Source organism: Labeo rohita, chromosome 12 (genome assembly GCF_022985175.1).
Source record: "Labeo rohita strain BAU-BD-2019 chromosome 12, IGBB_LRoh.1.0, whole genome shotgun sequence".
NCBI classification, from domain to species: Eukaryota; Metazoa; Chordata; class Actinopteri; order Cypriniformes; family Cyprinidae; genus Labeo; species Labeo rohita.
In genome coordinates, this window is record NC_066880.1 from 4,730,887 (window position 1) to 4,802,975 (window position 72,089).

A 72,089-nucleotide genomic window follows, 5' to 3' on the forward strand; every position below is an offset into this window, starting at 1 on the left:
TAAAATGTGCCACTATCCTTGGTTTTTTGCCATTTGTCAGTAAGAATTTTTTACTCATGTAAAACACAAAATGTAATATGTTCCCTTATTCTTTTTTTTATATTTTAATGTGTACAAGTCAGAATAAGCATGTTATTTGAATTTTTACATGAATACACTTAAATTTAATGTGCTTTTTTTACAGACATAAAATCACTTTATGTATATACACATACACTGGTTTATTACTGTTTGCCAAATCATGATTGTCACCTGTTTGCTAAATATAGGTATGTATATATATATATATATATATATGTATGTATGTGCATGCGTATATATATACACACACGCATTTATTTGATTACAAATACCATTAAAAATAGTAATATTGTGAAAAATTAGAACCTAAAAATGCTTTGTTTATTTTTATTTTTAAATTTTATTCATGCAAAGCTGAATTTTCAACATAATTACTCCGGTTTTCAGTGGCACATGATCCTTCAGAAATCATGAAAATATGCTGATTCGCTGCTGAACTGTTATTGATAGTTTTTACTATAAGAGCTGGTCAATATTGAGACCAGCTCTTGCTGCTTAATATTTTTGTGGAAACAAAAGAACTCTAAAGAACTCTCTGATAGAACCATTTATTTGAAATAGAAATCTTGTGTAACAAATGTTTTTAACGTCACTTTTGTTCAATTAAATGCATCCTTGCTAAATAAAAGTATTAATTTCCACAAAATTCCCATAGATTCAGTCACTACTTCACACAATAACAAGACAACTCTTTAGTTCACATATAATAACCTGGGCTTTATTGTCTGATTCATGTTTGAATTGTCACATATCTTTTTTTTTTTTTTCAATTATTCAATAATATTTTTCTTTTTTATATTTCCCATATTTTTTTCTTTTTTTGCCTCCCTCCAGATCAGACTAAAAAAACCCCTGGAGGAGGATGATTCAGTTCAGCCAGTGGACTGGGCATCGGAAACCCGAGCTCCGGACAAGTGCGTACCGCAGGACCGCGGTCTTGAGCCGGAGCATCCTCTTCACGGAAGAGACTGAGCAGGACATTCCCAAAGGAAGGCACAACCTTTAACTTGTGGTATTATTATTATTTTTTCAGGCCTTGAAGTAGTCCAGAGTCTGCTGGATTAATGCGTTTAGAGAAGGCGGCCAAGGAGATGACGTTCATTTGGCATCCACCTGTTTTCTCCTTCTTGGTCTTGAATGATGTCATTAAACCGGAATGGGCGCTTGTCGGCCGTCGCGCGTGACGTTTAGCAACAAAGAATGAAGTCTTCCGTTAACGAAGCGCAAAAGACGCTTCACCACAAGAACACAAAAAAACCAAACGAACAGAACGATAGAAATGCAAAACAAGATACAAAAATAACTATAATATAAAAACTGGGACAGTTTCCATCATATGAAAAAGGAACTGAATTTATACAAAAAGCAGCAATAAAATCAACTTAAAAAAAACAAAAAAACAAAACAAAACGAAATAGTGCTTAGTTGAACCGGAAGCATTGGAAGCTCCCAAAGTGAAGACTTCATCCCTTGTTTGTCTTTTTGGGATGATAAAAATGGAAGATTCCTATAACCACCCCCTAAATTTGCCCTCCCATTAACCCCTGAATCTAAAGGGCGTCAAACCCCGACTTGTCCCAGAAGAGGAGGGGAAAATGCATTAAATAAATCAAAACTGGAGAGAAAAAAAAAATAATTGCATGATACCATTAACGCTCAATCCGATTCACAGCGTGAATCAGTTGAACTTGAAAACGGGGGAAATTTAGGAATCGGCAGCTACCTAAACACTTACAACACCACAGGAAACAACTGAGGGACACAGTGTACGAAATAAAAGAAAGTAACGAACATAAAAAAACAAATAATTGTAAACACAGCACAATAAATAGGTAGAACAGCAGGTTTCCTCACCATGCACATGACTATTCACACACTCACGTTTACCTCACGCATTCCCCCTCGCTCGCTTTTTACTCTTTTCGATTCCCCAAGTGCAAAACATCAACTCAACAGTTCTGTATTCAAGTAGCGTATATACAAGGGTGGTGGTGGGCTTTTACAAATATGTAGTTTCTGTACATCAAATATTAGCCACATTCATAATTTACACATCACTTTTCTTAACAGAAACAAAAAATTATGAAAAGGGGGCGAAAATAAAGAGAAACAAGAGATGAAATTTTCTGTCACGTTCAGACAGTCGCTGTGGAAACCCGCTGTCCTTTTGCTTCCCCGAACCCGATTGGTGCACAGCACCAGAAGACTGGACTGGGCGGAAAAAAAAGAAAAAAAAAAAAAAAAGAACGACGCCCAGGCAGCGGTCACTACGTCACCTCCATGGCCACTGTGTTCTCTGCTATACTGTTGAGGGACTGCTTTTCCTGCTCGTGATTCTCCCTGTGGACAAACAGGAAACTGATTAAAAATCTGATAAACAATCCAAATGAAAAGTGACTAATGTACTTGCGCAACTCATGCAATGTGTCCAACGTTGCACATTCATGTGCATGCAATCATGAGAAGCAGAAAAACAAATCACAGAAGTTCCGATTTGTGAACAAACTACTTTTTTCAATTAGATTTATCATTTAATGCATCATTTTTCATTCATAGTTATTTACTTTTAAAAACCTAAATGTGACACTGATGTAGGAAAAATGTAATTTTTCATGCTTTAGGTCCTAGACCTAGAGTGTTATTTTTGTAACAAATATTTGCTAAATATTTGCAAACAAAACAAAACCAAAATAAAAACAAACAACAAAAACACTATACTGCTACTATTTTTTAAATAGTACTAAAAAGCTTGTCACTGTTTGTTAAATAGTAAAACTAGCAAAAATGTTGGGTTGCTACTGCCATAATTATTTAGAAAAAAAAAAAAAAATAATTCCAACAAAATAAGCTTGATTGATACTTAAATATAGTAAAATATTTGCAAACAAAATATTTGCCAAATAAATACACGACTGAGTCTCATTGTTTGCTAAATAAATAAAAAATATTTGCAAACAAAATATTAAAAAAAATAAATAAATACTGCATTATTACTGTTTGCCAAATATAATAAAAATATTTCTCAACAAATATTTGCATTACCATTATAACAAGTATTTTTAAAAACAAAAAAGCTTGATTGCCACTTAAATATAATAAAATATTTGCAAATCAAATGCTGTATTGTTATAAATATTTGCTTTAAAAAGGCTGGACTGTTATTATAAAAAAAAATACTGGTTTATTACTGTTTGCCAAATATAATAAAAATATTTCCAAACGAATATTTGTGTTACCATTATAACAAATTGTTTTGCCAAAAAAAAAAAAAAAAAAAAAAAAAAAAAAAAAAAAAAAAAAAAATATGATTGATTGTCACAGTTTGCTAAACACAGGAAATATTTTTCTGCAAAATATCTGGGGGGAAAAAAAATACTGGATCATTACTGTTTGGCAAATGTAATTAACCAAAAAATAAAAAATAAAAATAAAAATAAAAAATAATAATAATAATAATAATAATAATAATAATAATAATAATAATAATAAATAAATAAATAAATAAATAAATAAATATATAAAAACAAAGATGCTTGATTCACTCTACTTACTAAATATAGTTTAAAAAAAAAAAAACAAGCTTGATTGCAACTTAAATTTAGTTAAATATTTGCAAACTAAATACTTGCCAAAAAAGACAACTGATTATCACTATTTGCTAAATATAGAAAATATTTCCAAACAAAATATTTGAAGAAAAAAACAAAAATACTAAATTATTGCTGTTATAATAGTTTTTTTTTTTTTAACATATAATAATATATGCTTAAAAAAAAAAAAAAAAACAACATTTTAACATTTTTAATAATATATGCATGAATGCATGTAATTCTTTACCCCGTGTTCACTTTGGGGAGCTGACAGTTGCTGGCGGCGGCGAGCTTCAAGGCAGCGGGTGGCACGTTGCTGAGACTTCTGGGAAGGTGACGGGCATTGAGACTGGCGATAGAGGGCGTGGTGACGCTGAGCCTTAGGTTGTTGCCGATCAGGACCTGAGAGGTGGAGTTGGCTGTGTTGTTACTATGGTTACCCATAGGGTTGTGGACAGTGTGGGCGGAGCTTGTGTTAGAGTTGCTAGTGGAGGACAGGAAGGTGGGCGGGACAGCGGTCGATATTGGTTGGCTAGTGAGGATCGATGCCGAGGATGTGGCAGATATACTCAATCCCTTGTAAACTCCTGTAAACAAACAATAGTTAGTTAAAAGCAATATTATTACAGAATAAGCAAATGCAAAAGATTTAACTTACCTGAAGCTTGGACGACCCCGTTGACTCCACCTCCTACGCCATCCTCTTTGACCTTTAAGGTCAAAAGCTGGTCAGAGGTCATGAGTGCAGAAGCAGCAAACTGGGCGCTGACTGAGTCCAACGTCTTGGAGACGAGAGACTGAAGGAGACAGCAGGAGAATGTTACACAAGCCATCACACTTCCAGAAACGAGTGACACTTGTGTCTCTCCGTTACACACCTGACTTGAGCCCGTGTCGTTGGCCTGCTGTTGTATTTGCTCCAGCTGCTGTTTCTGCATAAGGGCCAGCTGTTCTTGATGCTGCTGATACTGCTCAGCCGTGAACGCTGGAACAAAAAAAAAAAAAAAAAAAGAAATATTACCCATCTGACATACAGAATTACAATTTCACAGAGAAAAATTCAGCAAACGTTCCATTTTAAGCTTCTTTTCATTCAAACTAGCTAAGAAAATAACATAATACACCATTCATATCAATACATTCATTCAGTGTAATGCTGAACCATTTTATTTATTAAAATGACAGTATTACAGAGGTTTCTCATCAAAAAGAGGACAACAAGTGCGCTGCAACCGTGTAGATGATATTAAAATCACTGGAGCAATACACAAATATGAAACGAACAGATAGACTGCATAATTTGCAAACACCGTGTTCTTGTCATCATCTGAAAGAGTTTCATTTAATGCTGGACGCACTTAATGAGGTTTTATGAAAAGCTGCAGCTGTGCTTCTGATGAACATTTGCTTCTCTTGGTTTATTGCTTTCCTTTGACAACGACGAGCCAAGTGTCGCAATCAATTTGTCCTCATTTAAATATTTTGTAACATAAAATTAGTCACTGGTCAAGTGTTGGCAGACATTTAGATTCTTATGTGGAGTTGGGAACCGAGAATCGGTCACATTTAATTAAATACTGAAATCAAATGGATCTAATGTTTTGCAAGTAGCTCAGTAATATTTTTGGATCACAGCAAGCGAAAACTCCTAAAAGGTTGACACCTTCACCACTGATTGATAATAAAATTAATTATTTTATTATTATTTATTAATATTATTATTATTAATAAGGAAATGTACAGAAAATCTAAAATTAAACTAGATAAATTTTAAATAAAGTAAATATTAAAAAGTAAACGAGAAAAAAAACAAAATAAACTAGATCATTTGAAATTAAACTATATATAAAATAAATTTAAAATTAATGTATTAAAGAATATAAAATACAAAAAAATATATAATTTAAAAATATATTAAAATGTAAAAAAACAAAACAAATGTTTTTAAACTAGATAAAAATTTGTAATTAAACTATTAAAAAAAATAAAAAATTCAAGTATTATAAAACAATATAAAATGTCAATAAAAATGAAATAATGTAAAATACAATAAAGTAAAAAAAACAAAACTTAAACTAGATAATCTGAAATTAAACTATATAAAATTCAAAAACATTCAAGTAATAGAAAAAAAATTACATTTAAAAATACAATTAAAAAAAACTATACTATAAACTATACTACAAAAATGTAACTATACAAAAAATTCAAGTAATATTTATAAAGTAATATAATATACGACAAAAAAATTTAATATAATATAAAAATATTTTAATATTTATAATATAAAAATATAATAAAGATTTAATATAAATAATTTACAAATACAATAAACTGAAACAAAAAAATCAAATCAAATAAAAAAATAAATAAATAAAAATAAAACTGAAAATTATGAAAAAGCGTAGTGCCCAAAGGAAAAGCCATTATACCGTTCTCACTATACAAATCCAAACAGGCATTTTGTCCATTGTGCTTCATCTCAGTATTTCAATGTCATACACCATGATTTTTTTTTTTTTAAGGTTAAAACTTTTAAGGTGAACTCAAACATCTCAAAACCCTTACACTGTTACAATGTGTACAGCAGACAGAATCTTAAACCAGAGGAGTTCTACACGTCCTCCTTGAACACCTTCCCTAAATCATTTAAACAACCTACCGAGTAGTCAATTTTGAAAACATGCAGTTTGTGCATCCCTACAAAAAAGGGCACTGCCAGTAAAGGGTCCAAAATATAATTCCCCATCATTGCTGCAGCAAACACCGAGTGTTCTCAATTATAATAACCGTCAATCATTCCGTGTTTACTTCCAGACTTCACTGATGCCTCTGAATTAAACATGAGCTAACAAACAGTTCCAGCATTTCTCATGCTCACTAGCGTGCAAGATCACTCACCTACTGCGGGTGGTCCCATCCCTGCTGTTCTGCCCAGCGTACTGCCACCCGGCCCTGCGCCGCCCCTCACCAACCCCCTAAACGGTCTTCTTGACAGCGCATCCCCTGTGCCTGCTTGGCTGGTTAGTGTCCGTGGTTTAAAGTGCCTCCAGCGGCACGCTTTGATGTTTCGGAGGATCTGTCGTAGATCTGAATATGTGGTGTGTGAGGAAGAAGAGGATGAAGATTGCGATGTAGAGGATGAGGTAACTTTCTGGGAAGTGGTTTCCGGATGGAGAGGGGAAGCAGGGAAGGAAAAGTCCAGCTCTGAATCCGAATCCAAACTTTGGAATAATCCATTTAAATCCGAATAGGCCCGGTCCAGAAGAAATCTAAGGAATAGTTTAAATATGATTTAGAAAACAGCAAATATGATTCAAGTCATCAGAATGAGATCAAATATGGACTTTTGACTCACCTGCCGCCCCGTCCCACCCGTCGCCGTGCCAAACCGACACAGCGGCGGGGAATGGTGAGAGTAGTGAGGGAGTACCGAAACCGCGGGTCACACGACCTTCCATCTGTTTCTCCAGACCAGGGCCAGTCGCCGCTCTGATCTAAACGGGGCTGCAGAAGCAACACAAACCAAATGAGAAAACAGTAAATGAAGCAGTAAATGAAATGTGCAGAGAATAGGGTAAAAGCTTGGAAACAGAGCTGTAGTGTCTACGTGGCTACATATGGGGATACGCTGAGGTGTAGAACAATAGTGGAGAGGAAAGAGGAACGATGAAAGGATGTGGAAGAGAGGAAGCACAAGTTATGAGATATGAGGTCAGTGTTCGACACCTACAGCGTGATAAACACATCCTGCTTTCCGCCTGAAGGCAAACACTCCGTCGGGTTCGTTCTCTTCCTCGGCCTCTGATGACCCAGAATGTATCTGCACAACAAAAACAGGAAGTCTTTTATTCACTGATTGCATAAACAATGAAGTCTAAATTTCACAAACTATAAAACCTAATTAATTTAAACATGAGGTGTGGAATTTCTGTGCACCACCACAAAAATGGTTGTCAGATTTTTTTTTTTTAATAAATTAATTTTATTCAGTAAAGATGCATTATATCAAAACTGACCGTAAAGACATTTATAATGTTTTCAATTTTTAAATAAACGCTGATCTTTTGAATTTTACATCCATTGAAAAAACATGAAATATTTATTCACTTTTTAACACCATGCCAGCATCAAGGCTACTTTCACGGCGATCTCTGCATAAATTGCACAAGGTATACAATTAAAGATATAAAAGACATTTCAGATCTACAAAACCTGAAAAAATAAAATAAAATAAAATAAATTTTGTAAAAATACAAAACTTTTCTATGGAAGCCCATTTCCGCCAATAAATAAAAAATAAATAAATACATTTAAAAAAAAAAAAAAAAAAAAAAAAAAAAAGGTAATTGCAACTTTTAATCTTACAATTCAGACTTTTTCCTCAATTTTAAGATATAAACAATCGTGAGTTAAGTCAGAACTGTGCAAAATAAACTAAATTCTGAGAAATGAAGAATTGCAAGATAAGTCAATTAAGTCACAATTATGAGATATAAACTTGCATTTGTGTGAAAAGTCAATTGCGAGAAAAACGTCAGAATTACACAATATAAACTCGCTATTGCGAGAAAAGTCAGAACTGCAAGAAAAATAGAATTACAAGATATAAACTTGCAATTGCGAGAAAAAAAAAGTCAGAGTTGCAAGATATAAACTCGCATTTGCAAAACTCAGTATTGCGAGAAAAGTCAGAATTGTGAGAAAAATGGTCAGAATTGCAATATATAAACTCATAATTGCAAGAAAAAGTCAGAAATGCGAGATATAAACTAGTATTTATGAGGGAAAAAAGTCAGGATTGTGAGTCATCTCGCAATTCTGACTTCGTAACTCAATTTTATCTTTATAACTCAGTTTACATCATGCAATTCTGAGAACAGTAGCAATAACCTTTTTTGTTTTTTATTCAGTGGCGGAAATTTTCATTTCAGTTTTCAGCATTGATAATAATAAGAAATGTTTTTTGAAAACAACTTCAAATCTTTCCAGTCTCAAACTTTTGAATGATATTGTAGCCCCGCCCCCAAATTAAGCCACTGATGAAGAAAGAACAGATGCTACAGTAATTAAACACTTCACCTTTAAACAGTGATTATAACCAGTCAAGCAAATGTCACATATGTGTACCTGTGAAAAGGGCTCATCATCAGAGCTGGGGAAGTCGTATTGGTTGAGGTCTTTGGGGTTAAACAGGGATGGGCCAGTATGCAATGGGGCGGAGAGAGGCGGGATTTTGGGTTTCTTGTCGTACTTCCTCTTTGTTCTGACCACCTCTGTCTTTTCAGGCTGAAAGAGAGAGATACATGTACTTTTATCCACTGCACTTTCCGAAATATAAGTCCTGAAATGTATTGCGACTTATATTCCAAAAATAAATTATTAAATAAATCCATTTAGGCATGGTGTTTGAAGTAAATTGCATTTGATTTATTTTCCAGAAAATTTTACACACATTTTTCACAATAAGTTCAAGAACATACATTAATAGACTAAACTGTGATTTCATTATTATACAGTGTACCCACCTTGGTCTTATAGTCTTTGAAGTCTACATGGTCCTGGTGGCGGTATTGACTGCTGCTGGAGAAGGGGATTATGGGAATCTTGTAAACAGGTTTTGCCATAGCTAGTGCTTCTGCCATCACCTCTGAACCAAAATCTGGCATGGCGTTCCTGAAGTGAAAGAGTAGACAGTTTTAAGGAAGATGCAACAAACAAACAGTTTATTTTTTTGTTCAATATCATTGAGAGATATATTTATGCATACACAAACAAATCACCCAACAAATCTCAGTGATTAAAGATGACAAATGAATAATGGAGCTTGATCATGTGGCCTTCATGAACAAACAAGGTGAACCATAATTGCTCATTTAGCCATATAAAACAAGCCCCATAATTAGGGTATGCAATGATGCCTAAGCCAATTAAAAATACACGACCTGTTCACATTATGCACGAACGCGCACACAGTAAAACACAATTACAGAAGCAATTAAGAAAAATCTTGAGTCAAGCAGGTTAGGCATATTAAAATGCAAAGCAAAGTTAAGCTGGATCTTGTACATTCATATTAAATGCATGCAAATACACCTCTGAGATTGAGTCCACATACCTCTTCTCCACAATCTCCAGTGTGAGATGAAGCAGCTCTCGTTTGCTCTTTTCTCGTTTCTTGATCATCTCCAGGATAGTGACAGCCCGACTCAAGTCCCTTCTTAGTTTGAGCATCTTCTCATAGGACGCCTCGTCATTCTTACGGTTCTGGGGAATCATGAATGATACCATTACTGAACTTCATATTTACTTAACCAACATTTAGTGGTCAGGCAGCCTTCATGAACTTTTTTTAAAAAATGCATTCTAGACTCAAACCTACATCCCTTTGTAAACATCATGGGCCTTTGTTTTCATAATTATGCAAATGCATCTGACGCCCATTCTTTTTCTAAAAGCATAAACCGAACAACATTATTTGTAATTTAATGAAACTCCCTCCGCCTTTATCCTTCATGCTTGCTGAGCATTTTAAAATAAGCAGAGGAAAGATTCCTAATTATCTACCATAGCACTGTATTTAATAATCACCATTAGGCCCTGACGTAATGAACTATGAAAAATAATCTCTTTTTCAGTTCAGCGATGCTCAAAACTAAAAGTCATCCAATAATGCCACAGTTTGTTAGGCAGCAAAGACCACACAGGAAGATGATCATCAACTGAACAGCTGACTGTTTAAGGCAAACTCCTGCAAGTCATTATGAGACAAACTTCAAAACAAAGTTAAAGAGCCAAGCCTGGCAGAACTTCAGCTTGATAAAACAAGTGGGTTTGTCATTTAATTAGTTATTTCTAAGCTTGCAGTAACACAAAACATCAAAACAATATTAACAGGCTGCCTGGAATTGTTTGTTTGTACTATGAAAACACAATCAGGCATTTACAACCCAGTTTACCCCAAAGGGGTCAAAATACTGCTTATTAGCATGGTCTAGTTAGCAGATGCCATCACTACAAAATTGTGTGGACTTCGGGTGGGGAAAAAAAGGGTTCAAAAGTGTCAAATACAGAGGGTATTGAGGCTGTATTGAGCTGCTTAGAAGATCAGCATTAAAGGATTAGGAATACAACATCGATACGGTCATGGTCCCGACCAAAACTGCTTACCTTTCTCGTCTGCATCTTCTCGGTCCTGCGCCTGAAGGCCACATAGGGGTCATTGGTGCTGGAACCATCCCGCTTTTCCTGCTTGATGGTTGGGATGAGGGATCCGCTTTTGCACAGTTTCCTCTTCCTGCTCCAGTATTCAAACACTTCCCTGATCAGATCATCGTCCTCCTTCAGTAAAAGCTTTGCTTCCTGTAGGGTCGCCAGCTGTGGTACAGAAAGAAGTTGTAAACAAACAAATCAATTATAATCATTAGTAGTAATAATAATAATAGCAACAGTAATATATAGAAACAATGCAAAAAATAAAAATTAAATTAAAAGTAACAATAAATGGTAGACCAATTAATATAATGTTTGGGGTCAGTAAGACGTTGTTTTTTGAAAAATAACTTAATAAATTAACTTCTATTTAAATATACTGCAAAATGCATTATTTCAGTAAAGTTAAAGCTTAATTTTTTAAGCTTTGTTACTCCTCAGTATCACATGACCCTTCAGAAATATGCTGATTTGTAGAGCCACATGGCTTCTATAAAGCGAGACCAGTCATAAAATTAGAATTTACTGTATAACTACTATCATATCATAAAGGTACAAACAGCAACTTCAGGTCTTCACGGCAATCCGTCAAAATAAAGGTTTGGTTTAACTTGAAGAAATCGTGACAGAACTATATGATAGTACTACTACTAATACAATTATTACTAAAACTGTAAATAACATTTACTAGAAAATTTATTGACCAAAAAAAAAAAAAAAAATTTTACATCAAATAATTATTTATTTTTAATTTTATTATTTATTAATAATAATTAATTAATTATAGATGCTTTTGATTATAAAAATGTAATGAAATCATTAAAAAAAAAAAAAAAAAAAAAAAAAAAAGAATTTGAAAAAGTACAAATTAATTTGGGAAAGAAAAAAACAAAAAAACATTTCACAAGGCCTTAAAAATGAATTTTGTTAAACTTTTAATAAATTACTGTTAAACTGTGGGCGTTTCATGATTTCAATAAATTAGACATGCTTTTTGATTTATATTTTTTAATTTAACCATTAAAACAGAGTCCAACAAATCAAAACGGAAAAAAAACAAAAAACAAAAAAAAACACAGTAATACAAAATTTGTTAAGGCCTTAAATTGTATTTGTTAAACTTTAAATAAAATGCATTAAATACAAATGCTTTGATTTATATAAAGTCTAGAAAAATTATAACTAAAAGGTAAATTAATTAATTAATTAATTAATTAAAAAAAAAAAAAAAAAAAAAAAAAAAAAAAAAAAAAGCATTTTACAGGGCCCTACTTAATAAACATTTCTTAAGTTGAAAGAAACTGTGCTGCATTTTTGTGTGCAAACCGTGATGCATTTTTAGGATTATTTGAAGAAGAAAAAGCATGAAGAACAGCATTTATCTGAAATAGAAATCTTTCCCTTATCTTTACCGTAAAGTACTGATCCCTAACTTTTAAACGGTTCATCAGTATTGACTGACAGCTGTTCATCTTTCAACTGCTCTAGATATCTGCATCAGTCAGTCACCAATTTAACTTAACTCCTGGTTTATGGGATTTAAGGATTCCACACAGTGACTTTCTGAATTCAGACAGAAAGGTTTAGCAGAATCACTTCAGCTTTCAATTTAAAGTTTCCAGCGTCACTGACTGAAATCCCAGAGGTTTTTTATCCCACGGTTCACATTGTAAGCGGTGAATCTTTTTAATAACCTGCTGTCCGCTGCCTTTCTCCAATCTGTCAATCATTTCCTCGAACTGCAGGGCCTCCACCTCCAGCTTCTTTTTCAGCTTATTCACAAAAACCTCATCCTCCGAGTCCAGATCGTAGTCCGGCTGCTCCGTATCCAGACTGAAAGCTGTGGAAAGAGAAGCAGTGGAGGTTAAACACTCTCAAACAAAGCTTAAGGCTCCTTTCAGATAATAGTTTTTCATTTCAAGTTTGGAGCAAGTCTGAGGTCTAACAACATAGCCACTTTTCTTCATTCTTTCAAGGTTTCATTAAGGTGAAATTCTGTTTCAGCCTAAAATAACATACTTACAGAGCATCAGATACAGTCTGCACAGATAAATTGCAAGCACTAGCTAAAATTGCACATTTCAATCTGATTGGCTGGTTGCTATACGACTTCTGAGTCATGACGCATGTCAAATTCACAATATTCCCCACAATTTTTCTGCAATTAAAGCCATAAGTGCTGAGTGATGAGACAACAGCCAATGAGAACATATCGTATCTTAAATATCGAAAGGAGCAAAACTGAGACAATCCACTATCCACTCAGCAAAAACAAACATTTCAACACTAAGCCAGACTAAGAAGTTTCTAAGCACATGAAACATATCACTACATTTTAGGGCTGCACAATTATAACAAAAATCATAATTGTCGATTATTTCCTTGAAATTGTTATTGCGATTACTATGATTAGGGCTGCACAATTAATCAAATTTCTAATAGGGATTACAATAACAGATGCCACAATTATGTAATCGTTCAAAGCAATTACAGAAAAAAAAAAAAAAAAAAATCCCTACACTATTCTGCTTGCTAAAGGTGTGTGTGTGTGTGCGCGCGTGTTTCCTACAGGTTATCTTAAGGTTTGTTTTAAAGAATATATTTAAAGTATATTTAGTATATTTAAAGAAAAAACTATATATAAAAATGTGGCATACCGTTGCTTTAAACTATGAAAAAAAAATTAGCTTTGCTTCATATATACCTTTTTTAAATATATATATAAAAAAAATAATAAAAATGTAAAAATTAAAACAATGAAAAAAAAAAAAACCTTAAGATAACCTGCAGTAAAAAAAAAAAAAACACTCACACACATACACACCTTAAGCAAGCAGAATAACAGTTTTTTTTTTTTTTTTTGGTAATTGCGCCTTTAAATGATTAGATACATTTACTTGCAATACATTTAAAAAAAAAAAAAAAAAAAAAAAGTCTCTCAGCAAAAATCACTTATGTTTTCTAATAATTTCTAAATAATCTTCTGTACAACCTTTTATGGACTCCATTCAATTTTCTAAATGGGCTACCACTTTGTCACATTATAGTCTATTATTAGGGTAGCATCGATTTCAGATTTGCCGGCTTCTAAATGGTAAAAAATGTATAAAACGTATTTTCTGTCCAAAATAAACCCCATTTAAAAGGCCTTTCAGACACAGTCTGGAGCATACTGGAGCTTAAGAACAATAAATCAATGAAAACTCACTTGAGTGAGTGATGTAAAAACACACATCTTGTCCATCATGTGTATTTCAGAGATCCCAAGAGATGTCTCAAACACTTTCCCATTTGAACCGCGTTCCCACCACAGTTCCAAGCGCCTCATCCTCCTTTCCCCCCTCCCCCCATTTCGTCTGGTGTGTGTGGGAGCGTGTTCAGATGCTCTTTGACAGCAGGACACCTCCTGCTCCTATTACAGACACCCCAGGGGCTGCCAGACTTACTTAAACTCAACCAGTCACTCTCTGTAGCCCTACAACTCACACACTGTCAAGATCGAGGAAACTGCCAAGAAATTACATGTCACGGCAGTTAAATATTAACTACCCCATACAGCGAACCTTTACATTATACAACACTGAGCCAGACTAAGAGATTTCTAAGAACATGTTTAGCATATCAATAAAAAAAATTGTTAACATTTGCTAACACTTTATAATAGCTTTCCTTAGTTAATGCATTAACCAAGATTAACTAACAATGAGCAATACATTTGCTACAGTATTTATGATTCTTTGGCAATGTTAGTTAACAAATCACTGCCGTTTAAAAGTTTGGGTTCAGTTTGATTTTTAATCTTGTTTTAAGGAAGTCTCTTGTGCACATCAAGATTGCATTTATTTGATCAAAAATACAGAAAAAAAGTAATGTTGTGAAATATTATTATAATTTAAAATAACAGTGTTCTGCTTTAATATACTTTAAAACAATTTATTCCTGTGATCAAAGCTGAATTTTCAGCATCATTACTCCAGTCTTCAGTGTCACATAATCCTTCAGAAATCATTCTAATATGCTGATTCATTATCAATGTTGAAAACCGTTTTTGCTGCTTATTATATTGTTTGGAACCTGTAATACTTTGAATAAAAAGTTAAAAAGAACAGCACAAGTACTTTTGAGCAAATATGTGATATTAATATTTCACAACATTACTGTTTTTTTGTTTTTTTTTGCATTTTTGATCAAATAAATGCAGCCTTGATGAGCATAAGATACTTTTATATATATATATTAAAAATAATAATAATAAAACAAAACAAAAAAAAACAACAATAAAAATTTGAACAGTGTGCCTGTTCATTGTTAGTCCGCCCAGGTTCATTAAATAATATTAACAGGTAAAAGTTTTGATTTTAAAAATGTATTTGTACATGTTAAAATTAACATTAACTATGATTAATTAATACTTTAGAATAATTTTTCAAAGTGCACCAAATGTTTTATTATTATTTTTAAATATATTTTGATTTTTACGAACGAGTCTGTCAATAAAAAAAAAAAAAAAAAAAAAAATAATAATAATAATAATTAATTAATATATCTTAAAAGAATAAAAAAAAATAATGAAAATTGGATAAGAAAAATAAATTAAATATGATAAAACATGAAATAATATAAAATATAGGCTGGAATTTCACAATTTGTCTGGCAATAATCACAGAATGAAAAACACACATTTAACCTAAACATGCAGTCATATTCAAGTGAAACTCACAAATCACACTATAAAGCCAAATTAGAGTAAAAATCAATTAGCCAAAAAATTAAAACACTGAAAAAGACAAAAACAAACAAAAAACCCCCCCAAAAGAATTTAAATTAAATTGTAAGAATATTAACCTGAGCATCACTGATGAAATTAATGTGCATGATCTAAATCAACCACAATAAAAACAAAACTTGACATCACCATTGTAAATTCACCTAGAGTGACAAGTTGTTTTTTTCCAGCGTCCATATTCAATATCTTTTGCATGAAATCACAAAAGCAAAAATGAGCAATAAAGTCATGACAGATTTTGTTCATGTCTTAAACCCCAACCAAGAAATGGAGACTCATCAACATTTATTAATTCCATTTTTTAAATAAATGATGCAGAATAAAGTTAATAGTCAGCAAGAAATATTTACGGCTTGTAAATTCTCAAAGCACCTGCTGTTGGCAGATGATCCTCAAAAAGATGTACATAATGCTCCATGCAGTCAAATAAACACTACAAAACAACCTCTGAAGGAACGGGGCATTCTGAGGTCATCTTAACAACCCAATGAAGCGAAAGCACCCAAATGTATAGGCCATGGCAGATGGCACAGCCTGCAATCCACAAACACTCACGAAGAACAAAAAAAAACAACACAAAACACCTGCTGTTCAGGAATTGGCGGACAGATGTCAGTAACAAAGGCTTCAATTGTCTTTCATTCAAAAGCTCCAATACCTGTTCCCCCCTATAACAATCCTAAAACACAGCTTCATTAAATAAAAACTCCTTCATTAAGATTTGCATACTCACGCTGTATGTGAATGAGCTGCTTTGGCATCTTGAAGTCTCCAGGGTAGAGCGAGTCATAGTAGGTGATGTTGCTCTCGGCCTCTGGGACGGGAATCACCATGTTATCCCTCTTCTCTCCATACACCTGCTGGGCGGAAATCGCCCTCTGGAGATGGTGTTCCTACAGCAACAATAAAGAAAGAGACATATGCTTCAGTAAACATTTCCTTCAGTAAACTATGAATCATACTGACCCACAAAGTGAGACTTAAAGGGATGGTTCACTCAAGTTACTTCTCTTCGGTTGAACACAAAAGATATTTTGAAGAATGTTGGGAAACAAACAGTTAGGGCCCTATGATTTCCGTAATGTGATCCAGTTTGGATGAATGAATTAAAAGTAGGTCATTACACTTAAATCAAAACATGATATGGACTAGTATCTCGAACTATAAAGCAAAGACTATTAAATATGAATTGTTCATGTTTTGCGCGTCTCTGTGTGAGAATGGTGCAGATGCACAGTTTTTTTTTACTACACACAGACTGAAGTGCACGTGACGCTCGTCAAAACAAGTTCGGTTTAACTTGAAGACATATTGTTTAGTAAAAGGTACATAGTACTACTACTACTACTGCTACTATTATTACTAAAATTGTTGAAACTTTATTTATTAAGGAATAATCACAAATAAATATTTCTTTCATGTTTTCATTTTAATAGTAATTTGTTTGACAAAAAAAACATTTTATGCCTTAATTTGATAACCAGAAAAAGTTAAATATTGTAAATATTGTAAAAATAAACTAACAAATGAAGTTATGTTTAAGCATTCAAATAATTATACATGCTTAAACAATTAGGTAAAATTAAGAAGTTAAAATTTAATAAATTTATATTAAATTGTATAAGTTGCATAATTTTAATTAAACAGACTTGCTTTTTGATTCCTAAAATGTAATTTAACCATAAAAAAGAAAAAAGAAATTAAAACAAACAAAACACATTTTAAAATATTTTGTATTTGGAAAAAAACAAAACTGATTTCATAGGGCCCTAAATAGTTGTCATTTAGTAGCATGAAAAAAATACTATGCAAGTCAATGGCTACCAGCAACTATTTGGTTACTAGGTTTTGGGTGAACTATCCCTTTAAAATATATGTGCAAGTGACTTCTTTTGTTGCACTGTATATGCCAGCATTTAAAAATTTATTTCTCTAATCGATCCGGAATTTATAATACAACATCAGAAAAAAAGAAATTAAATGACAAACAACATTTAAATCAAATATTGCACACTGCATCCATGCATCCATATTCCAAACCACTTTATCCTCAACTGCACCCAATGAATCACAAAAGGATTCAAATTGCTTTCAAAGTGAACGTCATTAGTGTAAAAGAACTGCAGAACAGTACTGACTTTTAGGCCATTTGCTAAGATGTTTACAAGACACTTGACAAAGTGCACAAGAAGCTTGGGACAGATTTCAAAACGTCAATGTTTTGACTGTCGTCATAACCATAGCTTGATTGCAAACACTGGATAGCATCATTTTTTCCACAATGACAGTAAAAACATGCTGCAATGATCTGCCTTGGCTAATTTTCTCCCAGAAGCCCAATTTCTACAATAACCAGTGCTGAAGATGCAATGTGAGAATCCCTCAATAAAGCCAATTTAGTCTTCGAGCCATCTCATCTGATTACTACAACAAAAACTACACCGCGTTTACAATTACGCAACACTTTCATGCTATTCTTTACCTCCCCTGTGCATCTGTAATATAGATCAGACCACAAAACAGATGAGCTGCGGTTTCAGTGAAAAAACAAACTATTTTAATGCAATGACCTGAACTGTTCATCAAAAACCTCCTTGAATAAGTAAGCCAGGTAAAGAGACTGCATAAAACAAAATAAACCGACTCCAAAAGGCGAAAAAGAAAGTGCAGCCTACAAAAATACACCATGTTGGGAAATGAAAAGACTGGAATCAGCATAGAGCATAATTCAACTCAAAAAGCCCAAATCATTCGTCCAGTTCGGCTGAAAGTTCGTCAAGACAAACTTTAAGTTGAGAAAGCCGGAAGAAAGAAAGTTTTAAAAAGTTTAACTAAAATCTCTTGTAACCAAAAGTTTGAAAAGTTTGAAAAGTTAAGACGTTTCAAAAGTTTAAATACTTTAAGAAGTTTAAGAAGTTTTAAGTTTGGATGGTTTTCAGTCTGAAATATTTTTAAAGTTTGAATGTAGTCTGTCAGATAGATAGATAGATAGATAGATAGATAGTATTGGTCAGATTATCAATCGACAGATAGATAGATAGATAGATAGATAGATGATTCTAACATAATTACCAAGTTACTAGCATGTTGCTAGTCTGTTTCTAGCACGATTAGCAAGCTGATAGCATGTTTCTAGCATGATTAACATGTTGCTAGCACGTTTCTAACATGATTAGAAAGTTGCCAGCATGTTTCTAACATGATTAGCAAAGTTGCTAGCATGTTTTTAGCATGACTAGCATGTCGCTAGCATGTTTCTAGCATGTTTCTATCATGATTAGCATGATTAGCATGTCGCTAGCATGTTTCTAACATGATTAGCAAATGATTAGCAAAGTTGCTAGCATGTTTCTAACATGATTAGCATGTCGCTAGCATGTTTCTAACATGACTAGCATGTTGCGAGCATGTTTCTAGCATGATTAGCATGTCGCTAGCATGTTTCTTGCATGACTAACATGTTGTTAACATGTTTCTAGCATGATTAGCATGTCGATAGCATGTTTCTTGCATGACTAGCATGTCGCTAGCATGTTTCTAGCATGACTAGCATGTTTCTAGCATGATTAGCAAAGTTCACTAGCATGTTTCTAGCATGACTAGCATGTCACTAGCATGTTTCTAGCATGACTAGCATGTCACTAGCATGTTTCTAGCATGATTGTTTCTAGCATGATTAAATGTTTTTAGCATGATTTTAGCATGTTTCTAGCATGATTCTAGCATGATTAGCATGTCATGATGTTTCTAACATGACTAGCATGTCACTATCATGTTTCTAGCATGATTAGCATGTTGCTAGCATGTTTCTAGCATGTCACTATGTTTCTAGATTATGTCACTAGCATGTTTCTAGCATGATTAGCATGTCACAAAGCATGTTTCTAGCATGATTAGCATGATTTGCATGTCAGTTGTTTCATGTTTCTAGCATGACTAGCATGTCGCTAGCATGGTTCTAGCATGATTAGCAAAGTTGCTAGCATGTTTCTAACATAACTAGCATGTCGCTAGCATGTTTCTGGCATGACTAGCATGTCGCTAGAATGTTTCTAGCATGACTAGCGTGTCGCTAGCATGTTTCTAGCATGACCAGCATGTTTCTAGCATGACTAGCATGTTGTTAGCATGTTTCTAGATAGATAGATAGATAGATAGATAAGGTTAGATGATAGATAGATAGATAGATAGATAGATAGATAGATAGATAAGGGTTTGAAGATAGATAGATAGATAGATGAGTTTGAATGAGTTTAAATGGATTAGAAATACAGTACATAGAAGGGTTGAAGTTTGATTGAGGCTCAAAGGATTCTGGGAGTTTTGACAGTTGGAATTTGAAAAGTGTTGGCTCATTTGAACATTCCGTCAATGTAAGTCTATGGGATTTTTCCCAGTTTTAAACGTCATTTTTAGGAAAACCGTAAGTCCGATCAGTTAGAAAAGATATAGCAACTCGAGTCAGATCAGTTTGAAAATCTGGGCTGAGTTTGGAGTTTGAAGAGTTAAAGCTCTAGGAGGAGTAGCAGTCAGAAATTTTAGTCTCAGAAGAAGAATAATAAAACATGCCTTTATATTAACATTAAATGAAACCGCTTCTCATAACGAAACAAGAACATTGTCTTATTTTTAATCAAATGCCAATGGTTGTACAGACAAATTATGCATTCACTATAACAACTTGTTTACCACATTCTTCATTCTTTCAAGCAGACATATTTAGGCCTATTTATATAAATTCAGATAACTCTTTATTGGGGCTACTAACATGATTCAGTCAAGAGCAATGTGTGATTTTGTCTTTATTTCGTTGCTTGATTAACATCAAAGCCACAGACAATAGCAACTAAATTAGGCTGCCGTTGCTTTAAACCTGTATGCACGGATGCAATGTACTGATACGTCCAATATTCTCCCAGCTGTTTAGGTTTACCCAAGATGTAACGGAGTACGCTCACATGAATATCCATCAAAATGGACAATTCAAAATCATTTTGTGTGTATTTCTCTATTCATGAGATGCGAAAGAGTACTCGTGCACTGTGTAAGGCACTGCTTTTGTGCCTGCGCTCAGAAAACCGGACTCTTTTGGGTCGTCAAATTTATCCATGTCTGCTCTTCTCTTATTCCCAGATTAGGGCTGGGTATTGAGTTTGATACTTTTTAGGCACCGACCAAAATGCCTCGATGCCATTGAGTATCGAATAGCCTCTCGTCGTTCGTTAACCTAAGGGGTTAATCTTGTCAACGTCAGTGTGCCAATAAGCCTGTGGCACTAGGTGTGTTCGACTAGAAGCAGCGCCGCGCAGATCGGAGGCTTTCACATTGAACGTGAAATGCGCAGCCCTTCAGAGAGCAGCGGCAAAAGCTCAACTAATTTGAACTTTGAGCATGGCTTGCACGCAAGTGGTGCGCTCCGCTGCGCGTGCGCTTTAGTCGACGCAGCAACAAACCATCCTGCGAGAGCAATCCGAAATCATGCGAAGCAGTCTACTCTTTATAGCTCTCTTGATCCTGCGCAGAGCCATGACAAAGTTGAAAACACCTGTTAGTTTACACCGGTTAAACTCAGATGTGGCTCACACGTGAGGCTGTAGCGTGAAAGCTTATGTAAGGCTACGTTTACACTGGTGCATTTTTGTTTAAAAAATTAAAACAATCCATACTGGCATTTCAGAAAAGATGTCCATACTACGACCAAAAGTGAGGGTTACGTGATCATTCACGAACATTGTAGCATGATGCTACATAAGACAATAAATTAGATTTATATTCCGCTTTTACTCAAAACTCTTTTTAAACCACCAGTGAGTGCTTGTAATAACTTCCATTTGCCGTCGAATGTGTGTTTTGGCCATGTAATGTTGTTGAAATGTGTTATGTCCTCTGAGTCAGAACAGCGATCGCAGAAGAGAGAAGGCATACAACGTTATACATACCAGCAGATAGCACTGGAAGGTGCTAGTGCTTGTCAGTAAATTAGTGGAAAATTAATAGAAATTATGATTCTGTCTGAGGTATGCATTTTTAAAACGAACATGTGCGAATGTATCCTAACAGATGTGTAAACTGAAAACTTTTTGAGCTTTATTATAATTATTTTAACTGATTTATTGTGTTGGATATATTTTGTTCCTTTGCGCAGTGGCTCAGGAGTCTTTGAATCTGTATAAACGTCAATAAGCTGAAAAAAAATTATTGAGATAATGTAATCTTGTTAAAATTGATTTCATAAAATTGGTATCCAAAAAAAGTATAGTTAAGGAACCGTTATCCAAGTCAAGGTATCGGCATCGACATCGAAACTTTTCGAACAATACACAGCCCTATCCCAGATATTGACATTTTTTAATGTTTTATGGGACCTGCAGCAAATGTATGCCAGCTTATGTCCCACCGGATAGATAGGCTATGCTACAGGTCAAATGTATGCATGTAACCTCCTAACCACACAGCAGATGAATGAATGAATCTCTTCCGAAATCATGGCTCTCTAATATTTTCGTCTTGTTTTTATTAGTTGACGAAAATGTCAATAGATCTGTCATTCAAAATAAGTTTGTTTCGTTAGTCTTTTTTTCGTCAGTGGGGAAAAAAAAAAAAAAAAAAAAAAAAAATAACACTGTGGTATAGGCTGTAGAGCAGAATCTCTCTACTGACACAAACTGCTACCACTGCATGGTACACAACATCATATCGCTATGCTTTAACACCATTACTTCTATCAAAACACACTTCAGTCTAAAGCCCAAATCCACAAGCCCTGGATTATCAAATCATACATTAAGCCCCTGCTGGTCTGGTTGATCAAAGATCAGGTGAAGTATCTATTTACTAATGTGTAATTTAGCACATGTTTGTCCAAAGCAACGTATAGAACACTTATTGGGACGACCTCCCTAGAGCAACCTGAGTGTAAAGTCAACATGTTGCTGCATTCACAAGCCATTTTACTTCCATGATGTAATGGATTTCAGAGGGAAACAAGATATCCATAAGAAAAATAAATGTGCTGTTGAGCACGAGGTTGTGTGTTGTCTTTGGATGTACTCTAGCAAAGGAAAAAAAAAAAAAAAAAAAAAAAAAAAAACTTAATTTGCTCTAAATTAACCACATTCATATATAAATCAAGCACATAGAATGTAGTTAAAACACATTGCGACAAGCATGCCTTTTTTGGAAAAGATCAAAAATATACACAAACAGCCTTTATATTACATACCAGAATGGGACTTTTTAATGCCTCATGATACCTAGTGCAAAATGTCTGAAATAACGCAAAGACGTCATGCATAATACAATTTAAAAGAGGCATATATACTCTACTGTCCAAAATCTGGGGTCAGTAAGACAATTAGTTTAAATGATAATATTTTACAATATTTTTTGCTGTATATTTGATCAAATAAATGCATCTTTTGTAAACATAAGAGACTTTTCAAAAACAAACAAACAAAAAAATTGTTTCTGACCACAAACTTTTGAATGACAAATGTGCAAAATGCTTGTATTTTGCACAATGCTTAAATTAATAAAAACATTCACAACAGAAACTGATTATTACCAGTAAAGGTATGAAAACTTATGCTCAGCCAACCACATCTGATAATATCAAATCAGCCTGGCCATTACAACAGGTCTATTATCGTTACAGTCTAGGCGAGGAAAGAAACATTAAAAAGCTTTACTGATCTTCATTCCAAGATCCTTGACAAGGGTCAGAGTACCGAATTAAAATTAATGATCCAATCAAAAGAAATAATCAAAGTAATAGTCTGTTGTCCTTCAAGAAAGATCCCCTCAGGCCAGAGCTGAAAGCTTCATTTACACACAACATTGTGTATCATTTATCGCTCACATCAAACTGCATTAGAAACATTCTCTCTTTCCTTATCAGCAAATATTCCCACTGCCATTTGAAGCAATGCTGATCTGACAGAACATGCCGAGTCATTTACACCGTCCTGGCATTCTGTCCAGGAACTGGAGGGGGGAAAAAGCAGGTCAAACTTGTCTGGAATGCTGCCATGACCTCTAGCCTAGACTACACTCCAGAATGTCATTGGAATAAGAAAACTGTCTTGTCTGGGAAAAACGGCTTGTTGGATTGATGATTTTTGCCAAAGCTGACACATGGTTGATGCAAAGACCCAACGTAAGAGACAATCAGTCAACAATTACCATACATCTGAGAAAGGCTACATGTAAAACCATTAAAATAATAATAATAAACACTGCACACTTAAAGTGCAACATCTACACCAAACAACTGCATACATTCAGCGCAAACTCAACTGCAATTGCGTTTGGTGGTTTTAACACACAGAAATGATGTTTAATGCTACGATAATCATGTCATTAAATCATTCTGGTTATGACTGATACAATTTGTTGACAACATGATGGCACACTGACATGATTTAACATAACATGCTGGCACAATGATTTCCAAACAAGATCAACGTGCAGTTGCGACATCAGCAACATGCCCGGAAAATCCAGTTAAAACAAGCAACGACCGCGAACCACCACGTTTAAGGGTTTCACAAGTTCACATTAAGAAGAAAACCAGCTACGGCAGATGAATATCTAGTAATAGCAAGCAGAGAACGTTTAATTAACAAACGTTTGTTGACAAAGCGGGAGGAATTTGCGGCTTTCACTGAGGTTTCACGTTACAAGATAAAGCCTCTCTTCTCTCCTATAAAAGAGAAGATAAAATGCCAGCTACCTGCAAGAGATGATCTAAAAACAAACATGTTCCTTTAAGGAAATTAGAGATAAACACAAAAAAAATGACAATGTAAAACGAAATTGTGTGTTTTACTTGAACAAACATTGTTCGTCAACAGTATGACCATCAAGAGATTCCATCTGTAAACAATAGTGACATGTCTTAAAGTCTGTCTGAATAACAAACAGGCAAGATGAAGAACATCCAACAGTGTCAGGTGAGGCGTAGCATTTGATTGCCCATTAATGAACAAGACCAGGATGCTCCCTTATTATCCCAACTATCACTAAGTTCAACAGTCATGCACTTTTGAGTCCAACTTTCCACGTTTACATTAACAACATGATCTTAAGGTTAATGCTTTGGAGGTGTTTAGTTGCCAACAGCATCTCAGAGTGGATGAGAGATACAGTAAACACTTCTGCCAATCAGCATGTTTACATGCTTACCCGTCATTAAACCCTTTTATATAAACGGGGTCAGTTAAATAGCAACACGTTAAAGTTAAGAAAACACAAGGAAAAATCTTTTAGCAGGGATACATTGATAATACACAGATTAATATTTTCATGTTATGGCCACTATTAAAAATTCTAAAATATATGTGCACTATCACTTAAGATAATTTTTTCAGCGACGATAACAGTAAATGTTTCTTCAGTAGCAAATCAGCATAAACAAAAATGACTTCTGAAGTATCATTTGACATTTAGACTGGAGTAATGATCACCTTCACTGGAATAAGACTAACATTTGAGGGCAGTGGCACCAGCGCTACTAAAGTCTACAGATGGTGCCGCCAGGAGCAGGTTTAGTAGCGCTGGGGGGGGGTGGTGTGTGGGATTATTAAAAATATTGTTTAATCATAAAATTACTATTGTTTTGTTTTAATAAGTGCGGCTGCATTTAATTTCTCATATATTGTGTTTATACTGGATTTGACAGTGGTTGGGAAGCATACAAAATTTACTTAAAGGTAATGTGCAAAATTAAATTTTTATATAGAAAATTTATATATTCTACTCTTCTTAAATGTACCATTATTCATCTGCAAGATGTTTGTTAAAGATCACTTGATCTGGAAAGCATCTGCTGTGTACAAACATCTGACAGACATCCGTAAGATGTCAGTTTTACATACATTCTAAATCATCAACATCTTAAAGACATCTAATAGACGTCTATTTGACATCTGACAGGAAACGTCCTATAGACATATTGCAGATGAGCAAACACTCTAATAAATACGTCTTGCAGATGTAACAGACGTCTCCGAGATGTACGTGTGCTAGCAGTGATATGGAACTGACCAACAACTTCAGTGATTAAAAAGTTTGTTTTTCAAGGCACTCTGTGACTCCTTACTTCATACACAAAGTGCAAAACTGACAAAATCTGGTTTCTTAATATGTGATATTTTATACTAGTGATTTTATAATTTCAAAATATGAAGCAAAAAGTAGAAAATGAATGACTAACAAGCCAATAAGTGATCCTCTGAATCCATCTACTGGTTATAATTGTGATTAGATTGTTTAATTTTACATAAGCGTTTACCACAAAGTTTATTTTGGTCATCCTATTAAAAATAACATTCAAAATAATATTTCTCACAACATTTATTGTCATAAATGCGACCATTTGGTCGGAGTGTCGAGCCCTGCTTAAAACAAACAAACAAACAAAAAAAACAAAAACAAATGTTCAACCTACCATTTTACTGAACTCTTGAACAGTACAATTTACAATTATATCATTTTTAAGATCTCAAATTAACATTATGATGTTTAAGTGAACAAATGCGTTACAAAAGTGTACAGTAAAATATGACTCTTAATTTTAAGTTCAATAACTGCCCAATACATAGACTAAAATAGGAATTCAATGAAGAAATCTCTCTCTTAAAGAGTTAAAACTTTTTCGTAATCTAGCACTAAAATTAAAAACACCTGAAATAACTGGAATTAAGCATGCACAAACAGCCAATATAAATTAATTGTCCGTGCCCATTTAAAAGCCATTTTGCACAGAATGTTTTTGGAAGACTCAAAGGAACGCAACTATTACAAACTATTTACTAACCTTTGAAAGTGCAGCATATCAGTGCACACGCTAATGCAAGCACAATTACAGAGTTATTTATGAGCCCACAGTTCCCACGCTATTCAGAAAGGACGTCTTGCACTTAATTTCACCTCTCGATATTCAGTTGTCCTCTCTTTGAGAGCACATCCACTAAAATAGTTTGTCTAGCATACAAATGAGAAGTGAAGATACCAGGGCAGATACAAAAATAAAAGCCATATGCGACATATCCTAGCAGAGCTTGAAAGAACATCTATGGGGAAAATGTACGACTTTTGACTCCTGACATAACAGCTGAAGAACTAAACCAGCCATTACAGATGTCAAAACGCATAACCACTGGAAGAAAACCACTCCGCCACAGATTCCAAACAAACTGAGTATCAGGGCTTTAACCAGTCACCCACATCCAAGTCATTTACTGTCAGAGAAATTAGTCTGTTTGTCACAACGTTTGACAAATTTGGTCGTGAAACGAACAAGAAATGTTAACTGACATAAATCACGGCCTGAAGTCATCATACAGCAATATACAACACAAATGACACCAAAACAAAACCAAACAACTTGGGTTTCCAGTTAGTTTTCCAAGAAAAACAGCTAGGTCACTAGGACCACCAGTATTTAGGCTGTAGGTTTGCCTGTAGATAAAATGCATGCACTTATATCTCAAATAATGGAGGTTCTCTAACATTGTTCTAAATCAGAGCCGTCTTAACACAGCTTTAATGCAATTGCTCATAACTGATATTTAGGCATGAATCATAATGATAACACTTAAAACAGGGCTTCTCTTCAATAATTACCTCAAACATGCAAGCTTCATCTTTCACACGGGCCTCAGGCTCACCTTGAAATTCTACTAATAAATACTGCATAAACAATTCTTCAAACACCACATCCAATTTTAATAAGAACAGGCTCAAACAGTAAACAACCACCACTCATGAACCTCCACAAGAGAGTACAAGAGACACTTTACATGCTGCTATCACTGACTGCATTTGCATGCACATTTTCTAATGTTTTGGTTAAAACTTTTAAGAACAAAAAAAAGACGTATACATGCAACCAGCATAAAAATTGAAAAATCAAGAGCATTTTCTTCTGGAAATATTAACGACGTTCACCTAGTAATTTAGTGTCTCATTAATTAATGTTTTTTTTTAAACTGAAAATGCAGGCTATGATTTTTCCTATAGTGCAAGATGTTCACACGACCCAAAATTCAGATTAACATATGCATGCGTGTCTTATTTTGATTCATGGAACCAGTGCAATCAAGTTAACATGTTTACATGACACTTACATAACTGAAATGTCTAATTTCTGGATAGAATCAAAATATGCTGGTGCATGGAAACGTAGTCAGTGATGCAAGCGGCCCAAGGGCCCGAATAAGTATTCAAAAGGCAGCATCTCATTACAGGGCCTTCAGCTCAGCCTTGCTCTCCAGGGTTCCTGCACCTTCAGACCATTACATATCCCGTTCATTCATGATTACATGACATTCAAGGGCTTTTAAGAACTGTATAAACACTGCATTTATAAAGAGCGAAGTGTGGATGAGAAAGCATCTTCACAAGAATTAGGTTTTCCACATATTTATGACTTTTCCAGGCGTGGAAAAAGTAGTAATTAACTCAATTTAAATTCTGTCATTATTTACTCATCCTCATCTTGTTTAAACCCTGTATCACTGACTTTCATCAGCAGAACGCAAAAGGATAGGTCAAACAACGTGACAGCTCAATCACCATTCACTTTCATTGTATGGGGGGAAAAACGAGTAATATTTTTATTGTTTTTTTTTTTAAAAAGATTTCTCTTCTACACACCAAGCCTGCATTTATTTGATCCGAAATACAGCAAAAGCAGTAATGTGACATTTTTTCTATTCAAATATTTTAAAATTTAATTTATTAAATATATTAATTTATTCCTGTGATCAAAGCTGAATTTTTTAGCATCATTACTTCAGTCTTCAGCGTCACATGATCCTTCAGAAGTCATTCTAATATGCTGATTTGCTGCTCAAAAAACACTTATTATTACTGATATTTAAAACAGTTCAGTATATTTTTCCCAGGATTCTTTGATGAATAAAAAGATCAAACGATCAACATTTATCTGAAATAAAAAGCTTTTTGTACCATTATACACTATACGACTCAAAAGCTTGTAATCAGTATCATTTTGATGGAAAAGAAATGATAGAAATGAATACTATTATTTAGCAAGAATGCTTTAAATCGATCAAAAGTGATGATAAAGACATTTATAATGCACAAACGATTTTTATTTCATATAAATGCTGTTCTTCTGGACTTTCCATTAATCAAAGAAAACTGGAAAAAAAAAAAAAAAAATCCACTCAGCTGTTTTCAAAATAATAATAATAATAATAATAATAATAACAACAATAACAACAATAATAATATTATTTGAGCAGCAAATCAGACTATTGAAATGATTTTTGAAGGATTACTGTAGTAAGGATGAAAAATTCAGCTTTGAAATCACAGGAATAAACTATATTTTAAAACATATTCAAATAGAAAACATTTTAAATAGTAAAAATCTCTCAAATATGTGTTTTTTTGTACTTTCGATTAAATAAATGCAGGCGTGGTGAGCAAAAGAGACTTTAACATTAAAAATTCTACTGTTCAAAAACTTTTGACTAGTAATGTACATGACAGAATTGACGTTTTTGGTCAAACTATTCCTGTCAAATATTTTCAGATATTTCCAGGTTTCCCCATGACAGCGGGAAGAATTCCCGCCCTCTGGCTGCCGTTTGCCGCCACTGCAGGATAAAAATCCAACAAAATGTCGGTGCCTCCGCGGTCACATGACTCCTTTTGTGTTTTGCTGCACGATTCGGGTCCAAACGGACTGACAAAACCTGACTTTCACACCCCAAACAGCCATCAAACAAATCCAACTGCATATACCAGACGTTAAATTCGGTGCACAGTGCAAAACGGCTCCAAAATACCGTGTAAAACGCCTCACGCACAGTCGGCCATTTTGTTGCATCCAAACCTGCGCAGGCTGACAGAAAAAAACAAATTCGTATTGCACAAAAGCGGCAGTTGCATGGTCAAAATCGTACCGATTCCTCGTCCTTTTCCATGCCGGTGGGCATCTGCGGCACGGCGCGGTTGATGGACGCGTACTCGTGCAGGTCTGGCAGATCCTCGCATCGGTAGACGGGCAGCGGTTTGAGAGCGTCCAGCGCCCGCGCCCTGAACGACAGTTTACTCATTTTACTCTATAAATCTATCCGATCCCCTCACAATCACCCATAAAACCGCCACAGATCTCATGGAGGAGGGTGGATGGAGTTGGAGAATGAGAAAAAATAATGGAATAGAAGAGCTCCAGCGAGGAAAAGCAGAGGCGGGTGTGTGTGTTTTCTCTCGCTGCCTCAGTGCGCCATTCACAACATGGCGGACATTAAAAACTCCTCAGCCGATTGCGTTCTTCCCTCCTCCCTCACAAACTCCGGTGAACGCGCTCCAAAGCCATTCCAATCCAGCACGGCTCGTGCACGCGAGCGCGGTCACGAAACATGCGCGCACACATAAGCCTACAAAAATGTTGCCAGAAATTACATTTCATTAAGGATCACTTTTCCGCCATTTACGTTACCAGTCAAAAGTTTTTGAACAGACAGATTTGTAATGTTTTTTTTTTTTAAGAAGCCTCTTCTGCTCGCCAAACCGGCATTTATTTGATCCAAAATAAGGCAAAAACAGTTAATATTGTTAAATATTTTTACTATTTAGAATAAATGCTTTCTATTTGAATATATATTTAAAATGTAATTCATTCCTGTGATCAAAGCTGAATTTTCAGCATCATTACTCCAGTCACATGATCCTTCAGAAATAATTCTAATAGGTTAATCTGCTCTTCAATAAACATAATTTATATATAATAATATATAATAATATATATATATAATTTTTTATTTTTTCATATTATATATATATATATATATATATATATATATATATATATATAACTGTGGTTCATTATTTTACTGCCAATTACAAAATACACTCCTATAAATTCTCTCACACAGGCATTATTATTGTGTATTTGGTAAATAAATAAATAATAGTTGCATTTATATGCATGGACATTTAAATTATTTACACTTCAACACTGACTTATTTTCTTGTAGCTTGAAGCTTTATATTTTATTATATGTTTTGTCTAAGTCAATGTCACAAAACTACTATTAGTACATTTTTTCCATTTATGTTACAATCAAAATAGACAATTGTGACAGACTCTTGTGTTAGGAGACGGCGCCCTCTTTTGGTCAAATCCAGACACACCAATAAAATGCATTTGTCTTCTTTTTTGAGTTAGACTTACTGCTGAGTGCCCAGACACTACAAACACATACACAAACATAATTCAGTGCCTGCACTGCCCTGCCCAAACACATACCACACAGACACCACACTAAATTACACAAAGGAATGTTTTCAGGTTGAACAAAGGATTACATTTAGCAATAAATGATTTCCACACAGGTACAAAATGCAACAATTTAGAAAGCAAAGAATAAAGTCATGTAATAAAAAAACATATGATTTGCTTTTAGAAAACAGCCACATGGGGTTGCAATGCAAGTAATGAACTCACGTCACAGTATGTCTGCACATCTGTATACAATGATATTATGATTTCAGCTATCACACAATAATTAATTTGCACAATAATTAATTAACCTGCTCAATGATCCCATCCTGATGACTATACTAAAAAAATATATAGTTTATATAGTATATTTATATATGAAGAGTTCAGATGCAAAACCAGCTAAAAGCCATCTGTCAAAAATGAGATAATGATAGTGAGTAAATGCTCTTGACACATATTATACATCCATCAAATACTTTTACTTCAAACTCGCTAAAATATCAGCCTCAGCCCAATCAGAAGTACCAGTACTTAAATAGAAACCTATACATCTGAGCCTGATAAAAATGCATTTTTTAAATAAAGACGTCAGATGGATTTAGCTGGTTTTGCATCTGAACTCTTCATATATAGACCAGCTGCTTGTTAGTAAGTGTGAGAAAGAGAGAATATGAGAAGTGAAACTAGGTTAGAAGTGAAATAAGCTTGCTCATCCGCTGTTACACAAAATTCAAAAAAAGGACCCATTGGGGCAAAAAAAAAAAAAAAAAACATATTATATATAAACAATATATTATTTATATTTGTGCTCAATAAATATAATAATAACATTATTATGTGAATTATAATAAATTAAAATAAAATAATAAAAAATAATAATATGCCACTTTTTGGTTTACATACACTGCATCATAAACGTCAGCTATACAGCAGTGTCCTGCAGCGTTTTTAAATCCTCCAGTCATAAACTACAGGATAACGTCAATCTTTGCACACGCCACAAAACATTTGCTTGTTGAACTATGACATTATGAACATAAACGGCTTTTGAGCAGGAAGAGGACTTGAAACTGAGATGTAGGTCACTTGAAAGGCCAAACTGTCTTTTTCGCAATAGGTTCGAGAAAGATAACAGGGGAAGAAACAAAAAAAAAAAAACTATATGCTTATGCTTCTTCAAGCATGTCATTTAAACTATAATAGCACAATAAAACCTACCATAAAAATCGCCCTCAAAGGCAAACCACCAGTTTGGGCTGCAGAACTAAAATCGGTAGTTTTTAAATCACAAGTATAGAAGCAGACAGGTTTAAAGAGAACGTGTGACCTTCAGCAGGACACATCCCCATGGGGGATCATCAATAAAGTTCTAGTATTTTAAAAGTCACTTTGGATAAAAAGCATGTGCTAAAGGTTACTTGGAAAAAGCACGGTCAGGACTATTTGAAAACCACAAACGATGGTACAGCCATAATCTCAGGTCACATGTGAGCATGAATTATGACATAAAAAGGACAATACATACTAATTCTGTCATAATGTCAATCTACGGTTTATTGACACTGATTTGATACTTAAATAAATGGATTTCTAAATTATTCAAATGCATCTTCCACAACATTTCTTTAAAATGCATCCAAGACATACTAATATTTTTTTAGACACACTTTTTTTGCAGACAAAACCACAAAAATGCAGCAAAACAGCTAAAAGGGCACCGAACAGGTTCAGGATTATTATTCATATTGTCAAATTTTTAATTATAGGATGATTCATCAGTCAAGGCGCGGAGTTCATACTTAAGGCCTCAACTACAATCCAGACCATTCGGTCCAATCCAGACCATACGTCTATTAAACACTGATATATTGTAGATAATAAAAACAATACACATATTTCCAAACAAAGCACAAAGAATGTAACACTGCAAATTATTTTGTGAAACTATAAATCTTAAAGCCATTTAATTTAAACAAGTTCTAAACAAATTGTGAAAAAACACATAAATACATCTATTCAAGCTGAAAATCAAACATCTTAAACTGGTTTACAATTTTCAGCTGGTCTAACCAGCTAAAAAAAACAGCTAAAAACCCTTGAAAACCAGTCAACATGTCCGTTTAACCAGGTTTGGAGACCAAACAAGACCATTTTAGGCTGCTTTAAGCTATTTTTAGCTGGAATACACGTATAAAACACAGGGTGGCCTGATTTTATGTATATATGAACACTGAAAAAAAGTACAATCTCCATTTGTGTTCAACTCCAGAGGTCCCAAAAGGGAAAAAAAACTGGCACCAACTCAAGAACAACCCTTATTTAAAGAGGTCCATCTTTAACAGCAATGTAATCACTTTAATGAGGTCAAGCAGACGGTGCTGTGTTGTATTCAGTGTATTACTGAACGTTTTCCTGTTCATTTGTTATACAGATTGAATATTTTATACGACAGAAGACACAACAGGCCACTAGAGCTGCCAGGTTATTTACATCTCAATAGCTCCTAACCAAACCAGGAACAACATAATCTGGCATGAAGCTAAATCTCCTAAAGCTTTAATTCAGTAAAAAAGTTGCCTATGCGGAAAACAGTAACTCACCCGTTTTTCCATCAGGGTGGATGGTGACAATTCATTTTAAACATGTCAAGAGCAGATTCCCAAAGCCATGAGTTGTGGGGGGAAAAGAGGACATACAGCAAACCCATGTCCAACTCAACAATCATCTTCTTTGGAATGAGATCTGGCTCGTTACTGCCGCAGAAAATCCGTCTTCATAAAGGCGAAAATCATATGATAATCGGCGTGTAAGAACAGACGACGACCGCTCCGCGCACTCAAGCACTGCGCTTTCACTTTGAATTAAACTTAACTCGAGACTGCTGGCAAAAGTACCGACCAAACGGTTGTTTTACGATCAAGTCCAGCTCAATACACAGTCCTTGGAAAGATCTGGTTGGACCACTAAAGGGTTAATAAGTTTTGCGTCTTCATTGGTTGGAAAGAGACACCGATCACCTGTGGAGAGCAGCGGGGTTGGTCGAGCGCTGAAAGAGGGCAGGAAGAGAAGCTGCTTTATACAGGCAAACTTTAAACAGACAGAGAGAAAAGCTTTTTCCTTAGAGAAGGAGTTAGATATTATTTATAACCTCGTGTTATATAACACTGTATGTTTTCTAAAATAAAATAAAATTTGTATTTGTTAACTTTAGTTTGTCCTTTGAGCTAACACCAACATTAATATTTTTATTAACTAACATTAAAGAATGCTGTAGTGACAAATATATTGCTCATTGTTCATGTTAGTTAATGCATATCATATGCAGAGCTTAATAAAACTACTCATGCTCACAGTACAATAATGTAGTCTTGAAGCAAGCATGGGTGAATGCAATATGAGCCCGTCAAGGACTTGTCTCAACATGTAGTCAAAACATTTAATGACTTTTCACACCCACAAAGCACCGCTAACAGGAAATGATCTGTAATTTGCCACTCTGCAGTCCAATTCTAATCTTTATGGTGGAAAATTCTAATGTTTTCAGTGTGAGTTGTTCGACATTGTGTTTTCACAGAATCGTCGTGCAGAAATAATTGTCTGACTCTAGATTTAAATGTGAGTTTGTGCTTTGGGTTCAGGAAGTGATTCACACAGTAAAGTGCAAAAATCACCCTGATAAACAGGGTCCAATTTGATCTCATGTTGAGGCCAAGATTGCCTTCAGTTTTGTCTAAAGAAATAATGCAGAATCTTGAATATTTCTTTATTTCATGTCATTTTTCTTTGTTTGAAGTTATTAGTTTAACCATACGCCTTTTTTTCCCAGGCCAGGATTTGTAAATCGCCTAAAGTGTGCTTGTTTTGGCCTTGTTTTCCTATTAACAGTCTCTCTAGTCCTCATACATTATATGCATATTTGCAGTTCTATTGATCAGAATACTTTTCAGTCATTACCTTCAGCAACAACAGGAAAACAAAGCCAAAACCCTGACATTTTAGGCAATTGAGAAATCCTGGCCAGCCAGGAAAAAGAGGACGTATGGTCACCTTGAATTTATTTAAAATCAGGAGTCGACAAATATGTTTTTTTCAAGGCTGATGCCGATAACAAGTACTACAGATCAAGTAGACTGATATTTTGAACTGATATATGTGACCCTGGACCACAAAACCAGTCTTAAGTAGCACAGGTATATTTGTAGCATTAGGCAAAAATACATTGCATGGGTCAAAATTATCGATTTTTCATTAATGCCAAAAATCATTAGGATATTAAGATCATGTTCCTTTAAGATATTTTGTAAATTTCCTACCGTGAATATATCAAAACTTAATTTTTGATAAGTAATATGCATTGCTAAGAACTTCATTTGGACAACTTTAAAGTTGATTTTCTTAATATTTTGATTTTCTTGCACCCTCAGATTCTAGATTTTTAAATAGTTGTATCTCGGCCAAATATTGTCGTCATACATCATACATCAATGGAAATCTTATTGCATGGTATTTCAAAAATAAATAAATTAATTATTTAAAAAAAAATCTAGTAACTTGCTTTACCCCTAAACAACTCTATTTTTGCTGTGTGCTGATGCCATTTTGAAATATGAAAGAGTAAACCAGGTTGTGAAATGCTGATTCATGTGCTTTTTAAGTCTTGCAATTGAAGTGATTGACATTTTTAATAGTCATATATAATATTAAGCTCTTTTTCTTGTAACTGCATGCATAGTTAAATCACCAGTCAGCAGTATATGTGCACGTAGACAGCAGTGTTGATCCAGTGCCCATGTTTGTCTGATTATATTGCAGTGCTGTCTGACTCTCTTGTAGTGAGAGGTTGTTTCTGTTATGTAACACACTCCCTGGGGAAACGGCCCTTTACTTTCCTCCAACAACCTACCTTTTCTGTGTTTGTCCCTGTCTCGCTTCCTTGTTTTTCTCCTCTATATTTTTTTATTCTTCTTTGCAGTACTACTGTTCACAATAGGGGAAAAGTATTACACAAGATCTTTTGACTGTCCATGTGCCATCATAAACTTCTATGCATAAATAACCCACTTAGCATTAATTTGATTGGATTTATTCCAATGCATTATTTACATTTGAAGTCTAGTAGGTTGTCACTTCTTGTTGTGATGCAGAATAGCACAGGTCACGTGATTGTAAGACACTGAGCTCCCTACGCCTTCTAGTGGACATTAGTAGGCATGCACAGTGTTTCCACTTCCTCACAAGATTCATTTGGATGTTTGGCGAGTTGCATGAGCTTAAAGAAACATTTTACCAGAAGAAATTTTGCTAGTGTCGCTATAGATTTGATGGTAGTTCTTACTGCTGTTCATGGTGTTTCATTTTCATATGGACCACAAAACTAGTCTTAAGTAAGACAGATATGTTTGAAGCAATAGCCAAAAATAAAAATCTTTTATGCCAAAAAATCATTAGGATATTAAGTAAAGATCATGTTCCATGAAGATATTTTGTAAATTTACTACTGTAAACAGATCAAAACTTAATTTTTGATTAGTAATATGCGTTCCTAATAACTTAATTTGGACAACTTCAAAGACATTTTTTTCAATATTTAGATTTTTTGCACCCTCAGATTCCAGATTTTCAAAATAGTTGTATCTCAGCCAAATATTGTCCTATACATCAACCATACATCAACAGAAAGCTTATTCATTCAAAAAAATGACCCTTATGACTGGTTTTGTGGTCCTGGGTCACATATAATTAAGTAAATGAGCACAAGAACTGTCCAAAAATTGCATAGTTTATGCAACTCATGCACAATATATTTGTGGGAGCTGCCATACGGTGGAGTAAAATAAATACATGGTCTTTTACAAGAAGCGAAGGTCAAAGAGCAGAAGTGTGACTTCTGTAATCTTCTGTTACATTTACATTTATTCATTTAGCAGATGCTTTTATTTAACCCAACAACACAAGCAATTAATTTAGTTCGCTCATAAGCGACCTTTGATCTCTAAACTGTTATACAGGAAGCCATCGGTTCTCAGCTGGAGGGTTATGTCTGTTGAATGAATGAATAACTGGCAAACAATGCTCAAATAAGATACACCATTTGATTAGACTGTGTAATTTCTATCCCAGTAGGCCATGTATTTTAATAGATAGTGTTTTTGCAATCATTATTATTATTATTAAATGTATATGATTCATTTTTATTGCTTTGTAGCCATTTTAGTACAAGTTAAACTAGCTGGTAGAGTTTTAGCTTACTCTAATAATAAAGAAGGCAGAAAAAAGGCTGAAAACTGCAAAAAGTCGAGCGGCTCTTTTAAAGTGTTATAAGTACCAATAAAATTGTTTAAAATAGGTTAAATTACTTGTTACCACATTTATTAACAGGCTTCCACTGAAGTATAATTGAATTTCTCTACTTTCATACACACTAAGTATAGGAATTCAGAAGCAGCCAGGGTCTTCATGGTTATTTTATAGCTAATTCTGTTTCATGTACAGAATTTTTAGTGAAGTCATCATCATTAACACATATTGAGCTGAGAGCAGAACAGCCCAATGCACAAAACAGCTTTATATGAAGCTGTATATTGAAGATCTTTAAATATTTCCTACCTCTAGTCAGATCCCCAGAGCAAAAGAAAACAGTTGCAAAATTAATTAAAATCCACACTTATGGGTAGAAGAAAACAAATGTAATGAGGGTTATTATATCTAACGTGGTGGGCAAATTAAAAAGTATCTGTTTATTTCTCAGTACATATAATTAGCATAGGAATATTTTAAGCATTTTAATCACAAAAAAAGATCCATATGTGCACATAAATAAACATAATACTGGCATGATAGTTCTGTCCTGCTTCTGTAATGTATTAAAAAAAAAAATTCCATGCTGAATAATTGTCCAACAGAGGGCAGTCACTCCCTATTTTTTCATTTTCTCCTCAAGGGCATTACTGTACACCATAAAGCTACTTCATACATAACCGTGATAAAGGAAATATAATATTAGCCTACAATTATTAGTTTCAAAGCAGTAAAGGAGTGCCTTGAGAAAAAAAGAATTAAGAAAAAGCACACATTCTAAACCCAAACTCTGAATTCTTAATGTGAAGCTCAGACACAAAGACATAACACAAATCATTGAACGTTTCACCTGAGCCGTGTCATGAGCACATCTCTTTAAACATTTATTCATGTCAGATAAAAGCTAGTGTTGAGTTTCTCTACTGAATGGACGTTTTTGACATTGATCTACATTATTTTTACTGATTGCTGTTGTCAGAATGTTCTGTGTTGTATTGAAACACCACTTAAAACATGTGTAGCCTTTATAACGGAGCGAGAAAAGTCCTTGAACAGAAAGTGAAAACACATCTTTTATTGATGTCAGTTTGGCAGATTCCACATTGCACCATTGTCAAAATTATTTGCTTTATTCTTGAGTGACTGCAAAAGGTTTGAACACTTGAGACACACTTAAAATATCTGAAGTGGATAACAAAATACCAGACTATGGGCATCTGCAAATTAAATTCACTTTTCTCATTTTGAGAAATTCTCATTTCTCACTTTTCAGTCACTGTTCAAAAGTTTGGGGTTTGGATTTTTTTAAAGAAGTTTTGTATGTTTACTTTAGGGCTGTCACTAATAATTGTTTTGGTAATCGAATAATCTGTCAATTATTCTGATGATTAACCAAGTAATCGGATAGTTATAATGATTATTATTATTATTTTTTTTTTTTTTGTAGTAATAAAAATATACCTAAGTTAATAACAGCCTTTAAAATGACCTAAAATACATATATAATAGCAATGAGGCAATAATTAGTTCAAATAAAGAATCAAAAGCAAGTAATCTTGTGGTTTTATTGAGCAAAACTGTTATAATACAAAATGTATATTGTATAAACAGTAGAGCTAATGTGCATTACGCATTATAACATGTTAAAATACCCAACTTTACAGCAGAAAAAAATATGGTTACAGCCTGGTACAAAAAGTGGTTTTGGTCTATATAGCTAATGTTGCCTTTCATGTCAACTGTGAGGGGGTGAATTTTTTTTATAACTCATCCGTGTAAATTATATTAGGCCTTAAAGTTCTGCATCATTTAGGGCGTGGTTTCACCAATCAGCTCCACCCACGTCCCGCCTCTTTGCCCATTTTCGTTTATCCGGGAGTGACGTGCAGTGACGCGAATCCAAGATGGCAACGGCTGACTCCCGCCCACTAAGAGCTTCAAAAATGCTCTTCAGAACCTACGGGTGACGTCACGAACACTACATCCATATTTTTTACAGTCTATGATTATAACAAATGCCCGCAGAGAGCGCCAACGGCCTGACGACTGTTTTTACACTTAACTGCGCGATCTAATCCTTATTTAATATTGACTAAACAACATTTAATCCAAACCTCCACTTAATCTTTAATATTTGGCCATTTCTTTATGATAGCAATGCTACAGCCAACGTATTGCCTTGAATATATGGACATCAAAACGAGTAAACTCAGAGTGAGAGTTTAAACTTTTATTTTGAAATCGCGATTTATTATGTGGAATGTGCCACTTCCGGTATTTTGCCGATTACTCGACACGGATAAAATGCAATGGGGGATTTTTTTTGTTATTGTGAGATGTTATTAAAATTTAAAATAGCCGTTTTGTATTTTAATATATTGTAAAATAGAATTTATTTTTGTGACGAAAAGCTGAAATTTTAGCATCATCCAGTCTTGAGTGTCACGTGATCCTTCAGAAACGTATTTGCGGAAACCGTAATACTTTCCCCCCATTTTTTTGATGAATAAAACGTTCAAAAGAACAGCATTACTAGAAATTAGAAATCCACTGTAACATTATAAATGTCTTTACTTTCACTTTGCAATTTAATGCATCCTTGCTAAATAAAAGTATTAATTTCTTCACATAATCATCTTAATGTAAAAACAGGCATATTAAAAGAAGCAGATCAGACCATTTGAGGTTACACTTGCTTACCATTTGCATTTTAGTCCGGTGTGTGGTTATTCAGGGCTGAAAAATGTATATTTTAAAATAGAATGGTGAGTTTATATAATCAGCTTGTATTCATCTGATTAATGAAGGAATGAATGTGGGAGAACAGAGCAGGGGTGCTGATCTTTGCTTTTCTTTTTATAGTGGAGACTTTAAACTCCTTCGCTGTTCATCATGAGTTGGAGATCGCACATAAGGTGCTGAAGATCTTGAAAAACGAATACTAGCATAAACATTGGTATGCATACATACAGGATTTACCATTAAATCTGCATTTTGAGTTTATGTAAAGGTTTTAAAGGATAATGTGCATTTTTCATGTGAGTCACTTCACTAATCATTTTCCATCATCTCTTTGATCTTTAGAATCAAACAGGCTGTGAATGAGCGATAGCGCTTTGGGATAAAACAACAGATCTATGCTAACCAGCCAAACCTTGACCTCATGTTAAGTAGCGATTTTCACGCATTGCCCAGAGCTGTTGCTGACCCCTAACCGTGGCCTAGAATTTGGCCGTGATCCAGACCTCATTGATATCCGTGACCCAGGAGTAGAGCCTGAGCTGGGGCATCGAGAGGAGGCCCGTGACGCCCGCCGCTGGAGGTTTCGGGAAATAGAGCGGTGTAGGTTCTTGTTGGAGGAACAGGCTGCCATGCTGACCAGCCAAGGATGCTTAAGAGCTTCCTCAGCGCTCATCCGGTGCTCAGGATCAAGGGTCAGGAGGCGATCGATGAAGCTTTTGGCTGATGCAGATACTGATTTCCATGGCTGAAAGAAAGAGATTAGGAGAAAAAAAGTTTGTCAGCATAATTAAAGTTCTTTTTTTTATTCTTGCAAACAGAATCATGATTATATTTGGGCCGAGTCACTGTGATTGGTCAATGTGGGCAGTTATAACTTAATTTGAATAAAATAATAAAATAAAATAAAATAAAATATAATCATCACTGAAATGTGGCATACAGTAAATAGTAAAGTAAAATAAAATAAAATTAAATTAATTTAAATTAAATAAACAATGAAATGTGACATACAGTAAATAATTAAGGTAAAAAAAACAGCAGTGAAATGTGGCATATAGTAAATAGTTATGGGAAAATAAAAATATAAATAAATAAATAAATAAATAATAATAATAATAATAATAATAATAATAATAATAATAAATACAATTAAATAAAAATCACTGAAATGTGCCATACAGTAAATAGTTAAAGCCATAAAATAAACTAAAATAAATCACAGAAATGTGGCATACAGTAAATAATTCAGGTCAAAAAAAAAAAAAAAAAAAAAAAGTCAATTGTGGCATATAGTAAATAGTTATAGTAAAATTAATAATAATAAAAATAATAATAAATTAAATTAAATAAAAACAAATAAAAATCACTGAAATGTCCCATACAGTAAATAGTTAAAGTCATAAAACAAAAACCAAAATAAAATTAAAAAAAAAAATCACCACTGAAATGTGGCATACAGTAAATAGTTAATTAAAAATAGAATAAAAAAAACAAACAAACAAACAAACAAACAAACAAAAAAATCAGTAATGAAATATGGCATATAGTAAATAGTTAAGGTAAAAAAATATATATTAAAAATATTATATATATATATATATATATATATATATATATATATATATATATATATATGTATATATAAATAAATGTATACACACATTTATTTATTTATTATTTAAGATTAAAAAATATATATATTTATTGGTTTTAACTTTTGTGTGTGTGTGTACTTGTTCTTGCTGCATTGTGGGGACCAAATGTCCCCACAGGGATAGTAAAACCTGACATTTTTTTACATGGTAGGGACCGGTCTGTGGTCCCCACGATGTAAAAAAATGATTAAAAACAGTAAATGATGTTAATCCGAAAATGTAACAATGCAAACATGTTTTCTGTAAGGGGTAGGTTTAGGGTTAGGGTTGGGTTAGGGGATAGACAATATCGTTTGGTCAGTATAAAAACTATAGAAGTCTATGGAAAGTCCCCACAGTTCACAAAAACAGACGTGTGTGTGTGTGTAAAAACTGAACCCCATTCATTTCTAACATTGGGATCCTTCTAAAGAATATTCAGAGAATGTTACAGTATGTTTTCATAATACATTTAAATCTTTCAAACATCAATTTAATTCTCAACACAACTCCTTTAAAAAAAAGACATTCAGATCAACACCACTTGGAGAGATTGTTCTTTTAGTTGTGAGTGTGATTGAGTAGTCTTGAAACGACTCCAAGCAATGAAAAATCTTTATCAGAATCCTTATGTTGATTCAGTAACTTTCTAACTCAGTCCAGCAAACCCTCCTGCCCACACTTTTCCTGCATGAAATCGATTCATAGCTGGTTTTGCATTCAGTGTGTGTTTAGAGCAGCATCAACTCATTACCGGTCTGAAAGCCAAAACAGCACAGCAATGGCTGTAAATGTCACTGCGTACACAGACTCGGATTCTGCCGGGATGGAGGCCGGACCGCCGTCTTCTGACCACCAATGACCTGTGCTAGCGACGCTTCTGCCTCTTAAGCTGCATTAGATATACAACATGGCATTTTCGCCTCGTCGCTGTTTGAATGTGAGGACATTAGTCAATAAATGTCAGCGCTTCTGAATAGATCTGTGACTCATCGCTAATTTGAAGTTAATAACTAGCTCTGGTATAAGAGAAGCTCTCAGAAGATAAAGCAAGAAGAAAAACAAGAAAAAAGAATAAACACTGTGAATTACAAAAAGTTTATAAAATAGGCAATTCTGATTATAAATTCTGATTAGATGAGCTACAAACAGGAAGGTGCCACAGTGTAAACTTCCTATATTTAGAGTAGTACACAATATTACTTGGTGAAAAAAAAACACTACTTGTCCTGAACAATAAAAATAAATAAATAAATAAATTAATTAATTAATTGAAGAAAAATGAACAATTGATATTAAAATCAACACTGAAATGTGCCATACAGTAAAAGGAAAAAAATAAAATTACAAATAAAATAAAATAAAAAATATAAAAAATGAAATTAAATAAAAATTACAAAACAATAAATAAATAAAATAAATCAACACTGAAATGTGCCATACAGTAAATAAGGTAATACAATAAAAAAATAAAATCTAAATAATAATAATAATAATAATAATAATAAAATCGAATAAAATGAAATAAAAAAAATAAAATAAACATAAAACAAAACAAAATATTAAAAATATTACAATTAAAAAAAAAAAGTAAAATAACAAAATAAATAAATAAATAAATACATAAACATCAATGTACCATACTGTAAATAAGGTAAATAATAAAATAAATCATAAAATATTTTAAATAAAAGGAAACAAAACAATTAAAAATAAATTAAATATAAAAATATAAAAAAATAAATTAAATAAAAATTAAAAATAACAAATAAGAAAATAAATAAATAAATTAATTAATTTTAAATAAAAATATAAATTAAAAATCTAAAATAATAATAATAATAATAATAATAATAATAATAATAATAATAACAACACTGAAATGTGCCATATAGTAAATAAGGTAAATAATAAAATAAAGCATAATAAAATATATATATATATATATATATATATATATATATATATATATATATATATAAAATAAAACAAACATCAAATAAATAAACATCATCTGGTGGAAGTAGTGTTAAGTTTAAATAATAATTTGGAATGAACAATTCTTAAAAAATAAAATAAAATAAAAAAATAAGAACAATTAATATTAATACAATTTGTAATAATTACTAATAAAAACAGAATTAAAAAGAAATCATAACCAACTAATAATTAGTTTGTAAATATTAATAGATAATTACAATTAAACAAAAAATATTATTAAATTACTTGCTTAAAAAAATGTTTTGTTTTTTTTTGTTTGTTTGTTTTTATAAATATCTATTCATTTCTAACATTGGTATTCTTCAAAAGGTTGCAAAGTGACATGACAATAAGATTAATAAAATATTATTAAAAAAAGTAATTATCAATAAATTTCAGATTTTTTTTTTAATGCAAGAGCATATTAATACAATCACATACCAATTTATTGAACATTGTTTTTTTGTTAAAAAATATATATATATATATCAGCTGTGATTATAACATCTTTTGTCCTTAGACATCAGTTGCATGGACTGCAAAAGTTGATGGCACACGCTAAAGTCAACATGTGTTGAGGTCACATGACAATGTAGCATAATAATGCACATTAAACTGTCTCATTGTAAGTAGTAAGCTAGCATTCCATTTAGAACAACCTCTCTTGTTCTCTCTCGCACACACACCCAGTAAAGGCAATTAATCAGCCATGAAATTGACAATTGCAAGTCTGCTGTTGACGAATGGATTTTAAAGAGCAGGTTTCATTCAAACACACACAGAAACTCTTTAAAAAAAAGAAAAAAAGAAAACGTGTGAGTTTTTACAAGGAAACATTAAAGTGCATTAGTCTTGCTGTGGTCTGTCAACCGAAGTGAAGAATCCAGCAATTTCATCAAGAAAAAGAGAAAACGGACATCAATAAAACATAGCAAGAGTCGAACGACTACCTCTGGTGTTCTGCGATCTATCATTTTCTCCTACAGAGTGATTGTGTATTCATGTGGTTAAATATACATGCATATATCTATATCTGTGCAGGTCTGTGCACTGCATGCATGCATACGTTTAACCTATAAAGGACGGCCGACTTGCTTCTAATTACACACTATAGAACAGCATTTGAATTCACAGCGAGATGCAGATAAAAAATGTATTCTAAAATGAAGCTTTAATGAAAAAAGATTCAGCAAAAGGTTCAAAAACTTTGTTTTGTGTTCTCCAGTCTTTAATGAGTGTGTGAGTATCATCTGTGCAGTATGTAATGAGAGGATTCATTGGGTCAAATGAGTGAGATGAAACCCATTTACACTAAATTATCACAGGTGTGTTCAGAGCACAGCGTGTCACCACTGTGAGATGTTGTGATTAACTTTAACATTAATATGCATGAAATATAAGCAGGAGAAAAGCATAAAAATAGAATGCAAATGAAAAATCCATGAAAACGCTAGTAATCAGAAACCAAGCAGGATATTAAAAAAATAATGAAATCCTATAAAAATCCAGTGTAAAATGCAAGTAGCAATTTGTAATTTTATATATATTTAACATTAATATACATGAAATACAAGATGAAGAACAAAAAAATAAATAAATAAAATTGCAAATTAAAAATGCAATTCATGGGATCACTAATAATCAGAAACCAAGCAAGCCATTAACAAATAAGGAAATCTAATAATTTAGTGTAAAATGCATGTAGCAATTTCACATTTTCATATATTTTTTAAAATAAATTAAATTAAAATGAGCTTTAAAGAACCTAAATGCAAATCGGCAATGGTAAATATATTTTTGAAAGTTGCAAATAAAACAAAGATTTTTTTTTTTGAGTATGATTTACAAGAAAATACAATTTCAGTCTTTTTACTTTGTTTAATGTTACTTGCCATTTCTTAGTAATTTTTTTGTGAAATGTATTACCAATTTCTTTAGTTAAAAGTAATTCCAAATATTTAAGTGTCACTACTACTTTGTTTATTAAATTTTATAATAATTGTATACAGTATAGTAAAAATTTAAGTTGCCAAACAACAATTTTTTTTTTATTTAATCCCATTTTTCTTTGTTATGACTCCAGAATGGAATAAATAAATAAATAAATACAAGTATTTTTTAAAGTGTATGTCACTACTACTTTGTTTATTAAATTATATAATGATTTAATATAATATAGTAAAATTGAAAGTTGTCAAAACTTTTTACATTTCATTTTAGCTGTTTAATCCATTATTCTTTGTTCTGAGTTTAGGATGGAAAAAAAATACAAAAACAAACAAACAAAAATTCATTTTAATTTGGGAAATTAAAACAGCTTTAGTTTCTGAGTTAAAATTAATGCAAAGTAATTTAAGCATATATCACTACTACTTTGTTTATTAAATTATGTAATAATTTTATAAAATATAGTAATAATTCAAGTTTTCAAACAACTAATTATTTTATTTATATATTTATTTGTTTTTTTTATTTTAGCAATTTAACTTTTTTCTTTTTGTTTTGAGTTTAAGGTGGAAAAAAATCATATTCTGAGTTTCAATTTTTGATTAAGTTAAAATTATTTTAGAGTAATTTTTCAGTGTATGTCACTACTACTTTTATTATTAAATCATATAATATTTTTTTTATAATATAGTAAAATTAAATTATAAATTTTTTTTTTTATTTTAGCAATTCAATTTAATTTTTCCCCCTTTGTTATGACCAGGTTGGAAAAAAAATTCCAAAAAAAAAAAATTCATTTATTCATTCATTCATTACAAAAAAAAAAAAAAAAAAAAAAAAAAAAAAAACATTTTAATTTGGGAAATTAAAACAGCTTCATTAAAGAGGCAATTGTAAATAAAAGTTACTGGAGTATGTTTTACAAGAAACATGTTTCAGTACTTCAGTCTTTCTTTTAAATTTTACATTTACTTCAATGTGTTACTTTCAATTTCAATGTAATCATTTGGAAAATTAGCAATTTGAATAAAAACATTTTTAAGGTAAATCCTACTCCTTTCTCCCCCACTGTATAAGAACACAACACTATTTCGTACAGATGCATGGTAAAGCTGCACAAAAAAGGAATGAAAACAATAAATACTCAATGCAATTATCCATTTGGGTCAAATGGCCAGACCTTAAAGTCCATTAGAGCCACCGCAGGTGCAGTCCTGTGACTTTATAGCCTGTTTATCTATGCAAAGACATGACATGGTGGATATTAACCCACTTATTACAGTCTTGCTCGACAACTACCAATTATATTGTGACTCCGTAGTCCTAGAGTCCGAACCAAAAAATAAAAAATAATAATTCCCGCACATGTCCGATTACTGCCTGTGAGCAGCAGGATTACAAAGAGCTTTATGGTTAATGTTCTTCCTCTTCAAGGGAACGGCAATTATTGTTGTACAATTGCACCTATAATTTCACAGCTCTGGGTGTGGGAAGTGATAAAGAAATGTGTGTGCCTGTGTGTGTTTGCAGTTTAAAGGTGATAAAAGCCCTGTGGTGAATCTCCTCTCCCCTCTGATTACCACCTCTCACCTCTCTCTCACACTCACACACACCCTTGAGACGAGGCGAGCTGACGTGCTGTGGGTGGGCGACGCATCAGTCAGGTTAGGTAGCTGGTGGCTGTTTACACAGGTGACCAGATTTCACCTTCCCACACACACAATCTCTGTTTGCCCTTTACTTCACACTCGGCTGGATGTTTCATCGCTCTGCTGGGTCATTCCAGGTGTCTCAGTGCTGGTGGCCTGGTTAGGCCATCATAAACTCGATTTTTATTATAAAGAGGGTATTCAAAGTAAATATGAATATACTATAGCAACAAAAATATTTGAATATTTATATCACAAAAAAAAAAAAAAAAAAATGTTTAAATGCCATTAGATAACATATTTGGTTTAAATGTTTGGGGATTGTAGTTTAAGTTTTTTTTAAAAAACTATTTTATATTTTAAAAGATGCAGTAAAAACAGTAATATTGTGCAATATTAAAATTTTATTATAACTTTCTGTTTTGAAAGAAATCATGGTTGCAATTATTTTGAAATATGCAGTAAAAACAGTAATATTGTAAAATTATTATTATTTAAAGTAACTTTCTTTCTGAAAGAAATGTTGCAATTATTTTTAAAAATGCAGTAAAAACAGTGAAATAGTGAAATTATTACAATTTCAAATAACATTCTTTTTTAAAGAAATCAAGGTTGCAATTATTTTCTAAAATGTAGTAAAATAGTAATATTATGAAATGATTACAATTTAAAATAACTTTTTCTTAAAAAAAAAATCAATCAAGGTTGCAATTATTGAAAAAAAGATTAAAATGAAAAATGAAAAAAAAAAAAAAAAAAAAGCGTGAAATTACTACAATTTAAAAGAACTATTTCTCCATTTTTATATATTTTAACATACAATTTATTCCTGTGATGCAAAGCTGAATTTTCATTATCATTACTCCAGTCTTCAATGTCACAAGATCCTTCTGAAATCATCCTAATACGTTGATTTGCTCCTCAAGAAACATATTATTATCATACTAATTGTAAAAACTGCGATAAGTTTTTCAGGATTCTCTGAAGATTCAAGACATACAAATTACACTGTGTGCAGAATTATTAGGCATGTTGATATTCTGGTCATATTTTTTTTTCCAAACACATTTTACCAATTCCAAACCACATCAGTCTTAATAACTACTGTCAATTTTGTATTTAATCATTTGTAAGTGATATATAACTGTCCGTGAAGGCTGGAAGTGAAAAACTCCTTATATTCAGATGTGCATAATTATTAGGCATGTTTTCTTTTACAGATAAAATGAGCCAAAAAAGAGATTTAACCCAGACTGAAAAGTCCAAATTATTAAATGGCCATGAGAAGAATGCAATACTAATGCATTACAAGAATTTGCAAAGTTAAGGCTTGACCATTGGACAGAGAAATGCTTGTTGAGTCTGCATGGTCAGAAAAAACAGGTGGACAAGAAAAGATGCATGTTAACTGCAAAAGAATTAGGAATTAAGGTGAAGAATTAGGTGTGACACCATCAGGAACCGTTTAGTCTCCAGCGCCACCATTTTCCAGAACTGCAACCTACCTGGAGTCTTCAGAAGTTCAATGTGTCAGGTTCTCAGAGACTTTGCTTGGTAAAAAATCCTAAAAAATGCCCCTGACTTAATAAGAATAACAAGCTGACGTGTTGTGAAATACATGAAGACAGTTTTTTTTTATTTTTTTTATAGGCTTTATAGACAGATAAGTTGAGAGTGACTCTTGAAGGACAAGCATCACATCCTCTTGTGCCTCTGATTCAAGAATTCATCTTCCAAAATCTGGCAGTAAGTTTTGGGAGTTCATTTTAGTCTCCTATCCTGAAAAGTCTGACTTGAGGAGATGGACTAAAATGAACTCCCAAAACTTACTGCCAGATTTTGGAAGATAAATTCTTGAATCAGAAGTACAAGAGAATGTGATGCTTGTCCTTCAAGAGTCACTCTCAACTTATCTGTCTATAAAGCCTATAAAAAAAATAAAAAAAAACTGTCTTCATGTATTTCACAACACGTCAGCTTGTTATTCTTATTAAGTCAGGGGCATTTTTTAGGATTTTTTACCAAGCAAAGTCTCTGAGAACCTGACACATTGAACTTCTGAAGACTCCAGGTAGGTTGCAGTTCTGGAAAATGGTGGCGCTGGAGACTAAACGGTTCCTGATGGTGTCACACCTAATTCTTCACCTTAATTCCTAATTCTTTTGCAGTTAACATGCATCTTTTCTTGTCCACCTGTTTTTTCTGACCATGCAGACTCAACAAGCATTTCTCTGTCCAATGGTCAAGCCTTAACTTTGCAAATTCTTGTAATGCATTAGTATTGCATTCTTCTCATGGCCATTTAATAATTTGGACTTTTCAGTCTGGGTTAAATCTCTTTTTTGGCTCATTTTATCTGTAAAAGAAAACATGCCTAATAATTATGCACACCTGAATATAAGGAGTTTTTCACTTCCAGCCTTCACGGACAGTTATATATCACTTACAAATGATTAAATACAAAATTAATAGTAGTTATTAAGATTGTTGTCGTTTGGAATTGGTAAAATGTGTTTGGAAAAAAAATATGACCAGATTATCAACATGCCTAATAATTCTGCACACAGTGTATAGTCTACTAAAGAAAAGATCTGTGTTTGCAAAATATGGTTTACATTAAGCCTTCAATATGCATTTTATGTTTCTGTGACAAATGTAGTTTTAGTTTTCAGAAAATGTGCTAAAAATGTCCTCATCCTCAGGACATCCAAAATGTAGATGAGTTTGTTTCTTCATCAGAACAGATTTGTAGAAATGTAGCATTCCATCACTTGCTCACCAATGGATCCTCTGCAGTGAATGGGTGCCGTCAGAATGAGAGTCCAAACAGCTGATAAACACATCACAATAATCCACACCACTCCAGTCCATCAATTAATGTCTTGTGAAGGGAAAATCTGGACATTTTTAAGAAACAAATCCATCATCAAGACATTTTCAACAAACCGTAGCTCTGGAATTGTTCCATCATATTGCTTTCTCCAGTGAAAAATCAGGAGTCTGAATCAGGAGAGAAATATGTACTGTTTACAAGTAACAGTCATAAAACAGTCCTAAATAAATATGTCAGCTGATTTTGATGTGAATTGACAACAGGGAATGAACTTTATTATGGATTACGGGCTTCATTTTGACCAGAAGCTTAGGCTTCAAGTTAAAACATCCTAGTAATGGATTTTCACAAGATGTTAACTGATGGACTGGAGTGGTGTGGATTACTTGTGGATTATTGTGATGTTTTTATCAGCTGTTTGGACTCTCATTCCGACGGCACCTATTCACTATAGAGGATCCATTGGTGAACAAATGCAAAACAAGCAGCTTTTCACTTCCCAAGATGTTAACTGATGGACTGGACTGGTGTGGATTATTGTGATGTTTTTAACCAGCTGTTTGGACTTTCATTCTGACGGCACCCATTCGCTATAAAGGATCCATTGGTGAACAAATGCAAAACAAGCACCTTTTTACTTCACAAAATGTTAATAGATGGACTAGAGTGGATTACTTGTGGATTATTGTGATGTTTTTATCAGCTGTTTGGACTCTCATTCCGATGGCACCTATTCACTACAGAGGATACATTGGTGAACAAATGCAAAACAAGCAGCTTTTTCACTTCACAAGATATTAACTGATGGACTGGACTGGTGTGGATTATTGTGATGTTTTTAATCAGCTGTTTGGACTTTCATTCTGACGGCACCCATTCACTATAAAGGATCCATTGGTGAACAAATGCAAAACAAGCAGCTTGTCACTTCACAAGATGTTAATAGATGGGCTGGAGTCATGTGGATTACTTGTGAATTATTGTGATGTTTTTATCAGCTGTTTGGACTCTCATTCCGACGGCACCTATTCACTATAGAGGATCCATTGGTGAACAAATGCAAAACAAGCAGCTTTTCACTTCACAAGACGTTAATAGATCGACTGGAGTCATGTGGATTACTTGTGAATTATTGTGATGTTTTTAATCAACTGTTTGGACTTTCATTCTGATGGCACCCATTCACTGCAAAGGCTCCACTGGTGAGTGATGTAATGCTAAATTTCTCCAGATCTGTTCTAATTAAGAAACAAACTCATCTACATCTCGGATGGCCTGAGGGTAAACTCATTTTCATTTTCAAGTGAACTGTTCCTTTAAATTCACAAATGAAAGCACATATAGTGTGAGCAAAAACATTGTGACACTCACATCACCATGGAAACTGTAGCCGCCCCTGAGAATGGCCCTGAAGAGTCGCGGTCGGCTGCTCTGGTCGAAGGGCAGCGAGCCGCTCAGCAGGATGTAAGTGATGACACCCAGCGCCCACATATCCACAGCGCTGCTACAGGGTCTCCGTGCCAGCATCTCAGGGGCCAGGTACTCCGGCGTGCCGCAGAGTGTCCTCACAGCCCAATCTTCATCCTGACAACACTCCTCAACATCAGTGGACAAGTCAAAATTTGCATCTCGAGTCGTAAAAGCAGTATCTTCTCTTCTTCTGTTGTTCTCCCAACAAGCGAGTCCAAAGTCTGTTATGATCAATCGAGAGTCCCGTCCTGGGTGGTAATATAGCAGGTTTTCAGGTTTGAGGTCTCTATGGATGACGCCGAGCGTGTGCAAATAGTGCAGCCCGCTGGACACCATCATTAAGGCCTTGGTGGCATCCCGTTCTCTGAAGGTACCTCGGGCGACTACACGCTCCAAGAGCTCTCCTCCCGTGGCCAGCTCCAGAACCAGATACACACGATGCTGTGTTTCAAACACCTCAGCCAGACGGATGACGTTGGTGTGGTTCACACGTCGCAGGACCCCGAGTTCTGCCTGACAGGCCTCGTGACCCTCCCGACCTTTGACCTCTAGGAGTTTGATGGCGAAGGGTTGGTGTGTTCGTCTGTGCTCAGCACGAACCACACGGCTGAAGCTGCCACGGCCGATCAGAGCCTTGATGTCATACCTATAACAGGTATGAACACCTGTGAGATACTATTAAAGTTTTTCTTAATATTTTGAATGTTTTTATTTGATATTTTCCATTTTCAATGTAATTTTAGTAACATTTGTAATAAATGTTGCATTTGTCATTTTAAAATTTTATTTTAAATGTTCATATAATTTTTATAAATTTTTATTTCAGTTGTAGTCATTTTAGCACATCAAGTTACCTTAATATTTTAGTATAATTGATGAATTATTATTTTATGTATTTTATAATATTATAAATAAGTTTTTACTTGTATTTTAAATTTTCATTTTAATTTTAGTAACATTAGTTATTTTGTTGCATTTTTTATTTATTTATTTATTTATTTTTACTTTTGTTTATATAGCTCTTATTAATGTTTATTTCAGTTTTTGTTATTTTGGGACACCAACTTAGTGTTATTTTAGAATAATTGATATTATGGGTTTATATAATATTTTGAATCAATTTCATTTTAGTTGTATTTTTAATTTTTTTTTTATGTCAGTATAGTTTGTATTACTTTTTATTTCAGTTTTTAATTTTAATCCAGATTTGAATTATTTATTTTTAAATTTTGATTTTCTGATTTAATTTAAATGTTAGTTTAAGTTTTAGTGTTTCTGCTGTGCATTTATTGATTTATTTACTTATTTATTTAGCCTATATATTCTTCAGTAATATTAGTTTTAGTTCAATATAATTTATATAGTTTTATATAATATTTTATAATATTTTGAATTAGTTTTTACTTATATTTTAGTACTTATATTTACTTATATTTATAGTAACATTTGTAATAATTTTGTTAATTTTTTGTGAGCTTTTTTTTTTTTTTTTAACTTTTTAAAATGTTTATATGGTTTTTATTAATTTATTTCAGGTTGTTATTTTAGTACACCAAGTTACAGTGCTATTTTTGTATAATTGATTTTATTGTGGTTTATATAATATTTTATAATATTTTGAATCAGTTTTTACTTATATTTTACATTTTCATTTTAGTTACATTTAAGAGTTTTGTTCTGTTTTTGTCATTTTTATAAGTTTTATTATGTCAACAGTTTGTTTTACTTTTTGAGTTTTAGTTATTTTAGTACATCACTTTATATTGTTTTTTATTTTTATATTTAGATTTTCTGTATTCATTAAAATTTTTGTTGTAGTTATAGTAATTTTGCTGTGCATTTTGTAATTTTTATCATTTATTTATTTATTTAGTCTATATATATATATATTCTTCATTCTTAATTAATTTAATTTCTTCATTAAATGTTTTAGTACTAATAAAAATGAGAATGTTGCTTTGCCAGCTATTTATTTATTTATTTATTTATTTATTTTCTATCAGTAAATATAATTTTGTTTCAGTTAAACCATAAAACATTTTTGTTAAGTTTTAGTTAGCTATAATAACCCTGCATGTTAAATGTAATTAAAATAACGCTTTATTTCTTTTCTTTTCTTTTCTTTTTTTTTTTTTTTTTTTTTTTTATTTTTTTTTACGATTTTTTAATATTTTATTTGATTTAGGTTATTTTTTATTTTATTTAACAAAATAGTTTTGTAATGGCTTTATTTCAGTTAATTTTATTAACTCTGCTATGCATCTTCTATGAGAGACTATAGTGTTGCTGTAATTGGATGCATCAAATTACATCACATTATTTCATAAATGAGATTTCATTATTACTTTTAGGCTGGTATTAAATGCTGCAAGTGGCACTGGTGGACTAATAAATGTAATAAAGCATTTAATTATAGCAGGGATTTTTTAATTGACATGTCATGTTTGAGATCTTAATTCTGTCATCCAGTACAAAATAATAAAGTTTATGGCATTATCAAGAAATAAAGTGCTAGGAAAGAAATACTAGCTTTGTGCTTACTTCACACTTTTGAAAGACATTAATGCTTTTAATCAGAAAATATTAACATTGATTAAAAGTGACAGTAAAGACATTAATAATGTTAATTCTATTTCAAATAAATACTGAAAACAGTTATTTTAAATTGTAATAATATTTCACAGTTAATTCTGTTCATTTTTAATTAAATGAATGTAGGTTTTTTGAGACTTCAAAAACATTTTGTTTTGTTTTTTTAATTTTATTGACTAAATGTTTGAATGGTAGTGTATAAAACTAAATTTGGCTTAACTTGCAAATGCATATAGAAAATTGCACAATATAGCATAGATTCTGCATACTACTTGTACTATTTTTGCAGTATGGCAGATGTTATTCTGTAAACACAACATCAGTACCTTGCTGTGACGCGTGGATCAAACTTTGCACGAAACTTTGCATTAGGATTCCTCATCCGCTCCTCCAGATGAACCGATTCTTTGACTCCCTCTGATATTCCTCTTCGAGAAGCTCCTCTGTCACTTCTCCTCCAAAGCCAAGCTTGTTGTTTCTCTTTACACGTTTTCCTGTCAGTCTCTTGTTTCTTGAAGTTCACAACAGAGCTGATAAGGCAAAAATATCCATTTTTCGAGGGCTCAGGTAACACTTTGCCAGAACTGCTTCCCATTATAAACAGCATACAGGGTGAGATGCGTGGAAATAATCCATCCAGATGGTGTTAGACGGGCTGCCTAAGTGAATAAAGCTTCACAGATCCTCCTGTTGGACGCATGACTTTGGGCTGGTTTGGAAGAGCAGCTGTTTTGCACCTGCATTTTCAGCAAAGGTGCAACAACTCACATCTGAGTGACGGCTGTTTGATCCACAGCTATTTCAGAGGACTTTTAACAACACCAATGATTGCCCTGTAACAAAAAACAAAGAAAGCTGGATCACCTGTGGATGTATCCATATATAATGTATTTTTTTAAACACCTGTCACAGTAAATGTTTGAAACTGATATAGTTATTTTTATATAGCTATGAAAATAGCAGGGTTTTATCTTTAAGTAAATAAACGAGAAACACAGTAAGGCAAACTTGTTTGTAAATGCTGTTTGTGCCATGTGGGCATTCCTAAAAATAAAATAAAATAAAAAAATTATATAACAATTTTTAATTTTTATATAAATATTATTTTTATATAAATTATATAATTATTTTTTTTAATAAAATTAAATAAAATTTCCACATGACCCTTCATGTAGGTGTATTAAGAGATGAAGAAAAATATATGGAACATTAATATTAATTGAATATATTTATAGACAAATATCCACTCAATGTAGACCATGTTCAGTTTAATTGCATTTTTTCCAAAAATTATTAAAATTTAAATGATAGTCTGCCAAAGACTCGACAATTCCCAGTTCACACTTTCTTGCGTTCATAGGAAGCTTAAAAAAAAAAAAAAAAAAAAAAAAAGACTAAAAACAGATTACGAACACCTGTGAGATACTATAATTTTTATTCATGAAAATATGAATAAAAACTATAGTATCTCACAGGTGTTTATATCTGTTTTAGGTAATTTACTTTGAGTAAAAACTTTTGAATGTTTTTATTTTTATATTTTCCATTTTCATTTTAACATTAGTAGCATTTGTAATAATTTTGATGCATTTTTTACTTTTTTTTTATATAAATGTTTTTTTTTTTTGTCAGTTTTATTTTACTCCTTAAGTTTATATAGTTTTATTAATTTTCTTTCAGTTTCAGTTATTTTAGTATATCAAGTTACAGTATTTTACTATAACCATTATATTATAGTTTTACATAATATTTTATTTTTTAGAATTATTTTACATTTTAGCTACATTTTTAATAATTTTGTTGTTTGTCTGTCATTTTTATTTTTAATTGGTCAATACAGTGATTACTTTTTTTTTTCAGTTTTAGATATTTTAGTACACCAAGTTACAAAGTTTATAATAGTATTCGCTTTCTTTTTGTATTTAAAATTAAATTTGTATATTTTCTGTTTAATTATAGAAAAGTTTTAGTAATTGTGCTGTGCATTTTGTCATTTTTTAGGTTTTTTTTAAATCGTCTATATATTTTTCATTAATAAAAATAAGCTGTCTGATATAAAATACGTTTAGGATTTTTTGACATATCAAAAAAAGTCAAGTTCTTTATTCTGAAAGTAGATCATTTTTAAAAATAGGATATTTGTTTTAATCCTTTAAAAAAAAAAAGTAAAAAAAATTGCAACATGAATGCATCAAATTTAATTTCTCCTCAAATTCTTCCAAAACCAAATCAAAGCTAAATCTAAGGAATTTCAGCAGAAGCTTCACAGACAAAATTGATATATAAATGCAACATAATTACAAACTTCATTAAGACTCATGCATTATTAAAGAGCAACAAACACATAATAAAATCCCAATTATAAATCAGTTTAACATGGTAAGTCATGCTGTATATTTCACAAAGACTCATCAGAACAAGCCCGACAATTCTGTACGATTCGGACAAAAATGGTGCAGGACTGGACAATCCGTTTCTGAAGATTCATTTCTGAAGTTCATGACTCCTGATCTTTAATCACAAAGAGCACAAAGACATTTCCAATCACATTTAAGTGTGCTGTAAATGAAGCTGAACAGAATGAGAATCCTTATAAAAAATGAAGCCACTGTTCAGCCTGATAATAATACTGCAGTACTTTGAGTCACACACGTCTGAATCTTCATTGGATATAATGAAAACACATCTACATGGCATTATACTGACACTATGAAATAATATTAATAAACTGAATGCACCTTCAGACGGCCACAAGCATGATGGATAAAGTTAATGTTTATACTCTGCCTTAGTGTAATTTTCAATGCGTCCACCAGAGTGCAATATTGAGTTTTCTACGTTCATGAAAGTTGATTGAAATAAATGGATGAAGAGCGTAATTAACTTGTTTTGACTGCTGCGATCATCCATCGTAATCCCCAGATAATCCAAACCTAATCCATTGCCTAATCTGAAACCTTAATTGCCATGGAAACGACACAATACCGAGGCGCCCAGCAATTATGGGCAGATTTACACTCATATGAAGTGCCTGTTGTGTTTTGCTTATGATGTCACTTATCAGGCAGCATGATAAATGCAGTCCACACACATGACAAAGTGAATAATCAGACTCATTTATAATCGTTCAGATGGAGTTGGCAAGAGAAACTTGAATTACTAACCTTTGTCTCCTACAAGAACTTATCATTGATAAACAGGAAATGAGCAGGAGGGGATGTCAGCATCCCGTTTTATCAAATGCATCACTATATTAAGCTCTTAACCACTAGTGTAAAATCAATGCGAGTGGTCAAACAGTCCTAAGTCTGAACAGTCCAGCTAAATGCACTGATATGCTCAAGCTGAAATGACTTTAAAGCAATTTTGTCTTAAAAATAACTTACCATTTACTGAATACTGCATAATATACACTGTACTAATTTTTAAAAATATTAAGTAAAACAGTAGGATTTATTCTGATGCGTGATGTCTAAAACACTGGACAGATCATTTTAAAACACAAATAGCATTAAGTTACTTCTGAACCACTATGTGTGATAACCTTTGACCCTTGCTTACAAATTTGGACCTATATGACTGTCCTCATTACCTTACTTTACACACCTTAAAGGGATAGTTCACCCAAAAATGTAAATTCTGTCATTAATTACTCACCCTCATGTCGTTCCAAGACCTTCATTCGCTTCAGAACACAAATTAAGATATTTTTGATGAAATCCGAGAGCTTTCTGACCCTGCATAGACAACAATGTAATTTTTGCACACTACTTTTGTCCTTACTACCTTTCTGGGCCTTGAACGTGTCAGTTTGAACGTGTCTATTCAGGGTCAGAAAGCTTTTGGATTTCATCAAAAATATCTTAATTTGTGTTCCGAAGATGAACGAAGGTCTTATTACATTTTTGGGGAAACTATCACTTTAAATGCATGGTGACAAATGCGCATCTCGCTCACATTTAGAAAAATACTTTTGTTAAATATAAAATAAATGAATAAATGAGCAAATAGGTCATTTAGCAAAAATTAAAATATGAATCAGAATATTAACTGAATTAATAAAAGCCTATTATAAAAATATCTTCTTGTTTGGAAGTAAAACAAATATTAGCTTATTTTTCTTTCGTCAGTTAATAATTAAATGCATCAGATGAAATGCATGTGAAATGAAATTTTTATTTTAAAAATAGATATGCCCATTTTATATTTTTCATTCCATTCTGAGTTGAAATGTAAAACTCTGGAAGTCTGATGAAATAATGAGCCAAAAATACATGTTAAAGTTACTGTAATTCTGGATAATTTAACACGCTGTACATGGACAATGAAGTTAAACACACTGCATTGTGGGATACAGGGCTATCACAGTTAAACTGAAACTGGTGAAAACTCAAAACTCAAACACTGGTGAATAGTATTCACCTTGGTATGCCATATATTCTATATACTTTTTTTACATTTATGTATCATTCTCTTTTATTCTTGTTGAATTTTTAATCAATTTGAAACATTTTATTCTTATCTGCATGCATAGTGATTAATTTTTACATTTCTTATTTTATGACCATTGTGTATGAAATATATGGCTTATATAAATAAACTTGTCTATATGTGCATTTTAGCAAATGTGACCCTAGACCACAAAACCAGTCTTACGTCGCTGGGGTTTATTTGTCGCAATAGCCAAAAATACATTGTATGGGCCAAAAATCATTAGGATTTTAAGTAAAGATCATGTTCCATGAAGATATTTTGTAAAATACCCACTGTAAATATATCATAAATTCATTTTTGATTAGTAATATGCATTTTTAAGAACTTCATTTGGACAACTTTAAAAGCGATTTTCTCAATATTTTGATTTTTTTGCACCCTCACATTCCAGATATTGAAATCTCAGCCAAAAATTGTTCTATCCTAACAAACTATACTATATCAATGGAAAGCTTATTCATTCAGCTTTTAGATGATGTATAAATCTCAAATTTCGAAAAAATTGACCCTTATGATTGGTTTTGTGGTCCATGGTCACATATTTAAGAGGTCACTAAGGTGTTTAATAGCTCCACAGTATGCAAATAATATATTAGTATGGCATTCTAAACATAACCAATGTGATTTAGCCGATGTGAAACAGTCCAATCGGAGAACTAGCCAATTAGAAGGGCTCTCCGCCTGTCAATCATTTGGAACGTTCCAGTTTGGCTGATAACGGGTTGATGGACATGTGGAAGGCGGGGTTTTGGACCGATGCGGTGTATGCTGGAAATGAGCAAAATGGTGGAAATCACTTACCGCTTTAATAGAACTGGCGCACACAAATTCTCCTGAAAATAAAGTTAAATCGTTGTTCAGAAGTTGCTCTCTCTCTCAGGCTGTTTTGCTCTATTGAACTGATTATTGCACACACTCCTGCCATTGCAAATAATCCACATTTACTATGTGTGTGTCTGTGTGTGTGTGTGTGTGTGTGTGTGTTTTATTGCCTCCACCATTAAAGTTTACACTTCTCCAGAGCAGCAGCACAAAATGTGATGGCAGCTGCTGGAGTACTCCTGTACTTGTGAGTAGAAATGTAATGTAATGGAACATTTCTCTGTGACTACCAATAACAATCCCAGTTTTATTAAAACCAAAATCCGAGTCTTACAGTCTTGGCAGTGAGATGATGAGGTTGCGGGAGGACGATCAGAGTGCAGCATGGCAGACGTGTAACAGGGACTAACTCAGCCAAAAATGAAAAATCTGTCATCATTTATTCACCCTCACGCTGTTCCAAACCCATTTGGTGTGATTTTTCTCTGTGGGACGCAATAAGGAAATTGGGAAGAATCTTCACATACACGAGTTGTTTTCCAGTCAACAAAGATTCTAAATGTTAAATTGGAACATGATTGAGAACTCTTAAACTCTTAAAAAGATAGTTCACCCACCCAAAAATTTTAATTTTGTTACTATTTACTTACACTCAGGTCGTTCTAAACCTGCATGAGTTGGTTTCTTCTCTTAAGGACAAAAAAAGATAAATAAATACTATGGAAGTCAATGGCTACCATCAAGTTTGGTTACTAATATTCTTCAAAATATCATCTTTTGTGGTCAACAGAAACCCACATACAGGTTTGGGACAACTTGAGGCTGTCCCAAACAAAACTAGTTTTTTTGTAACTTGATGTAAAGGTGATATAATACAAAGTATAGTGTTATAAATATATATACATATTTTTAAAAATCAAAATATAAAAAACTTTAAAGGATTTATGATGATGATGACCGTTGAAACGCGTCATCACAGGTTTGTGAAAAGGGTTCATCGTAATGTACACACGTGGATGAGACCGGAAGGCACACCCATAAAATTTAAAAATGGCCGAGCCCACTCTAACGGCAAAAATAAGGTGGATATATCTTTAAAAGAAACTAAAATGTTGATATCTGAAGGATCACTTCTACATTTTCCAAGTAGGACATCTGTGTTTGTATTTTATGGACTTAAAAGTGCTTTTAAAAAGAAATAAATAAATAAAACAACAATACTGGCTAAAGGCGCTGTCCTTAATACGTTTCCATTCATCCTTTTGCCTTTAATGAACACTTCAAACTATGATGTGCTCTGAGTCTTACATATTAGCGAGACTTGTAATTGAAGAATTGATTGTAGGCACCGTAGTTCATTAGACATTAGCGGGGAAAAGGGACTTATTTACCTTTCAGGTCTGTGCAAACTAGACCAAATCAATCACTCGTTCCACCCACTCTCCTGCTCTTCGCATCCATTTGCCTAGTTTTCGTAATTCTTTCTGCAGAGATATGGTGTTTTTTTTTCATGGTCATCCTGCTGAGCTGCTTCTGCAATAAGGAGCTGGGATGTGGCCCTGCGGCGTGAAAACTAAACTAATCAGCGTGAGGAGTGGGACCGGCTGCAGCAGAGACTCCTTCGTCACAGCAATGGCCTGTTTCTCTCGGGAGAGCCTGATGAATTCTCTCATTTTCCTGCGGACAGTCCATCGGAGGAACAGGAGCGGAGGGAGGTTGGGGTCAGAAGAGGTCAGCGGGCAAATAGCCTGTGACGCCTTGATTGAGCAAATCATGAACGTCGCACCAGTCGGTAAAAACTTGATTAAAGTGACGGATTGCGCTGCCCGCGTCTCACGGTTTATGAAGCCGAGGAGATGCTCGGCTCTCCGATGCGCAATTAATGGACGTGTCTGCTAATTGGTTTCTGCTGGTGCTGGCCTCGGGCGGAGCAGCAGGAGGGGTAGAGAGGAGCAGGACTTCCAGATGAGATGCATGAACAACAGGCGGATAACCAGGACGAGGCGGTCATCCGGTTATGAATCGTGTTGGGCTGCGGCGGTTCTGGTTGTATTTCAGGACCGAGATGTTGGACATTAAGTGAGCCAACAGTTTATCAAACAACAGTAAACACGAAGTATACACTTTCATTTAAAAAAAAGCAAAGAAAAGAAAGAAAACATAGTTTTTATTCCGCAAGGATACATTAAAATGATAAAAAAGTGTCAGTTATACATTTATACATTTATTAAATTAATTTATAATAAAATAATAAGAAATGAGTCTTAAGCAGCAAATTAGCATATTTTCTTGATTTCTGAAGGATCATGTGACATTGAAGACTAGAGCAATGATGCTGAAAATTCAGCTTTGCATTACAAGAATAAATTACATTTTAACAATTAATAAAATAGAAAACAGTTATTTTGAATTGTAATATAATTTCATAATTTTTCTGTTTTTACTGTTTTTTTTATCACATAAATGCAGCCTTAATTAGCATAAGAGACTTTTAAAAACATTAAAAAGTGTTGTTTTATTATCACTGAGACTATTATAGATTTTTCAAGGTTTATTTTATTTTATATAATTTTAAATTATTTATTTTAAATTTATTATACTTTTATTTATTTATTTAATATATTTTTTTTAAAATATTTTTTGTTTTTTTAAAACATGTCTATGTATTATACTTTTATTTATTTATTTAATATATTTTTCATTTTTATTTTAAATTTCTAATAATTATAGGCCTAGTAATTTAGTTATTTTTGCCAATTTTTATACTTTTTGTTTCTTTCAAATATGTCTGTATACTTTTTATATACTATATATTGTTTTATTTTGATATATTTTTAATTTTCATTTTAAATTTATAATAAATATAGGCCTAGTAATTTAGTTGTGTTTTTTCCATTTCTTATACTTGTTTCTTTCAAATATGTTTATACTATACTTTTATTTTATTTTATATATATTTACATTTTTATTTTAAATTTATAATTATAGGCCTAGTATTTTAGTTGTGTTTTTGCCAATTTTTTAAATACTTTGTTTCTTTTAAATATGATTATACTTATACTACACTTTATTTTTTATTTATTTATTTTTTTTGTTATTTTAATACATCAAGTTAAACTAAATGAAAATGAGAAAATAAGTTTAACTTTTCAAAAATTGTATTAAAATTTTATAATGTTTATTTTATTTAACCTTTTTTTTTTTGTATTTTTTTAATGTTTTAGATTTAGCTATAGTTTTACCTATTATAATAACAACCAAGCAATATAGACTACCGGACAAAAGTTTGGAATTTGCATTTATTTAATTAAAAATACAGTAAAACATTGTATATAAATAAAATTAAATTTTAAATTTAATGTTATTTTTGCCTTTGTGAGCAGAACTTGTGAACACTTTTTTTTACAAACATCAAGAAAAAAGTATTATTCAATAGATAGATACAGATACATTTACATTACCTTGAGCCATTTTATTCATGGTTTTAGTGCCGTCCGTGTTAGAGGTTTTGTATAAGAGGACATAAGCACAGAAAGCTCGCAGCAATCATTCACAGACATCTGATATCTAAAGATGGGCTCTCAGTGTCTCTTGGTGACAGTAAAGGAAAACATTACCTCAAAATGGCTAGCTAAGGCTAAAACAAGAGCACATATTGCTATCATATGTCTTGGTGATAAAGTGGAGCGCTTCAAAGGGGTTAACATCACTCCTCGCTGGGATGTTGCGTGTTGTGACGAACAAGGAGTGTTTTTAATGCATTTCGTTCAATAGCCTTGACAAGCCGTGACAGATTAAACCATAACATTTGAACCTCGGCAACAGTGAAAAGGCGTTCTGACACTGTTTCCCCCACTATATTTCTTTCACACTGAAAGAAAGTTTACTCAAAGGGGTAAAATTAGTCTGTGGGGAACCATTCAATTAAACACAAGAGATATGCCACTTCTGCTGGAGCTTTCAGAAATCTAATATCCGTTCGGTACATCCATCAAGCCGCAGGGCAAACTTATTTAAGCGCGGACCCGTCCAGAGCATAAAAAGTCTCATGCATTGAAAAGAAGCAAATTTAATTTGAAAACGGGGTTGTCAAATTACTTCAATTATACTGCACCCTGAATTTCCATCACATGGACTGCACCGAATGGATTACGTCTCCTAATTACGGAGGAGCTTTTCAAGGGGAATGATTTCTGTCACTTTGATGTGGTTAAACTCTTCTTTTTCCTCCTGCTTAAGTGCACTGGTTGCTACTGTGAGGCACTTAGCAAGAAAGTAGCTTAAATGTTTAATCATCAAACATTAGCACCTTATTTAACAAACTTGTTTGAGGACCTTCATTCCACTGCTCTTAATATTGTGGAAAGAAAGCGGTTGGGCAACACAAATGCGACCGTGTCGAAACATGAAGGGAATTTATAATCAGGTGGTTTATAAAAAAACAACTACTTCACCTGTGTCCTCCACCAAACCTCTGAAATCCCATTCGCATGTGTTCGGATTCAAAAATGGCATTTTAGCACCAAATAATGACTCATTTCAGTCTGTTTCTGCCACAAAGCTATGGTGTGACTTCAGATGAAAAGTCTAACTTTTAAGTTTGAAAATTGTATTTAATTGCGTAGAAGTGATTTTGGTCAGAATGAAATGGACTTGCTGCACAATTACATATTTTGCTTTCTTTTCTTCACTCCCTGACAATATAATACAGACCAGACCAAAATTATATTGTTTATAATTTATCACTGCATTTTACCATTTTCATGCTGGCACAGACAATCACCACCAATGAAAGTTTAGGATCTGCAAGATTTTTTTATTTTTTTAGAAAGTTTTTTTTTTTTTCATTATTATTCATTAATAATAATAATTTAACGATTTATTAAATTATTATTAATAATTCAATAATATTATTGTTATATAATTTATTATTAATTCATTTATTATATTATATTTTTTTTTATTACAGTAAAGACATTTCTAATGTTACAAAATATTTTATCATCAAAGAATCCTGAACAATGCATCATGGTTTCCACAAAATATATTTATAAAAGTTTTATCAAATATTATTTATTAAATATTTAGCACCAACACTAAATAGATAGAATGCATACAAAGTAATGGACCTTTTTAAAAATTAAATTATTAATAATTTATTATTATTATTATATAATTTATTATTAATTAATTTTATTATTTTTTTATTATAGTAAAGGCATTTCTAATGTTACAAAATGTTACAAAATATTTTATCAAATTAATGCTTTCCTTCAGAACTTTCTAAACAAAATATATTTATACATTTTTATAAAATATTATTTATTAAATATTTAGCACCAAGACTAAAAATATAGAATGCATAAAAAGTAATGTACCACTTTTATTAAATTGTCATTAATATTTTAATATTATTGTTATATAATTTATTATTACTTTTTTTATATTACAATAAAAACTTCTTATGTTACATAATGTTTCAAAATATTTTATAAAAATATTTTATCAAATAAATGCTTTCCTTTTGAACATTCTCATCAGAGAATCCTGAAAAGTTTATCATGGTTTCCACAAAAATACCTTTTTAAAATATTTATAAAATATTATTTATTAAATATGTAGCACCAACAGCAAATAAACAGAATGCATAAAAAGTAATGGACCACTTTTTATTAAATTATTCTTTATTATTATATTATATTATATTATTTTTTTTATTACAGTAAAGACAATAAAGATACTTTGATTAAATTGTTATTAATAATGTATTATTATTATTATTATTATTATTATTATTATATAATTTATTAATTAATTAATATTATATTATAATATTTTTTATATTGCATTACAGACATTACTTTTGTTACAAAATATTTTATCAAAATATTTTATTAAATTAATGCTTTTCTTTTGAACTTTCTATTAATTAGAGAATTCTGAAAAATGTATCATGGTTTATACAAAATATATTTAAAAATATTTATAAAATATTATTTATTAAATATTTAGCACCAACACTAAAAAGATAAAAAATAATGGAATACTTTTATGCAGTTTTTTTTTTTTTTTATTGTTTAGAATTTTAAAAATTGCTAAATAATGTAGAAATGGCATGAGGTTGAGGAGAGGAGAATTCGGAGCTCAAGCAACACACACACACACACACACACACACACACATAGCGTAACATGGCTGTATATTAGAATGACATATTGCCACAGCAGCCATCGAGAAAGTTGATATCTCAGCAGAGTGCATCTTATCACAAGAGCACAGCCCCTCTACATTACATCTCATATATTTATCTACATCTCTGCCTCTACTTCCCACATGTCATATTTATTTACACACCTTAACAAGATGGGAGGATCTCGGGTATAAACTCAAGACCTGAAGTTATGCTGTTATGGCCCAAAGCGCACAAAAGTCCTTATCCACAGTAAACCCAAGTACAAGTAAACATACAGAGGGAAAAAAGGTCATAGAGGTGACCTTTAAACCATCTTGACTGTGATCTTGGGACTTTCCCTTCACTCTGCTGTGGTTGAATCTGTTCTTCAAACTATTGTTAATAAGTATCATACTGGCATGCAAAACAGTTAACCATACATTTTGTCAAAAAAATTTTTTTTTTGTGAATTATTTAATTATTTACTCAACAACAACACAATAAATTGATCAAAATTGACAGTAAAGACTTAGCTTTTTGCGGTAAATGCCTGGAATTTCCCTGGCAGCAGATATAGGGAAAACACAAATCCATTTCACACTGTTAAGAGCTTTAAAAAAAAAAAAAATCTAACCAACCAAACCTCTACCCCGCAGGTATCAACACAGTACTTTTTCATCCATTCAAGGGTGTGATTCATCGATTGGATACACTGGATACATCTTTTCATTCAGTCTAGTCTCTGCTCACTACCTCTGCTCTTGTCTTGTAAGGTCTGCATCCTAAGTGTCCAGTGTGTGATTCATCCAAAGTCTGTTTCATCCCAGCATCACTAAAGTTGTGGTTTGTGGGAATGTGAATAAAGCATGTGTTGTGGTATGTGAAGAATCTTTCCCCAAACGGCGCGGGGCTCCCTAACGTCTTTGAAAGCACTCTCTTATGAAAGCCACAAGATAAATGTAGTGGCCTGTTGTTTAGATGAAGTTTTCTAGGTCAGGGAAGCGATGCGGTCTTGCTCAGCTAGCATCCTGAAACAAGCTGATGAAAAATAAAGGCAGGGAAAAAGAAGAAAAGCTTGTATTGCTTCCATTTCCAGCTCTCAGTATTAAATACAAATGCTCTGAGAGGTTTCTCGCCTGTCTTCTTGATTGCAGACTTCATTTGTTGGTGCAGCAGGTGCTGTCCGTGGTGCTGAACCCCAGTGGTGCAATACGGCCGCTGTCCATGGTGCTGAATTCAAAAGCTTATCCTTTCAATGAATCCTAACCAGGGTCATGTGTATCCAGCAGGGTTAGGATTCTTGATTTTGTGTTGTTAAACCTGTAACCGAAAATAAGACTTCAATTTCAGGGCCATCAATACTTTTATGACTTTTGTCATTCTATTTCATGAAAAGAAACCAAAATAGCTTACATACATTGTAAGTTTACATCAAAGAGAGTTCTATGACTTATTGGTGATATTTTATACAATTAATGAATTTACTTTTGTTAAGTGAGACATTTGGATTTATATAATACAAAATAAAATACAATAATAAAAAAAAAAATATATATGTGTACACACACACACAGACAGACACACACACACACACACACACACACATATATATATATATATATATATATATACAAACTTAATAAAATAAAATTAAATTAAATTAACAAAAAACATAAAAAAACAATTCAGATAAATAATAAAAAAATTAACACTGCATATGCCAAATGTGCCATTTGGATTAAAAAAAAATAATAATAATAAAAAATAAAAAAAAAATAAAAATAAAACAATTAACACGGCATTTGAAATCAGTGTACTTTTGTTAAATGTCCCATTTGGATTAAAAATAAAATAAATAAAATAAAACTAAAAACTAAATAAAATAAAATAAAATCAATAAAAAACATATTAAATAAAAATAAAATAAATAATTTTAATAAAAAAATTAAATGTCCCATTTGGATTAAAAATAAATAAAATAAAATAAAATAAAATAAAACTAAAAAACTAATAAAATAAAATAAAATCAATAAAAACATATTAAATAAAAATAAAATATATAATTTTAATAAAAAAATTAAATGTCCCATTTGGATTAAAAATAAAATAAAATAAAATAAAATAAAATAAAATAAAATAAAATAAAATACAATAAACACTGCATTTGGAATAAATTTACTTTTTTAAAATGTCCCATTTGGATTAAAAATAAAATAAAATAAATAATTAACACTGCATTTGTAATGAATGTACTTTAGTTAAACATCCCATTTGGATTAAAAATAAAATAAAATAAAATAAAATATAAAATAAAATAAAATAAATACATAAAATAATTAACACTGCATTTGTAATGAATGTACTTTAGTTAAACATCCCATTTGGATTCAAAATAAAATAAAATAAAATAAAATAAAATAAAATAAAATAAAATAATTAACACTGCATTTGTAATGAATGTACTTTAGTTAAACATCCCATTTGGATTCAAAATAAAATAAAATAAAATAAAATAAAATAAAATAAAATGAAATAAAGTAAAATAATTACACTTTATTTGTAATAAATTTACTTTTGTTATATGTCCCATTTGGATTCTAAATAAAATAAAATAAAAATAATTAAATAAATAATAATTAAATAAAAATTGACTTAAATTAAATGATTGTTAAATAATTAACACTGCATTTGTAATAAACTTATTTTTGTTAAGTGTCCCATATAGTTTAAAATAAAATGAAATAAAATAAATAAAAAATGTCTATAACTGTCAAAACTTCAAGTTCAGGTGTCATATTACAGAAATTAAGCTACTTGGCGTGTCAAGGTTTTTACATCAACTGTTTCATGTTTAAAGGTTATCACTGTAATAAATGCCACTTTAAGCATTTTAATGAGATCTGATTTTGCTGAAGGTGTATTTGAGCCTTTCCGATGGGGCAATGACACATGGAAGGTACACATGGAAAAAAAGCACTGGGAAAGACAAATTTTGTGCAATATAATTGCATTGAAATAACACTTCACACATCCGTCCCTTGATGAATTTAATTTTGAATGCAATTAAATGGTATTGCCGTTCATTTTTCACACTCAACACCCACAGTTAGTTAGATTCAATGACAATTATCAAAAACAATGCAAATATTTGTAATACAGACATAATGATCACCAACTTGTTATTCTGCTTGTGTAATTATAATAAAAGTAGGCTGAGGAAGTTTTGACAGCAAAATAAGTTGTTGTGATGGATTGCATGTGATGTAATACAATTAAAAGAAATTAAGGATTTGCATTTTAATGACATTATTATCATCAGTTAGACGGATTCATTAGTCTTTATTAGTTTGGTATCAGCGCAGACAAGTGCAGTCAGCAGAGCATGGGAAATGTAATGACATGAAAGCGCTTCAGTGTAGCAACACACACACACACACACACACACTTGGGTCTAACGGCATGTAGATATGCTGCGGGGTGTCAGTGCAAGCTGCAGAAACTAACTAGAGCTTTAAATGGAACTGTCACAACCTTAGATCATATCACACACACACACACCATCATCAACATATCACATCACTTCACATCATCTTGCCTTTTCTTGGCAGACATGGCAATGACAGCTAGCAGATGGGTCAGAGTTGTCATGACGACAGACCATCATGATCTGGTGACTCAGATATAAGCGTATGTGTGTGTTTGGAATGTATATGTCTCTCGTTTTCCTTCTCATGGCCTCCCTTGTGCTTATTTTGTATTACTGAACAAACACGAAGAGTTTCACTCTAATTATTAGGTTTAATTATAAGCCTTTTTTGGTGTCTGAACAGGGTTAATTAATGAAGTCAAAGAGGCACGCTTATTTTCCACGTTGATTATCATCAATTAATTTGCCGTACACACCGAGATAAGATAACTCCGTCTTTGACTCATGTAGGGAATGAACAAAACCCCATCAGAAAATGCTGCAGGTGAGAAACTATACTAAACTTTAGAAGCCATATGTTTGTGTGAGGAATGGACTGAAATTTAAAGGAACAGTTCATCCAAAATTAAAAATTTGTTAAAGGGGTCATCAGATGCCCATTTTCTACAAGTTGATATGATTCTTTAGGGTCTTAATGAAAAGTCTGTAACATACTTTGGTTAAAAATTCTCAATGGTTGTGTAAAACAACACCCTTTTACCTTGCCGAAATCAGCGTGAAGCTGGATCACGAATGTTTTGCACGAACATAGACGCATTTATGTAGATCGGGAGGTGCATTCCCTTCACAAACAAATGTAATCCACTGCATCTTCAGTGGCTCAGATGTCGGGAGTAAATGACGACCACTATGTTCATTATTACATCCAGCAACACAACACCTCAATCGCTTAATCGGAGATATTCTTGTCTAACTTACATCCCTGCTCCAGCATCGAAACAATGGAGGTCGGACTGTTACAGCTGATCTGAGGTAAGACGCTCATGTCAATCAACTATTGTGGGAGTGGCCTCTGTGGGTGTGACGCCACAACGACAGGCATCTGAGAATGGCTCGATTTGAAAAAGGGGATATTATTTTTTACAGATTAATTAAAAACCACTGCATGGATTTTTATCATTATAGGGTAGATTTGTACATGCACTGCCAACACACATTAATGTTCAAACAACAAGAAAAAGTGAACTTTGCAACCGATGACCCCTTTACCCTCAGGTCATCCAAGATGTGAATGAGTTTGTTTCTTCATCAAAAAAGATTGGAGAATTTAGCATTATAAGTTGCGTGTTTGTAAGAAACAAATCCATCATTAAGACATTTTAAAAGCAAGCCATTGCTGCTGGCCAATATACCAGTCCGTAATCCATAATAATATTTCATCCAGTGAAAAAGTCTCCTTTGTTTTCTCACATCAAAATCTACAAACATATTTGTTTAGAACTGTTTTGCTTTTAAATGGTGTTTTTTCATCTACAGCTGAGTTCAAAAGTTTGTTGCAAATAATTGATAATTGATAATTATTTTACCAAAATGAGAGGGATCATACAAAATCCATGTTATTTTTTATTTAGTACTGATCTGAATAAGATATTTCACATAAAAGACGTTTACATATAGTCCAGAAAATAGAGAAAATAGAGAACTAGAGAAAATAATAGCTGAATTTATAAAAAATTACCCTGTTCAAATGTTTACATAGTTTGATTCTTAATACTATGTTGTTACCTGAATGATCCACAGATGTTTTTTTTGTTTAGTGATAGTTGTTCATGAGTCCCTTGTTCGTCCTAACCAGTTAAACTGCCCACTGTTCTTCAGAAAAATCCTTTAGCTCCCAGAATTTTTTTGTTTTTTCAGCATTTTTGTGTATTTGAACCCTTTCCAGCAATGACTGTATGATGATGAGATCCATCAGGACAACTGAGAGACTCATATGCAACTATTACAGAGGGTTGAAGAGGGTTCACTCACTGATGCTTCAGAAGGAAAAACGATGGATTAAGAGCCGGGGGTGAAAAGCCGGGGGTGAAAAGCCCCCCCGGCTCTTAATGCATCGTGTTTCCTTCTGACGCATCAGTAAGCATTTAAACCTTCTGTAATAGTTGCATATGAGTCCCTCAGTCATCCTTGATTGTTGGAAACAGTTCAAATACGCAAAAATGCTAATAAACCAAAGAATTTGTGGGACCTGAAGGATTTTTCTGAAGAACAGCAAGCAGTTTAACTTCAGGACAAATAAAGGACTCGTGAAAAACTGTCATTAAAAAAACAGCTGTGGATCATTCACAACACATTATTAAGAATCAAGTGTATGTAAACTTTTGAACAGGGTGATTTTTGTAAATTCAACCATTTTTTTTTTTTTTTTTGTGGACTATTTTGGTAAAATAAGAAAAATTAACATTTTGGAGATTCTGCAAGGAGTATGTAAACTTTTGACCTCAAATGTATTTTAGCTAGAAATTATTGTTTGAAGTTAAAGATGTCTTCATTATGGACTTGTTTTCTACAAACACGCAGCTTGTTAAGTGGTGTGGATTACTTGTGGATTATTGTGATGCTTTCATCGGCTGTTCTACAAATCTGAAACAAACTCATCCACATCTTGGATGGTCTGAGGGTGAGTACATACCTTTAAATGCACTTAATTCATATTCAGTCCAACAAGCAATAACCAATTAGCATTTAAGGTGCCAAATTTGAGAAGAACAACATAGATTTGTGTTCATATGGACTACTTTTTAGATGCTATTTTGCTGTGTTTTCATCTTTTTTTGAAGCTTCAGTTATTGTAAGGAAAAGAACACCTCTGAGATGTAGTGAAACGTCTCCTTTTGTGCGAATCTGTGTCGGCGTTGTCTTTCAAGCTTGAAAGTGATGTGAAAATCTAATTTAACTTTAAGATTTTCTGCCTTTGTGCAAACAGTTTAAATTATTTCCTGTTAGATCACTAACAAACAAACAACAAACAAGCTGGAGTAAATAAACATCTTACTTTTTCATTCTTTGTTCCTCTTTTCATGCTGTGTTCCAGAAAGC

The 72,089-nt window shown here is 32.7% G+C and overlaps 2 protein-coding genes across 3 annotated transcripts; both read right to left on the reverse strand.

Moving 5' to 3' along the window:
- Nucleotides 1–777: 777 nt before the first annotated feature.
- Nucleotides 778–33,887, reverse strand: epc1a (enhancer of polycomb homolog 1 (Drosophila) a). 2 transcript variants are annotated; one of them, XM_051124213.1, is made up of 14 exons: nt 33,532–33,887; nt 16,403–16,562; nt 12,578–12,723; nt 10,842–11,048; nt 9,790–9,938; nt 9,200–9,347; nt 8,802–8,960; nt 7,405–7,494; nt 7,030–7,178; nt 6,573–6,943; nt 4,550–4,656; nt 4,330–4,468; nt 3,919–4,258; nt 778–2,421 (listed from the first exon to the last, which is right to left on the reverse strand). In XM_051124213.1, exons 1-14 carry the CDS (start codon nt 33,541–33,543, stop codon nt 2,349–2,351), a joined length of 2,250 nt encoding a protein of 749 aa, XP_050980170.1. In that variant the 5' UTR covers nt 33,544–33,887; the 3' UTR covers nt 778–2,348. The 2 variants fall into 2 exon arrangements, with proteins under 2 accessions (XP_050980170.1, XP_050980168.1); XM_051124211.1 differs by lacking the exon at nt 33,532–33,887 and adding an exon at nt 29,607–30,002.
- A 4,963-nt stretch (nt 33,888–38,850) lies between these two features.
- On the reverse strand, nt 38,851–54,720 carry si:ch211-27e6.1 (serine/threonine-protein kinase H1). Its single transcript, XM_051124742.1, has 3 exons — nt 54,402–54,720; nt 51,385–52,129; nt 38,851–40,715 (listed from the first exon to the last, which is right to left on the reverse strand). The coding sequence occupies exons 1-3, from the start codon at nt 54,680–54,682 to the stop codon at nt 40,395–40,397; spliced, it is 1,347 nt and encodes a 448-aa protein (XP_050980699.1). The 5' UTR covers nt 54,683–54,720; the 3' UTR covers nt 38,851–40,394.
- Between the last annotated feature and the right edge of the window lie 17,369 nt (nt 54,721–72,089).

Bases quoted from the DNA above. Each gene is read 5' to 3' on its own strand.
- epc1a (XM_051124211.1), bottom strand. From the start codon at position 29,759: ATGAGTAAACTGTCGTTCAGGGCGCGGGCGCTGGACGCTCTCAAACCG. The intron at 12,724-16,402 runs GTGAGTATGCAA...CTCTTTCCACAG, and splicing joins GCAGCTCATTCACATACAGC to CTTTCAGTCTGGATACGGAG. The intron at 9,348-9,789 runs GTATGTGGACTC...CTTTCACTTCAG, and splicing joins CTGGAGATTGTGGAGAAGAG to GAACGCCATGCCAGATTTTG.
- si:ch211-27e6.1 (XM_051124742.1), bottom strand. From the start codon at position 54,682: ATGCTGTTTATAATGGGAAGCAGTTCTGGCAAAGTGTTACCTGAGCCC. The intron at 52,130-54,401 runs GTACTGATGTTG...TACCTGTTATAG, and splicing joins GATCCACGCGTCACAGCAAG to GTATGACATCAAGGCTCTGA. The intron at 40,716-51,384 runs GTGAGTGTCACA...TCTTTCTTTCAG, and splicing joins GCTACAGTTTCCATGGTGAT to CCATGGAAATCAGTATCTGC.